At 40.7% G+C, this 72,089-nt stretch overlaps 2 protein-coding genes across 3 annotated transcripts; one reads left to right on the top strand and one right to left on the bottom strand.

The window, feature by feature from the left end:
- The first annotated feature begins 13,588 nt into the window (after positions 1–13,588).
- Positions 13,589–62,745, top strand: bmp6 (bone morphogenetic protein 6). Of its 2 annotated transcripts, XM_058636796.1 has the most exons (8): positions 13,589–13,707; positions 13,818–14,479; positions 42,093–42,285; positions 47,322–47,470; positions 48,575–48,772; positions 59,332–59,408; positions 60,442–60,552; positions 60,683–62,745. In XM_058636796.1, the coding sequence occupies exons 2-8, from the start codon at positions 14,071–14,073 to the stop codon at positions 60,830–60,832; spliced, it is 1,287 nt and encodes a 428-aa protein (XP_058492779.1). In that variant the 5' UTR covers positions 13,589–13,707; positions 13,818–14,070; the 3' UTR covers positions 60,833–62,745. The 2 variants fall into 2 exon arrangements, with proteins under 2 accessions (XP_058492779.1, XP_058492770.1); XM_058636787.1 differs by having other exon boundaries at positions 13,589–14,479.
- An 848-nt stretch (positions 62,746–63,593) lies between these two features.
- Positions 63,594–68,831, bottom strand: txndc5 (thioredoxin domain containing 5). The gene is made up of 10 exons (XM_058636807.1): positions 68,576–68,831; positions 67,161–67,313; positions 66,712–66,817; positions 66,509–66,605; positions 65,757–65,872; positions 65,402–65,488; positions 65,046–65,198; positions 64,836–64,918; positions 64,517–64,646; positions 63,594–64,151 (listed from the first exon to the last, which is right to left on the bottom strand). Exons 1-10 carry the CDS (start codon positions 68,761–68,763, stop codon positions 64,029–64,031), a joined length of 1,236 nt encoding a protein of 411 aa, XP_058492790.1. The 5' UTR covers positions 68,764–68,831; the 3' UTR covers positions 63,594–64,028.
- Positions 68,832–72,089: the final 3,258 nt, after the last annotated feature.

Below are 72,089 nucleotides of genomic sequence, written 5' to 3'. Positions count from 1 at the left end.
CAGACAGTCTGTGAGACAATGTCCCTCTGGAAAATCTGTGGTGTTCCTGCAGCCACTGTGTTCTCCACAGCTGACTGAGAGGGAAATGTTTTTTTTTTGTTTTTTTTAAACTGCAGAGAGTCGGAAATGTTGATTCCAGACGTAGAGAAATGGATGCGTCCACGGATGATAATAATTCCAGCAGTGTAACTACAAGAAATTATTTTGCAGTGTTTATAAACATTGTCGTCCTGGAGACTTTTTCTTTCACCACCCTTTTGTAGAATTGGCTGCAGAACAGTCACAGGACAAATGGACAAGGACGTGGTTTCCTAGTCACTGCTGTGATCTCATAGGAGCATTTTTACATATAAATGAACAGTTATATTTTCATTCTTTGTACCTGTTCAGTGCACAAATAAGTCACTAGAACATCTCTCCCATCTGTCCTCAGTTCACTGAACAACCTCCTAAGAATTTGATAATTGCGTTAAGATATTTTTTGCCCCAGTTCAGCCTCATTTTCTCCTGGGTCAAATCACCAAAAATGTTATTTAAAAATAATTAATATGTCAAATGTGCTGAGAAACAGGAAGACAGAGAGGAGGAAGTTTCACCTTAATAGAATTTTCATGGGTCACAAATATCAAATTTTGGACTAAAAAAATCTTTGTTCTCTTTTTTGATTGGTTGAACTGTTGCATTGATTAAAGTAAATTCAAAATCTCTTCATAAAACCTCCACATTAGCATAACTTTCATCGACATCACGCTTGAATTTATCGAAATGTGGTTTACATTCAAGCAAAAACATGCTCCTATGGTGTCTACACTGCAGAACTTTTTCAAAAAGACAAAGAAAAAGATTGTTTACATTTCGTTTGATTTCCGTGTGGATAAATGTCAAGTGGTGCGACATCTTAATGACAAATTAACTCCTCTCTGATGAATACCACTCGCACTGCAGCTAAAAAGTCTCCAAGAAATATATATAAAAACTTTAAATGAGTCCCAACATTCCAGTGCTGCTCACAGGAATTGATTCATTTCATGTGATGGCAGACGCAGGCAACAGCAACGCTGTGTTAGTGAAGCGGCATGGCCACAAACAGGTTGGAGTTCGCGTACTGCAGCTTTAAGGGAGCGCTGTCGCCAAACCACTGTTGATGTTGAGGCTTTCATTTGAGGCTAATTCTCTGTCAATATTCTTGCTGTGGCAACAAGCAAAAGCCACTTTAACCACCTCTTTTCATTATTCATTCTTTAATACCAGACTTCTGTTTTATGCTGTTAATATTGCTGATACAAACCTTCCACTGCTGGCAGTGGTAGCAGGAGGTCAGCTGCTCCTCTCTGGTGCTGTATAAACCTTATTTTAAACTGACCACCTACTTCCTGCCTTGCGTTCTGTTTCACTGCTCCTGTTTGTATTTGCTTAGCGTGTTATATCTGTCCATGAAAGTATCCTTGTGTTTGTCTTCGCATCCCAGCACAGATCATCTGTCTCCCGATGCCAGGAAGTGCACACTGTTTCTATTTTTCAGCTTTGTTAATCTGTCCTGTGTTATCTCCTCCATCCTCCTCCTGTTTGTGAGTGAGGATGGAGTCGAAGCGAGATAACACCAGTGACCGTGACCTTTTGGCATCGCGGCGAGAGTCTGCTGGGCAGTCTTGATAAGTAGAAGAGGAAGCAGCCAACTGCCAGGTTTCCACTGCAGGACCAAACACAGCTTACACATTATTTATGTCACACAATTTCCCTCATAAACAACGCTTTCCTTTTTTGGCGTCTTGTTGCCTACTGACTTGGTTGCCCCGGTGACTCAGCTGTAGCTCTACAGAAACAAGTAGTACTTTGGATCCTCTGCTGTAAACATTTTAAGCAAATCCTGATCCCAGTAAGTCGTGGTTGGCCTCTCTATGTAAAAGTAGCTTGCATTGAACCATTGCATATAGCTGTCACTACTGTAGCCGTGCTGCTGGAAGGCTTAAAATAAGACTATAGAATTTATAAATACGACTGTCGTATTATAATTTACTGGCAGTACTAGATTTAGAGTGTAAACATGTAGGGCTTATCATCCCAGGCCTGTAATTTAACAGGCGAACATCCTGGCAGTGCCCGTGACTTTTCTATCTGTCCATTCTCCCAAACTGTCTGGTGGCAACTCCTCACTGCTCGGCTGTTCACTGCAGTACACTACATTACTATAACTGCCGCTTTGCCATCATTACTGTCGTCATCTCCGTCTTGTACTGTCATTTTTGTGCAATCAGAGTCTGTGCTGTAGTATTTTTCTATACATATTTTAAACTTTATTTTAATTTCCTCTAGATGGTTGATCACTGCAATTAATTCTTAAGATTATTTTCTGTTTGTCAAAGCCAAAAAAAATCTTGATTGAAGAGGAATAATGATTACAGTGTAACGATGCAAACAATGTAATTTGATAAGTGAAGTTTAGGAAGTAGGGGGCCACCAGGGGGCGATTCTGCTGGTTGCTAGAAGAAGTCGTTGTAAATGGAAGTCTATGGGGAAATAAGTACCTTTACTCACATTATTAATAACATCAATTAATATTGTCTGGAGGAGTGAATAGTCTTGATTGCTAATATCAGTTGTCTTAATATGGACGTGTTGCCAGTTTTGAAAACGATGTACCCATTTAAATTAAAAGAGACGATAAAGCATGGCTTTATAAGAGTGGACACGAAGTGGAAACCAGATGTGATGTCAACCACAGGAATCTGAACTACTGTTTTGAAATTCATGATTTGGCCTGTGCCATGTTTTGCAGTTGGATGTTCAGAGGCGTCGCCTGCAACCTGGCTTCCATTCAAATGATACTGGTGTCTACTCATATGAGCTGTACTTCATCTTTCCTGTAAATGGGACCACAAATTACATCATGTGACCTGAAAGTAGCAATTCATACCATAAACTTAACATTGGAACCTTTGCTGATGTTGTAAATAAAGGGGCTAGGGTTATTTTCACACTGTCTTCCATTAAAACGGAATTCTTTTTTTTAAACCAGGACACTCGCCCCTAGTGGCTCTTCAGTATATTGCTACTTCCAGTTTGGCTTCAGTGAGTAAACTGGAAGACAACAGTGTGATTGACAGCTGGTATCGTCCAATAGAAACCTGGTTGATGTCTGTGAGCTTCAAAAACTGCATGGTGCTGATCAAAACACAAGGATTTAAAACGGGAAGATTGGCTCCATTTTTCCACATAGTATATTCTAACATAAACCTCTCAACACAAACTTCTTGCATCAGATTCAAACATCTCCGTCTCCACTCTACACGCCCCAGCATTGAACAGTGTTCCACTGAATCCACTACTTGCACTCAAACCTCTTCAATCAGCTCAAAGCTATGCTTAAGAGGGAGAAATAGGAATTACTGCGGTTTCAACACATTTCCTCCCTGTAATTAATTCACAGCCTCTTGATTGCCTCACATCTGCAAAGGTTTGTTTGTCAACCCATTTAAGTCATTTTCGTCAGCTCTGTCGAAACCTCTGTAGTTTGTCATTCTGATGTGCTGAGAGATTATCACTCCGAGTGTGGGATTTTGAGCACTTGTTAACTCACAGAATGTGTGAAGTTCTTTGCTGCACCAGTAAGTCTGATTTAAACCTGCAGTGAGCAACATCTGGTGGTTTCTGACGTTGTTAATGTGATTTTATTAAAACGGGCCTTGTCAAGCAATACTATCAGACCTGACTGAGGGAGTGTTTGTGTGTATCACTGGCATCATACTTCATCTTGTTTGCAGCCACCTCACTTGACGAGCACACTGTTACCGCTGTGTCCGTCTGTCTTGACTTAAAGCAACAGTGTCGCCGGGTGACACAAGATATAAACACTGCCATCTCAGACTTTTGTTTGTATTTAAAAGCTATGCACTATAGTTTTAAACCCAGTGTAAATGTGGACATATTTGCTTAACAATTCATAGAGATTGTGTGTATACTGTGTGGTCAATGTGCATTAAGATTTAAACTGTGGAACATCAGCCTAAATAACGTATTAATTACATCATCACAAGCAGAATTATTTTCTTTGACTGATATTGTACCAAATCAAAAGTTGGACCAACACACCCAAATAACGAGACTGGAAGTTGAGTGACAACTGCATGTAAATGTTCAGCTGGACCAAACTTAAGAATTGATTATTTTTTTAGTTAATGGATGTTAGGAAGAAGAATGACACTTAACATACTAACAACTAGCCACATGTGAAACTGGAAACTGCCTAATACTAATGGCACTTTTCTACATTACAGTTCTAGCAGGAATCAGCTTACACACACAAACTAGTGACGAGCAAAGCAGTCATTTTGTGTACTGAATCATTAGAATCAGATTTAATTAAAAAGATTAGTTTAGTACTTCCTGGAGCACAGACTCTGACACAGTCACTAAACTGAAATACGGTGGAACGGGTTGTGATTCGGCTCACGATGGCCGGCTTTCAGTAGTGTTGTCGCTAAATACTCCAGACCCCAGACTCCAGATCCCTCTGTTAAATATTGTGAGTTTTGATATTTCCTTGTTAAATGTTGGAAATTAACAGATTTTTAAGATCTTTAACTGATCTGCAGCATTGTTGTCCCGTCTTGTGTCGGACATCGTACTCATGACTCTTCCAGTGATGGGTTTCGAGTGAAAGCTGACTGTACAACTGTAGCCAGACTGAACTGTGGTGAAGTGTACGTACAGAGAGGATGTAGAGAGAGGTGTGTCTCTGTTGCAGCACTGGTGACTCTCTCCTGTGGCAAGTGGCTAAAGTTTGTCCAAAAAGTCCCTGGATGTGTTGCCAGGTGCTTTTTTAGAATGTCACAAAATGGTTCCAGTAATAGATACCGTTTGCCCCAGCTCGTTTTAAACGACTAACAGCCATTAGGGGGAAACTCCCACAACATCACTCACTCACTCATTCACTCACTCACATCTAGACTTAAATCCTCAGCATGAATTTGTACAGGCTTCATTTTCTAAAGATTAAACAGTCACAATCCAAACTCCCCCCCCCCCACAAGCTCTCCAGTTTATTTACAGATTTCTGTGTTTTACATGCCGTTCACTTCCTTTTTAATGGTTGAATTTTGTAACCCTTCTTGGGTTGGGCACAGATTGCAGCAGCCAGAGGGATTCCCTGGTGGCTTTGGATTTAAAGAAGGAAAAAAAAAATAAAACCCTCAGAGGCTCACTGCACTGTGAGCTCTGATGTGGGCCAATGGCAACCACAAGGATCTGACAGCTTTCTGACATGTGATTGGCTGCTGAACCTGTGGCTTCCTGTCTGAGGTCCCACTGCCCCGCCAAGTAGGAAATGAGAAGGAGGAGATGACTGCGTCACAGGAGTCTGGTATTAGTGTCTAATGCTTGTTGAATTTTGAGGGAGGTGAATTTAAAAAACCACCATGCTCAACTCATTTCCTGGTGTTATTTAAGTTTCTTTTGGATGTTGCAAAGCAAAAAAAAAAAAAGAGGCGGCAGCACAGAAGAGACATTCAGTCCTGATACTTGATTGTTACAATACTTCTAACCCTCATCATAAACATTATTTTACCTGCAGCATTCTGCTGTGTCATTTTATCCTAATAATCTGAAGCTGATGCAACAAAAAAGATGATAAACACCTGTTCAGTGCCATAATCTCACGATTACATCAAAAGCTGCTCTTCATTTAAAACAGATGGACTAAAGAAGGAATTGATAAAGCATTTTAATATTGAAATGGGAAGAGGTCGACACTTGAAATGTCACTTTTGAAATGCTATTTTTTGTCAGAGTCATATCATATCACAACTGCCGTGTGATTTTGCTCTCAGCTATTTTAATAGTTCGCGACCCTTCCAGCAACCTTGGTGGTCTCTCGGGAAATCACGGGAACACTGCGGCACTCATCTTTGACCAATCTTAGCTGAACTATTTCCCTTGATACCCAGTTTCAAAGTGAACTCCACATCGAAGCTTTTGCTCATTTCCCTCTGTCCGTTTAGTCTGCGTTTATCCGGAAGTCCTTAATCCACATCAAACTAAATCACATTACCCTCATGGGGGGGCCATTGTAGTTGGTTTTGCTTTGATGTGGTGAGGACGCCAGCAGCACCAGCAGCAAAACACAACACCTCAGTGTGTCATGTTTCACACCGTTCTTGGCTGATAAGTAGCTGAATATCTTGTGTATATATACTGTGTGTGTGTATGTATGTATGTATATATATATATATATATATATATCTATATCTATATCTATATCTATATATATATATATATATATATATATATATATATATATATATATGATTTTGACTCTGCATTCATGTCAATTACAACATTTAAGAGAACTCCAAATTTATCTGGACAGATTGGATATCAACTTTGGTTAGAAAGTTGACAGTCTTTCATTCATTTACTTTCGTGGGTCACAGGCAGAGCTTAGAGTCCATCCCGGAACCCTGAAACCTGGAAAAGTCTTGATTGTTGCTATAGAATCTTTAATTGGCTATTAAAGAGTGGTTGTCCCGGAAAGCCAACCATGTTCCAAAAGGAGAACAAGAACAACTTACCAAGAAACTAGTCTGTGGTCATTGGAAAAATAACCTAAATTTGAATAACTTTCAAAGAAAATAAGTCAAATTGCTTTGAAATGAACCCTGCATTTGGTTCTCTGCCACTTTAGTTATGTTGTTTGGAAAAGGCACAAATGAGCCTTAAACACCTGCAGTGAACATAAACAGCTGAGGTTTGGGTACTTGGAGATTGTATTTCTAATTTTGCATTAAAGTGTACTGGCCCATATGTCGGACAATCTTGCAGGTTTTGGCACTTTTGTATAAGATGGGGCAGACTTTATTTTACTATAACGTCTTGGTGATATTAGAATCTAAGTAGACACCCAGACATAGTCAAAGCATGATTTTGGTTATTGGCTCCTTCTTCTTTGTCCTATTCACACCTGGGCTTTGTCCTCCTTCCTCCGGTGTTTGTGAGAACCTCGCAGGCTTCTGTCACCTGTTCACCTGTTCTAAACTGTAACGGCCCCCGATGATGCAGGAAGCGCCATCTCTGACACTGCATGTTAGTATTATTGACGTTAGGCTTCGCAGACAATGGCAATGAGCTTATCGTCTTTGAACAAGAAGGCTGTGTTCCTTTCCAAATGTTAAGCTGATTAAAGAAGACCAAAAGCAACAACGCCACGCTTTTATTTTACAAACAGACTGATTATCTTGTTTCAGCGTTGTGATCAGGATTGCTGCCAAATATCCTCCAAACGGTATCAGAAAGCTCTGCTCTTTGCCTCGGCCGCGACTCTTCCTGCCAGACATGCCTTTTGAGTTAAAGCTACTTCAAGGAGGCGCTCTCTGTCCTTTCAGCTCCCATTTATGTGGGCGCAGGTCTGTGTAAATTCCTGCTAAAAGGACACATCAGAGACGGAGCGAGAAAAGGAGGGTGAGAGGTGGAAGTACTGGAGACGAGTGCCGTGGATAAGAAGGGAGATCCTTCTGGTTTGCTGATAGTGGTGGTGCCAACAGCAGCACCAAACACTGACTAGAGGTCGACCTGGCTCTTTATCTGTCTTTCTTCGAGACAGACTCTGTTAGTGATCTGTGTGCCTCTTACTCTTTCTCGCCAACCTCCTGTCTCCCTGCGTCTGCGTTTTTTTTTTGTTTTTTTTAATCATCCTCCTCATCCTTTAGCTGTAATCGAGGCTGATAGTGCTGGACACAGCATAGAGGAGCTCTGAGTCAGTCAATCCTCCGCTGCTGAGGATCACATTGATTTCCAGCCAAGGCTGCACGTGCCTGAGCAGATACTTCTGTCTTCAATGTCTCAGTATTACAATGAGTCAGTATTACTTACTCTTCCCTGATCAAGGACCTGCTGTAACCCATTTTTAAACAATAATTGTGTTAAGTTTTGAGGAAATGATAATGACTTAGCCATTAAATTGAATGAAATTAAGTTTACATGATGAACAGTCATTAATCTTTTGATGCTGGAAGGGGAGAAATAACATATATGGTAAATAAATGGTTAATATGTCCCACTTCCCTCCCACCCTCCCTTCAGGAAAGTGGAGTATGAATGCAAAGTTATAATAATAACTGTAATTATATACACTTTTGCGATGCAATCAAGAATATTACGTAAGATTATATTATCCAGTCATTTGAAACGAGCATGCGCACATGTGGGAAACTGCAGGTGCACTGAAGATACTTTCATCTCACAAAGCTGCAGCATAACATCAGGCAAAAACTATGTGTACTGCAGGATGGCGTGCACAGACGTTCTTGTTTATGAATGTTCTTGAGCATGTGTGTGCAGTTAAGACAAAGCTCCACAGAACAGAACACACTCACAGTTGTTGTCTCAGTCAATAATGAAAAGAGCCAGAATCAGACGCGTATGTAAACACACCTGCGCTGCAAGGATCTGCTCTATTTCTATAACAGCTCTACAGCAACGTCTTCAGATTAGCGTGCACTGAGCTCGGCCCTTCATTTAATTTACACGTGCAATGCACTTGTGAAGTGTGCAAAAAGTGAAAAGCTGAGTGAAATCTAGCATTTGTCAACCGTGTAACCTCACCCACCTAATCACTGCGTTGTGTGTGTGTGTGTGATTATGTGCTGACTGTCAGAGGCCAAACCAGGCCCCCGTACCGGCCGCACGTGTCTCAGCGCTGGTATTCCACGTATTCCATTTGGATTTATTTGAACAATGTGTAGGAACAGAATAGCTTGCAGATTATGAATAGAATTGCAGCAATTCCACGACTCCCCAAAGAATGAGAGAGGGAGGAGAGGAAAAAAAAACCCTGAAAGCCAGCATGATGATTTGGGGTTATGAAAACATGTCTGACACATGGGGCAGTCAAACAGAATCAGTGACTTGGAGGAATTAGGGAGTTGGGATTGTGGCGTGGAACCTGGGAGCGCTGAATAGTACGAAAGTATGCCAGTCGCAGCTGGTCCTCTTTAGAAATTAGGACACATGCCAGAAGCTTATACTGTACTTTGCAGTGTAGTCTTTTTCCCTCATGTAATTCACTCTCTTCTTTCCCCCCCCCTCTCTTATTCTCTGCTAGACACAATAATAATGCAAATGTGTCCAGTGAGACCGAAAAAGAAGGAAGAATCTGAGTTTTCATACACGGTAGAGAAAAGATGAAAAGAGCTTAAGGAGTAAAACTGTCTCAAAAACGTTGTTCCCTTGACATCTGTAACCTGCATTAATGCAATAATGTCTATTTTTGTCGTCCTTTTTAACCGTTTTCACACAGTACAGTACCCTTAATGCAACACACTGGCACAGGAGCCTACATTTCCATCAACCTTGTACTGTTGAGTCAGTAGAGTCAGACCCCACCCCCACAGTCTGGTTATATTCTTCAGTGGCACTGGAATTTACAAATGTGGTAGAGCAATAATGGAGCAGGAAGGTGTAGATATCTTCAATGAGGCCGCACAGGCACATTTGTTTCTGTCTGCTTAATCAGTTAGAAAGAATTCAGCCCCGATTGGGAGCCCAAAAGTTGCATTTTCAAATCTCACAAACATCAATTTTATAAAGATTTATAAAACAGCAGGGAGACGCAAATGCTTGTTTGTGAGAAGACAATATTTTTTTTTTATTTTCAACATGTGGTGGAACATGAACATTATTCATGTAGTTGTTTGTCACAGTGTGCACAGAAATGTATTCAACATTAAACATCTCATCTTTTTCCAGGAATTCATCTGATTCATGGAGATACAACAGAACTGACATCTCACCAGTCTGTCATGACTGGATTAATTGGATGCCAGGCCGGAAGTCCTCACACATGGTCTTGGTGAAGCTCATCCTGATGACTAAGGTATTAGTTAGTTATTCTTACTTGCTCTTGCATGACATTGTCTTCTTTTCTTGACATATGTCCTGAATGTGTTTGGGCTCTGCCTTGTTTCTGTCGCTCAGTTTCTTGTTTTTTTTTTAAATGTACAATAAGTGTATGCGTTCATATATTATATAAGCCTGAGCAGTATTTTTGGACATTTGAGGTCAAATGGTAAAATGTGAAGACCAGATATGGGGGAGGCTTGAAGTCCCCTGACTGTAGGGGGAAGTAGAAATCGTTATGAAGATCAGTCATGTAGACAGACACCACACACAAACAGACCCGTGACCCATTTTCATTCAGGAAAACACACGCTATGTCGCTATGATCGATGTCGGCTGTTGTAGCTAGGATTTGTAAAACAAATTGTAAACAATTGAAATGGATAAATGATCATATTAAATAGATAAAATAGCTATATTTGCAGCAGATATTTATCTCGCTTTCTCACCGCTTAAAACTGTAGCGCGTGACTTTTAAAAGAAAAACAAAGAAAAGAAAGACAGCTTTTCAGATGAAGGATGCAGCAGCATGGGAATTAAAGTTGTAGTGCGAACATTTAAAAATAAACAATGTCTGTTACATTCAAACCATTGTCAAATGAGTTCATACAATATGAATTAAGCCAATCAGTTCCACGTGACTCTGTTTCTCTCTGTTTCTCCGCATGACGATGTTAAGATCTTGTGTCACCTTGTCACATTCCTGAGCCGACAGAGGCAACGGCAACATTGTGCTAGTCAAACGCTCCCTCAGTCTGCTCTGATAGTTTTGCTTGACAGAACCCGGTAAAGGACGCAGCACACAAAAAATAATGTTACATTGTTTCTGTTTACAAAGACCAAACTCAGGCATCATCATCATAATAATAATAATAATAATAATATAATAATAGAAATCTAGAAAAGTTAAGACACTGCAGCTTTAAAAACTACCACTGGGACCGATGTGGACACTGTGGATGAAACGCAGCCACAGAGGTACAGCTGCAGACAATGTGGAAGTGATTTGCCACAGCACTTCTAAAGGCCGTCCAGCAGGCAGTCTCATTAGAGTAGCGTGCCTTTTGAGCTGGACAGGGACAAGACAGAGCGAATCCCGTTTTGATTCATCTCGATCTCAGGCGAGGTTGTTTTTGGCAATGACCTGAAGTAAACAAGTTTGTAATCAGTGTTAAGCACACTCGATGGCTTCTCTCCATTAAATAAGTGCTGTCTCTTTGCTTTTTTGGTCACCGTCCACTTGAGATTATGAATATATTTATTCACACGGTGTCTTTAAAAATATCTTAAATACCTTTATTTGGTTGCAAGTGAACAATATCATAATTCTCTTTTCTCTTGTTGTACATTTTTATCGCCATGATTAGCAGTTGTCTTATTCTCTCCTTTCCTTTAGTAGTTTTTCAACTTCACACCCAAGTCATTCAAACTAAATATTTATCAAACAGTCATTTATTTAAATTTTAATGTCTGATTTTCCTTTTTTAAAATTGTGAACCATGTTTAAAGCCACGGTCTTGAGCTGTTAATTTAATGTATTTTTTAATAGTGAGAGATCAGTTGTATATATGACAGAGACACCTTTTCAATGTCGAGTGACATAAAAGCCTCTATCCACAAACGTAATCATGAAAACACTGTGTGTGGGCATCAAAAGCAGCAAACCTGCCGCAGCTCACCATCCTTCATTTGACTTGTAGTGAAAACACACTTCATGAGTGGGTCTGAGATGTGTGCTTGTGTACACACGTGCGTGTGTGCGTGCGTGTGACAAAGCAACCGTAGGAATATAATTACTGCAGAAGATTCAGCACCTTTGGTGTCAGCATTCCCATGGTTCTGGAACACACGACCCCTTCATTTAGTGTGTGAGACAGAAATGTGTGTGCACACAAAGCACAAGGCTTGCTTGTGTTTGCGTGCGTGTTTGTGTTTGTGTGGACCATCTGTGACATCTTTAAAGCTCTTTAAGAAAAACGCCTCGTAGGAAAAACCAACTTGTACTGTATAGTGACGCGTGTGTGTGTGTGTGTGTGTGTGTGTGTGTGTGTGTGTGTGTGTATACATATGAGTGACTAAAAGAGATAGATACAGACAGACAAAGACCTCATTACGTTTAGGAGGTGTCCTGTCTAGACAGTTTGATGACAGGACACAGAACCTCTGTTTAATGTTTCCTCCCCCTCCCTTTGCTTCCAGTTCACTCCACTTATACACACACACACACACACACACACACATCACCTGCTCTGTGTCCAGGGACACACAAACACTTGTTCAATGTCAAGCAAAATCTTAAGGACGTGTAAACGTATTTAAAGGTGTGCTTTCAAGTCTGTTGATCAAAAGAAGAAGTTAGTGGGCAAAAATTAAAGTCTGGTGAGGAAGCCAGTCTCTTCTCTGCATCTCTTTCTTTCTTTGTCTTTGTGTGTGTGTGTGTGTGTTTGTGTGTGTTTGGTGGTGGTATGTGTAGCTTTGATGCTGGTCCTCACTCGTCACATACAGACATGATAGGCCTCTGGCAGCAGTGCAGAGACACAGGGAGATACGGACACCTTTGGGCCTTATCACCAGGACCATCACAGTTATCAGGGAACATGAAGACATAACACACACACACGCAAGGGTGAAAAGAATCATGGGAAGGAGAAAGGGCAGCAAGGATTTTGAAGAATTCCATTATCTGCTCACATCCGAGTATCTGGGACGTGTCTGTGAAGGACTTTTTTAAAGCTGTCCACTGCTAGTACTATAATAATAACTTAATTTATACAGAACAGAGCTACAGTGTACTTTCAAATAAAACATTCAATATAAATTCAATGCAGACTTTACCTTCCTGAGATATTATATCACAATTTATTTTAGAAAGAATCAACATTTATTGGTGGCTTTCTCAAACATAAATTTATCTAATACAATAAATATTATCTGCAATTAATATTGTGCAGGGAGAACACAACTCTGGGCAGAAGCTGTGTTTTACCACCATATTTATTCAATAGTTATTAACTTATATATGTTTTTATTGACTCCGTTATAGTCACACGTTTTTGCATGAAATGTCTTTTTCATTTACAAGCACAGTGATGCAGATTAAGTCCCACCATGATGAAGTTATACTGTAGACTTTAACTTTTGTCGTTTCAGGGGTAATTAAATGATTTTCGTCAGTGCTTTTATTGAGATCAGATCTCACACAGACTCTGCCACAGCTTGCTGTTTCCAATTCCATCGTCAGGGGTCGTGCCTCAACTGTACATTTATTCTGCTCCAGCGCATTAGACACACGTCAGGTCTGGATGTGTAAAGATGTAAAACCCCGTCTCATTTACAGCAGATCTGTCAGTTTTATGTGAGTTTTGGAGTCGGTTAAATGTTTATGAGGTAGTAAAGGCAGGCGATGAAGTGCGCAACAATCCAAATCGGATTAAACATTTGTGACCTCAGTTCGTTAAGTTAAAACACGTATAACACACTTGCATAAACAAACTATATTGTGTCATATCACACAAACCGTCAGACTTCATGCAAGGATTAAAACTGACGTATTTATAAGAGTAGAGTGGAAATGTGATGTTGAAGTTGCCTGTGATGCCAAAAGAGCTCCACCTCTGGTTAAATACGCGCGGAGTGGGCGGTTTCTGTGCGCGCACCCACTCTCTCACACACACACAAACGCGCACTTACGCATATGGACTGCAACCTGCTGATTCCTGTTAGACAGTCAGTCACAGCCTGTGAGCAGAGGAGCTTAATTGAGAGCGGTGAGACTGTCAGGAGCGCAAATCTGGAGACGAACTGTGGTTTGAAAAGCAGGTAGATTATGATTTTGTGTGAAATGGCTCATTTCACAAGAGTTGCTGTTGTTTTACAGGTGAACTTCATGTCAAACCGTGTCTTTTGACCGACTTTTCCCCCTTGAGCAGTTTCACATGGTGCACTTTATCCTGAAGTTCCACAACGCGCCATGCACGGGATTGAGAAATGAAAGCAGCACCAACAACCTTATTCTGCGCATTTTGCTTTAGAAAGTATTTCAAATGGCTTGATGCACAAATCTCTTTTGGTTTTTGATCTGCGGCTGCGACAGACAACAGCGCGCTCGGACAGACTTTGTTTCCCATTACGCTCACTCGGACAGAGGCAAGACACACTTGGGACTCCGGAGAGTTTAACACCATGACCAGCTGCTGGCTCGCCTTGGTCGGATTGTGCTTGAGCGCGTATTACTGCATGTTCCCGGTGGCGGGGAGTAATTATTCAGTTGATGGAAACAACGAAGTGCACCCGGGTTTCATCCACCGGCGACTGCGGACGCACGAGAAGAGGGAGATGCAGAAGGAGATCCTGTCCATCCTCGGACTGCCGCACAGACCGAGACCGCATCTGTCGCAGGGAAAGTACAACTCCGCTCCACTCTTCATGCTGGACTTATACAACACCATATCCAGCGACGAGAAAAGTCAAGTGGAGGGCTTGTTGGACCGATACCAGTCCACGCGCACCACGCAGAGTCCTCCTCTCACCACGTATCAAGAAACTGCCTTTCTGAATGATGCGGATATGGTGATGAGCTTCGTGAATTTAGGTAAGTCATGCGATTGTGGATGTGTTTTTGTGCGTAAAGGTGGTTTTTATAAGATGTTCTCCAGCTTCAGGGTGAGTGGTTTGAGTGGGAAAGTCTCAGCAGACTGGGTTGAGTTGAGATCTGAACAGGTGTTCAGACTCTCAGAAGATTATTATATAAAAAACGTCAGTTTTAGTAGAGTATTATTTCTAAAAACGCACGAACTTGTCTTTAAAAGGAAATAGTTTTTCTTGCGCCGCACCTGGAGCTCATTGTTGACGCGCAGCAGATGCAATATTACGCACGTGTTGGTTTCTCCCTCATCTTCTCCGTGGGTAAGAAAAAACCCCACGGGGTTTATATTGTTTCGGAGTTATTTATTGTTACGGTAATGACCCACCTCGGCTCATTTATAGGAGCGAAATTCCGTGGTCATTTTTTGCGCTGCACTGTTCTCCATGATTTATGTCTGTGCGGAGAAAACAGACCTTATATCCTCAACAAACCATCAACCACCACCGCTGGTATTTGTATATAAAACGTCTATTCCTGCCGCTGACCTCCAGCGCGTCAAGTTGTGGTGTCTGTGCGTAAAAATTGCGTCGCATTGTTTGTGTTACCCGAGGAGATTTGTCTTTAATTAGCCCCAGTGACGATGAAGAGCGACACTTTAACGAGTATGGAACATAAAAACCAAGAGCCCTTCCTTCCATTAGCAGCACCACTGTTTACTGGGAGACTCTAAACAGAGCGACTGAAGATAAACACAGTCAGATGCTGCTGGACGAGGAGGCTTAAACCCAGATATATTGTCATTCTTTAGGAACTGAAGGGCTTTGGTGTCATGATGTGTTCACGAGAACAGTGTACCATAATATCCGAAGAACGATGTTTGATGTTTCTTCTGACTTTCAGCTGCTCCTCACCTTTAATAAACCATTTAATAGTCGCTCATTCCCACACTTGATGAAGAGCATTCAGAGAGTGACCAAGTTCATAAGTCTCTCTCTCTCTCTCTCTCTCTCTCTCTCTCTGTGTCTCTCTGTCTCTCTCTCTCTCTCATTACTCCTCTGAGTATTGGTGTTGCAACATGTAGTGATGAAAACCAGAAATCCAGACAGAAGGTGGTGGTTGTTGTGGTCTCAGATATCGAGCACCCTCTCATAGCTTCTCCTGTGGGAGTGTGATGGTGATGATGATGATGGCTCAGTGTTTGTGTGTCTGTGGTTTTGCTATTTCTGTCCTGTGTCAGTTTGGTTTTGTACGCCTGTGATGTTGTACATCTGGCTCTCCACTTTGATTAATCACGTCCTGTGCATCTTTTGACGATTCCCTCAGATTACTTGTGTTGGGGGGGGAGATTAGGTTGCCATCTCTTCCAGCTGTACACAGAGTCCTAACCGCCTCCCCGCAGGAGGGACAGCTTCCTCCCTGAATGTGATTGTAATTAATGTTGGACAGGCCAAGGCTTTCCATCTGCTTTACAGATAAGGCCGTGTGCGACTACCGTGTGTCATCACCGTCCAATTAGTTTTTAATGTGTCTCTTGCTCAATTGGTGCAGTTTGTGCACAGGAAAGTTTCGGATGCTGTTGCAGAAAGGTTCCTGAACCACTTCTGTCTGGGTGGTCCCGCTTGTTTAAAGAAACAGGCCGAAAAATCTGGATTTCATGTGTGGCCGAAGTGAAACTACAAATCAGAATCAAGATAAATGAAATGAAGACAAGCAGGGAGGCCAAACATTGTGTCTGAAACATTTAGTGAAATATTGGGCAGGATTAGAGAGCACACTTGTAGGGCAGGAATCGGTTCAAGTCAAACAGCGGACGGCTGTTTTTTTTTTACGCAGATGATCTGATTTAAAACTGGATTCAATCGTTTACATTATCAGATCCTCCTTGCGTGTAAAAAAAATCTCAAACATAAATGGACCCATAGCAAATAAAACATTGACAGAGTTTTAAGCATGGGTCTGAACTGATGTCTTTCACAGCCAGCTGCAGCAGTAGCACAGATAGAGAGCTCATTTTCTCAGGGAATTCTCTCAGGACGTTGGTAGATTTAAGAGCCCCTGCGTTACATCCAGTCTCAAGTGTGCTCTCCTCGACCCGTGTGCCTCCTCCCTGCCCCTCTGCATGATTCATGATCTCTTGTTCAGTCATCTCTTTGCTTTCATCACTTGTTCAGGATCATCCGCTGGAAAAAAAAACCCAACTTAGAACAGAAGCATACTTTCCAGCTCCTTTTTCATCTTCATTCCTAGAATAGCGTGTTCATCCCTTCCGTGCGGACGTCCTGCTGCCCTTTTCCACTGAGGTCTGGTGAAGTGACACTGTGTGCTCTATGACTCATGTTGTATGACTGCAGCTCCAAACATGTCCTTATGCACAGTGGTGCACTCAGGTAATGGCAACAGTCGCTGTTACTGCATGGAGTTTAGAGTTTTGTTTCCACTTGTATGCAAATTTCTACAGATTTTTGTTTTCAGACAGATGGACATCGACGTGAAATCAGGAGACCTGGCTACATCCATACTGCTCAGCTTTTGTTTAAGAATGAATAATTTCTGCTCCGGATACACCTGCTGTCCATAAGTGTTTCAGAGGCCAAAAAACAGAGACTAATTAACTACTTTCTCTTCCTGCAAGGTTCTTATCAGCTAGGACTCGAATGTCAGCTGTGAAGTAACTTGCTTTGAGTTTCTCTTTTACCTCGTTGTCTGCCTTATTGCAGATGTTCTAGTTTTTGTGTCACCTCCCCCAGTTCTTTCTGAACATACAGCAAATGCGTAATCCGTTCTATAAAAACCGATAATGAACAATATCAACACATATTCCAGAAGTGGGGCAGTACTTCTGCAGCAAGTATTTAGCTATGCCCCCCGCTGCCAGCATAGTTATGAGGAGGTAGGAGTCATTTTTGGATCGTCCTTTAGAGATATGTCCAAGGTCAAAGGGATGTGAAGGTCATCCTGATATGAACGTCCACATCATTTGGTAGATCTTTCTGAAACTAATTAAAAAGGAGAGAATCTGTAGGAAATCCCTAAAAGCCTGTGTACTGTTTTTAGATGTGTTATTCTTCAATATTTGAAGAGGACTTCAGTGAAGACGTCACTGGTGACTTATTCTGGTGACTTATTCTTTTCTTGTCTGAAGTGACAAACCCTCTATAAATCGCTCACAAAGTAATGCATTGTGTAGTAAGTGGGAAGACCCTGACCAACAGGTGGATCCCAGTGGAAAACCAACACCAGTGGTCAGTGCTCACTAAGTTAACAAGGAGTGACATATTGCTGTACAAATACCCAGATATTGACACAAGACATGTTTCTATTCTTATCAGGTTTGTTTTTTCACGGTGTAGAGCTGTGAGCTTGAGGTTGCACCGAGGCAAGAATGCACAGAAATTGCTTCGGTTTCATGGGTCACAGCACAGGATTTCCAAATGTTGTTCCTGTGTCATCTGTGTTTAACTGTGATGAGTTTGCTTCACCGTCGCTCTGTCACACCAGCCAGGCAGACAGACAGGCAGGCAGACAGACAGGTGAGAGGGCCACTCTAGGGTTTGGCTTGGCCCGGCGTTTGTTTGCTCCTCTGTACTTTTCTGTTTGTCTGCTGGGTTTTTACCAGAGTGTGGGTCCCATTATAATTTTAGGAAAATCCATTCATGGTTGTCATTTTTACTTTTCCTACCTTTTTAAAACCCCTTTGACAAATAACAGGTGAGTTTGACCCCTATCACCTGTCTTATACTCAAAGACTCAAAGGTTATTGCTACAGTCAGGTTTGGTGCAGCTCCTATCCTCGACGTATATACAGTTTTACATTTTAAGTTACAAATAACTGACTAGGATTTACCTGAAAGGAAGGCAAACGGACTCTTAAATCCTCCTTTAACCAAAGCAGTCAGTGGTTGGTCCAATTTAGGATAAAGAAATATTTAAAACATTTAAAGCCGAGACATTTAACTTCACCTTGTCATTATGATGTTCAAGCCAATCTTCTGTGTTTATACTAGTCTATTATAAGCCTTAAATTTTCATTGTTATCCTTATCCAAGTAGCCAAGAGAACGTAATGGAAAACATGAAGAAGCAGAATCACGATATTGTTATTAATTCCCAAGTGGAAATTGGATGCATTACATTTGCTCCGTAAGAAACTAAATAACACGCAGCAATAGAAAATGTAGGTATAACATTATCAACAGACATTGTAATTAAACAGTTAAAATACAACAGGAAATGTAAACATGACCAGCAATATTTACATGGCAAGAAATGCAACCCTTTAAATTCTATGACATATAGAATATAATGCGAATAATACATATTATAAACAGTTAAAGTGAATCAAAATACACAAAAAATCATCACAGAGGACAAGAGCTTTCACATATGATTTGCCTATTTACACTTGCAACATTTGATATTAGATGTGTACATTAGTCATTTTAAATCTGTCCTCCCAGTGTCTTGAAAGTGGAATCACGCATGCTTTTGTGGACACTTCCGTCATCATGAATATCCTTCTTTTCTTCCTCTCCTCTCTTCTTTCTTGCCTTTGGTTATCACATAGTTACAGCTAAGCTGTCACAAGCCTTTTACCTCAGCAGCAAAACTTACTCCGACCGACCTCCCACACTTTAAAGGGAAAACAAGCCAGAAAGCTTTAAGAAGTGGGTTTTCAGGAGATTAGGGTCCTGACAGCCATGGGCCTACTCTGAATTCAAGTGGCCTTTTAAATGCATTTCTCCTTGTTCCTTGTCTCATTACGCCTGGTTGCATTTCTCAGCGCATAAGCCTAGATAAGCCACATTCTTTGCAGTGAAACATGTCCTAAACATGATTTAAATGATTAGTTGTAATCAAAGAGTCAATTGTTTGTTACAGAAGAGAGTTTGTGCATCAAATTTGGGTTGAAACATTTCCTGTAAAGCCTCAGAGACCAGAACGTTGGACCACACATCACTGAATGCACCATAAACAGCATTAGCCAGACCTTAAGTGAGGAATTCATAATACAGATTTTTTTTTTCTCCGACAGAAACTTGGAAACGTGTAATGGTGAGAAAAATAACATCAACAAACTACAAACGTCTGTTTTCATCTGTTTACACAATCAAATATTTCACCACTGCTACAAGTTCACTCGAACTTGCCGTGGTGTTCAAGAATGGCCCAAGATATACAAATATTACTGCTTATTGAGTTACAGTGTTTTAAAGTGCTTCCTTTTTCTCATGTTTGGATTGTATTGGTTGTCAGGCTTCCTGGCAAAACATACAAGTGCCTCAAGAAACAAACAGTGTTGATGGGGAAAACATATCTGGTTAACCAGATTATGTTTTTTCCAGTCCGGCTTTAAGTCTCTCATAAAAGACGTGGCGTTACAGGACGACTCTATTGTTCTTTTTGCAACAGACCTTACAATATGCATGAATGTATGTGCATTTGTAACACTGACACGCGTTACTGAAGAGGTTGGAGGGTAATGTTCTCTGTTTGAATGGGTTTTCATTGAGTTAATTGGAACGTAGGTGTGAGTGGGAATAGTTGTTCGTCTCTATTGCCGTTTTTCCACTATATGGTCCAAGCTCGCCTAGCATCGGCACGGCACGATTCCACACGGTTTGGTTGGTGGGTGGAGTCATCACTGCACGGCTGCATGAAACTGCTGTGACTTTGTTTTACATGCGACACACACAAACTAGTGACTAGTGACTAGTGACTTGTAAAGCAGTTGTTTTCAGTGTGAATTGATTGTTCAGTACTTCCTGCATGACCCATGCACTGCTCGCATAAGCCGGCTTTCAGCAGTGCTGTCGCTAAATACACCAGACTTCTCTGTTAAATATTGAGTTTTTAGACATTTCCGTGCTAAGTGTTGGAGATGAACGCACGTTTTCAGGATGTTTTAGTCTTTTTAATTGATCTACAGTTCGGCATTGTTTGGTTTAATTCTTGTGGCTGACTTTTGCTCATGCCTCTTCCAGTGATGCACTCTGACCGATCAGCGGCCAACAGTCTGGCGACGTCACACATAGTATCAGCTCAGCTCGCTTGGAACCTCGCCTGAGCAGGTACTAAAAAAAGTACCAGGTACTATCGCTAATGGAGAAGCAAAATAACCGTTCTGAGGCGAGTCACACTAGTGGAAAAGTGCCATTTATGTGTTTGTGACTTGTGATGGACTAGTGTCCTGTCCAGGGTGTGTTGCCCAATGTCACCTGGGATTAACTTCAGCCCTCGTGGGGACCCTCATGTGGACGATAAAGCTGTAGAAAATGGATGGACAGACAAGATTTCTTCAGGCAGCGCAGTCAACAACAGTTGGAGCAACAGTGAGAGGCTCTGTTGTCTCTGAAAGCTTGAAGTCACAGGGGGGGTTGACTTAGCGAAGGGTCAATTGACCACCAAACCTTTTTCTGTGAATAGAAATGAAGGTACACATACGCACTAAGTCCACCCTTATATAATATAAGTCACATCCACAATGCCGTTCCTCCACCCATCGACACGTCCACCCTGATCCTATCTCTCCCTCTCACGCCATAGCTGTCTGATTTGACACGATGGCAGCAGAGATTGGGGCTAAACACAGAGATAACATTTCATGATGTGTCTTCATTTCTTCTCCATCAGCTGGGAATGATAGTGGCTTTGGATGGATGAGTGTGGTGATAACGCGATAGGGGGGAGGTGACGGACAGTGGACGATAACACTGATGGAACATCTGATTAGGCTGATTAGGAGGACCCACTACTCCCACTTATCACCTCTAGGTACAGACATGGGGGGGATTTGCTCTGTTTGCTCTGCTACGCCTCGACGACGATGGGGCAGAGTTCACTGTCCTCTCTCACATTTGTTGTTTTCTCGTCTCTGTTTTGCCATGTGCTCTATTTTTTTTTTCTTGCTTTCCTCGATTTGAAACACGACCATGAAAAAGACCTCAGGACATAGTGTGTGTATATGTATGTATGTATGTGTATATATATATATATATATATATATATATATATATATATATAAACACACACACACACACACACACACACAGTATGAGGTGTATTTTAAATTGTCAATACACTATTTTAACATGCAGTAAATTGTAAATAGCTGCCAGATATTGAAAGGAAAAATGAGCAAAAGCACTTACTCACAGGACATTTTCTGGTCCTTTTTATGGTTAAAATAAGCAAAAAAGTCCAGACGGATATTTTAAAGGGTTAAAATGATGTGTGTATATATAGATGAAAAAAAGTTAATAAGCTGCAAAAATCACCATATTTTTAAGATTGCAATAACATAATATTGTGGCAACTTTATTTTGATAACATGAATCCTCTGGCAGATCATATGTAGGTTCATATGTAAGTCGACGTGAATCAATAAATCATATCTTTTGTTTTTAGAAGGTTTAAGAATGATGTATTCCTTACACAGTGGATTCTACATTATAAAGTATTTTATGATGACAGCCCTGTTGATTTGACGTCACCCTTGGTTACAATAATAAAAGCACTTTAAGGAATTTAAAGGCATAGTTCAGGTTGTTTTTCAGCGTGGTTGTTTTTCAGTGTGACGTGCTGATACATTATCAGCACTGACCTTGCCAAACACGCCACTGTTTCCGTAGATCAGCCAAGGATCCAGACACCAACTCTCACTGATAACATGGCTGCTGGCAGGGACTTAACAAAAGGCTCACCCGATAAACATATTCCTAAGATATTGTAGACTTAAGCAGTCATAGATTTTATCACTTTTTCCGTGTCTTTTCTGGCTGAAAACTCTCAAACACCAAGGTCCACAGAGCAAATCAGTGATTTTACATCAGTTGTTGATCCTCTTCTTCCTCCATCAGTTAGTTCAAATGTTATGTTATGACTTTGGTGTTTGAAATTCTTTTATTTGGATTTACCTCAGTGGCACAAACTTGGCACGCGGTGTAGTCGTACACGAGCAGAACCCCGCGAGCTCAAACGGCAGTTTTCTCTTTGGACTTAAGTTTGCCCTGGCTGCAGAGTCAGTGTTAATAATGTGTCAGTACCTCGTGTAACCACAAAATCAAAACTGTCCCTTCTAAGATTACATCGTCTTCAGATCTTTTCCCGATGATAAATTGATTGTTAGGCTACACAGCACAGGAGGTAAACCTTTCTGTAAACACTGCTCAGTATGTCAGTGGAATTTATGGTCTGCCCTGGTGTTATAGGAGGCTGTGAACCTATGAACCACTGAACACTGACCCGACGTGTCCTTGTGTGCCCAGTAAACTCCATTAATTATCGTAATGACTCAGTCCTTTGCTCTGCCGGAGCGGCTCGTTCTGGTAATGGAGATGGCCATGGCTGACAGGAATGGTGTAAATGTCGGGGTAAACATTCCTGCTGGACACATTCTTCTGTGATGCCACTGGGAAGCCTGCTGTGATTTTGATTTATCTATTGACAATAAAAAGAAGAAGAAGAAGAAGAAAGAGAAAGGAGGGAAGAAATGTAGAACCAGAGAATGCTTGTGTGTTCGTGGACTCGGGCTGAAAATCGGACCCTCCCATCGAGGCTTCCCAGCTGAGACAGATTCATTACAGCACAGTACATTTTTATGTTTCCATGCTGGCAACAGATGTGACTGGAGACATTGTTTATTTATTTAATTTTTTTTTTTTTTCAGAATGTCTGATTCTGCTTCCGTCCCATTTTGAAGAATACAAAATTCAAAGTCAAAGGAATCTCATAAAAGTTTTGCACTGACGTTCGTTTGGACTGGAAGATAAACTCAGTAGATTTTGGTGGTCACATCAAATGTCACTGTTAATAGTTAGGGTCAGAAAACCTGTTTCCCCCCATAACTCAAGAATGACTTCCCATTTCCCTTCTTTCTGCAAGAACAAGAAAACATCATTTGCTCATGTTGTTGTAGGTGGAGATGGAACAGCATCAATAATAAAAACACATAAACAAGGCTTTGCTGAGCAAGAAAGGCATAGATGCTCTTCATTCTTCACGACAGATTCACAGTGATGTAATAGGTTCATACCGCGTTAATAAGGGTAATGGTGTTAACAGGTTCTGTCAATAAGAGATAAGTTGGCTTGTGTATTGTTTAGTCTATGTTGCTTCAAGACGAGATAAAGAAAGTCAAGCCCTTTGAGTTTATATTTAAGGGTTGAAGTGATTTGTTAGTACAAGATTCAAAAGGTCAAGCTGGTAGACATGGTGGACACAGATGGTTTTTGGTGTCAGGTGGGAGTTGTGAGTCCTTTATCAGTGTCTTTGTGATGTCAGATTCAGTAAAATACCTTATTCTTGTTCTGGCTTAAATGTCCACTATGGTTTTACAGTATAATTGTTTTGTTTTCTCTAATAACATTTTTCAGTGAGTGTTTTAACAGTGGTTTCTGGACCAGCATAGCATATTTGTGATCAATTTAAAGTCAAAATTGAAGCAAATTAACTTTATTATTTTCCTCTACCAAATAATGTTTTTGGCTGTGTTACCAGCAGCATACCTCAAAAATGTAAGAAAGGATATTAATTACTGTTAATGATTTCAGTCGACATGTTCATGTGGATGATGCTCTTGAGTGTATTGACGCTGTGTGAAACTGAGCAGCCTTGGCGGAGGTTTCTCTGTTTGTATGATGTTATCGATGGATTGTAGCAGAACACTCACTTTGATTATAGTTTATTTGATTATTAAGTGATTACGTTGAATTTGTTTGTTTTCTCAGATTCTTAAATATACACCATGTAATGAATAATTAAAACTGACTCATTTTGGGCTTTTGGGACAAAACAAGACATTTAAAAACATCACAATCTCGAGGTTTGAGAAATGCCAATTAACATTTCCTGACGTTTTATGGACCAAGCAACTCGGTTTCTGTTTTCCTAAAATCACTTGTGTCTGGATTATACATTGTTTTCCGTTGGGATAGATGATTCCTGCTGGGTTAGAGTTGTACTTGCTTTATGTAGAGCAGAACGATTTAGGGAAAATAACCAATTTCAAAATTTGTTAAACAGATATTGTCATTCATGTGCCACAAATTATTAGAAGAATAATGTGGTGAAGCACGAGATACCATCAAAATATGAACTATCAGTTGTGTTACATGACACTGCAGCCTCAAGGATTTGTTAATTGCGTTGAAGTAAACTGTGATTTTGATATGAAGCCCCAGCTGTAGTGGAGGTCCCAGTCTGCTATAGCTCCTTCAGTATGTTTACAAGAGAGTGAAAAGTGTGTTTTGGGTGGAGTTTTCCTTTCAGGCCAGGGTCAAGGGTTGTGAAACGAATGTAGTCACTCACTCCAGCAGTCTTTACAAGTACACAAATACTGACATGTGACTTGGACTGTGCGTGTCTGCACTGATAATTGCAGCATATTTGAAAATACCTCGTGCCACTGTGTTACACAAGACGTCTCCATTGAAACACTGGTGTCACTGGGGAAACTTGCAGCCCTTGGCCCCTCGAATGATCCCAGGCTGGTCCTCTCTCCAAAGAGGACGTGCCTGAAACAACCAGAGATGCACCGTGAGAGAAAGGTCCCGTGTGAGTGCTGATGTGCATGACCCTCCTGAGCAAGTTGCCTCCCTTTCAACCGCTCTGCTGCTGACAAATTTACAAGCCCCTAGTTGACCCACAGGCCGACTTTCCAAACATGATACTCTAAGGAAAACAGTCAGTGACGGCAGGGACGGAGGCAGGCGGGCGAGGAGGAAAAGAGATGAGGAAAAATAAGACGCGAAGGAGGAGGAAGACGAGCAAGATGCATTTACTTAATATGTGCATGCAAAGACTTGCCTAATATGTCACGAGAAAATCATAACAATATTCCATATGTGGCTTCATTACTTTTCACATATGCGAATCCCATTTTCTTCACTAAAAATATCTACTTGGGCTTGAACCAAGTATTTGGATTTTTTCCTCACTTCCCCAGTTCAGTTACGGCTGCGGGTGATGTCACCAAAAACATTTCAACGATAACAAAGTTTCAAATCAGTCAATATCTGTAATTATTGCAATGAAATGTTGGCAAAATAAGGATTAAGTTCACTCTTAATGCTTTTACAGCATCTTTACAGAGAGAAAACAACAAACAACTTATGCAAAATAACAATTATGTGTTGTGTCTCCAGAAAAGTACATTGTGATTATGTATCTTCACTGAATTATTCAATAATTAAGTTGCAGAAAAAATGTGTAATAAAAGAAAGTACAAGCAGGAGAGGGAGCATGGCGTCAAAAACAGAAAGCAAAGTTAACTAAAAACAAGACTGTGGTTCTCGTATCTCAGTGGGTACAAAATTAAACAAATATGTCCAGAGGTTAGGGGATTGACTTCCAATTAGACAGACCACCCAAAGCAAAAATGTGTCCAAGTATCCAGTGGCGTGAGGCCTCATGGATAAAAGGATCTTATCACTAAGGATGTGCAGGGGAAACTCTGCCCACTCCTTCCTCCGTTCCACACCTCCAAGCAGCCATTCTCCTGGATAACTTATCACTTAAGTGATTAAAGGTTCAGTATGAATCCTTTTCCTACAGGAAGCCCCCTTTTTTTTCTGGTTTTATATAATATGTTTCTCTTCATCAGTGTTTTTACTATCCGGCAAGAAAACATATTTTGTTTTATAACAAATGGCACAATTAGGTCACTCATAACAATCTGAAGCCTCCAGAAGTGTGATTTATATGGCGGCATGTTGATGTTTTGTGTCGTCTGGGGCGAGACGGTAGGTCAGAGGTAGAGCGAGTCGTCTTTCAACTTGAAGGTTGTGGGTTTGATTCCCAGCTCTGCAAGTCTACGAAGTCTAAGTCAATGGGTATGAAAGTATAAGTGAATATACTACATACAGTAAATACAAATCATTTATCTATTAAATGAACAATACTTAGTTTGAAAGTGAGGAAATTGAATTTTTTCAGTATTGAGAGTTGGCTGAAGGATTATCTGGATTTGGAACAAGCAGCATTGGGTCTTCAGGGTCTGACACAGATCTTTTAGGTCTAATTACATCAACTTTGAGCAAAAAATCTGCTGTAGAGCAGATATATTCTTCTGATATATGTTGTTTTATTTAATAATGTAATAATAATTAAACAATACAAGCTGTCGATTACACTGTCCTATCATATTTGTATCTATTTTCCTCTTCTTGGGAACATAGTTTATAATTAACTAAATTCATTAATTAACTCATTAATTAAATGTATTAATTGATCATTCAGAGAAGATACAGGACAAAGCTACACTCACAGAGCCCTCTGCTGTACCACATGGTCTGATGTGCTTCTAGGCTGTATGTTTTGAACTCAAACGTCGCCCCCAAAGTTTTAACTGATATCCGATATCATATGATATTTTGGATAAAAACCATATTGAAAACAAAGCAACGTCTTTTTGAAAGTGCCTCAGTGAAAACTCAACATAAAGACGACCACATTTCTCCAAACTTTCATCTCCCCAGTATTGTGTTGACTTCATGGACAGACGTATTATTAGGAACATCAATTATTTTTTTTCTTCACATTTCCTTTAAGGACCATGTGTTTTTGCATATATGCAGGTATCTGGTTTCCACTGCTGTTGTTGGAGCTGAGCCCATGTGTATAACAAGCTGTAGGTCTAACATATATTTCAGCCCAGGGGGAAGCTTGAAGTCGGGCTAGACTGGAACATATGTACTTATTCTGAGCCAGTGGTCACCACAGACTTTCCAAAAGGATGGTGTCCATCCTTCTGTATGTGTGAGAGAGTGGAGGGGAAAGAAAGGCTGACAGAGAGATGAGGATTGTGGGGTAGAGAGGACTGAAAAGAAAGAGTGAGATGTTAATTTTGAGGAGGAGGGAAAGTCTCACACAGTGTTGCAGAGTGAGCGCTGGCCTACCTTGTGGCTGTGGAATGCAAAGCCACCAATATTTTGACTCCTCCTTTGGCAGCAGCTGCGTTTCACTTTTTCAAAGATAGTTTTTTCCATATTTATCAGATCCCTCAGGAGAGATCCATCTCCAGGCCCTGACACTGGCTTCCTCTTCTAAATCTGGGACCAGACCAGCTGATCGCAGACAAATACGTATACACACACACACACACACACACTCTCTCTCTCACACATGCTCACCTGTTGCCCAACACATTAACCACAGCTTAGAGATGCACATGTATTTCTGCAGGTTGGCATCATTCTGGTTGCTTCAACAAAAAGCCAGCAGGATTTTTCCACCCGCTCTTTGGATCCATACACATTGAAACAGAACAAAACGTAAATAATCGTATTCTTTGTTGTTTTGAAAACGTTTTCCATAAGCACATCATGGTCTCCAGAAAAGTCGCCATCCAGACAAACCCACTCTAAATGCTGTAGTACACATGCTAAGGCTATATAAATACTCCAAAACCACAGAATTGAGCATGTGCACTGTGAACAAACTTTTCTGAGAATAAAGCTTTATTTCAATCCGTGTACATTACAGCGCATACAATCACAGAAACAGAATGAGGAAAGTCAGGGTGACTCAGGAAAGAAAAGAAAACAAACAGACCAAATGCCATTTCTGTGTGGATAAAACACTGATATGATAAAAAAAACTTAGATCATTGAAAAAAACTGACAAAGACAAGCCTATGAAACACAACCGAATCCAGATTTAGGTAAACTGGACACTCTAAATTGAGTGTTTTAAAGACTAAATACCAGCATAAGAAGCAAGAAGCCAATGTTGTGCCTGGGACATGTCATCCATAGCTGTCCACTGCTGCATTGCTGGTCCTTCTCGATGTCACCCTGTCGTGGTTTGGCGTTGTTATTTGTTATCAGTTGACTGTTGAACTACACAGAGTTATAGGACTTCAGCATCACCACCACACAACTTTTTGGGACAAATTGAATATTGTGCCCATCAGTATGTGTGTGTTGGTGTATAAGGCCTTGCTCTACAGTGGCCGTCATTTTGCACTGCCATGTTGCATCTGTCATCCAAAAGTTTTCTTTATAGGACATGGAAACCTGACACTCTGACCACCTCCGCCTCTCATGGCGTGCAGTCTATTGTTAGATTAATGATGCTGGTGAAGGCTTGTTGATGTTAGTCACTAAAGTTACACAATAAGTGTTTGGTGTCACTGGTTCTGTTTACGACTGCAGTGTTTGGTTGTGTTTATTTTCTTGTTCATGTCTAAATGAAGCAGTCAGTAATTTTTCTGCCAAATCAGCCACCAAAGAGAACAAGATGTCGGCAAAGGAACAAAAAGACTCACGCCCCAAACCCCAAACACGCCACAAGTCCATTCAGTTTTCTAATTTTTGAAAGGACGTGCACCCATCATCCTGTAACCAAAATAGCAGGACTGCGTCTTAATGGGCCCGAAGGATTGTAAAGAGTAGAAATAGCTAATTATAGTTTCTATAGTGAATTTGTTTTTACTAAACCTGGATTTGTGCAGTCTAAACCTCCGTATGCACAAACAACTTTATCTGGCTCTTTCTTTGTTCACAGTAGCAACTCTTGAGTTAACTCTGCTGACTTAGCCTGAGCAGAGGTTATTGTGACAGCTGTAGGATTATGTTTTTATTAACCTCCCATAAAGTGTGAAAAATGAATCTGTGTTTTTTTTTGTTTTTTTTTCCCAGCTCATTTTTGTTCTGATTCCATGGAATGTCTTAATAAATGAGAGAAAAGATGTTGCTGTGTTCCCTGTTGACAACTTACTGGCTCGAAACGGTGTCAAATGAAACACTGCAAGTTCAGTCACAAATGTTGTGTCGATTATAGAAATTGATATAAACAGTGAGTGTGTACGTGCACACATAACTCGTAGGCCTTTTTTATTGTTAGTCTTGTAAAAATGTGCTCACCGCGCGGCCTCATGGTCCATTTGCTGCAAATTGCAACATGAGAGCAGAAAATTACAACAAATGCTGTATTTGAAAAAAACATTGGGCACCTGAACACACATGTTGATCTGAATTTAAAACCTTAAATCTTAACACCACATGAACACAATCTCCAATTTTCCAAAAGCAGATTTTTGGCATTTGGTGATGCTGTAGAAATTGACAACTGACTACTGTTTTGCTAATACCTAATGTTATAAATTCCCTATTGTTTGTGTGGTGGATCAAATGTTGATTTTTGTTTATTGGTTATTTGTTTCAGGCACTTGTTTGCACTTTCGGGTCTTGGTGCTTTTCTTGTTAAACTGTGCAGACTATAGCATCAGTTTATGCTGAGTTGCATTGTACAAATTATGTTATAGAAATTTATATTCTGGTGTATCATGTACTTTATCTTATTTCACTTTACCTGACCCTATAATGTAAGGTTAAATTATCTAACCCAACGTAATGTAATAGTACCTATAGTATCTTATAGTACATTACCATCCAATGTTACCTCATGACCGCATTCAGACCTGGTATTACCGTCCTTCCTCCGATCAAACAAACCACATTTGGAGCACTGATTTCTGTTCTGTTCATCTGAACATCCTCGATCAGTGGATCGCAAATTTTTCTTCATCCCATTTTGGGAATCACTAATCTTAACCAAACCAGAATTCAAATCATAACCCTGAACATTCTTAATTCCTCAGAAATGATCTGCCTCATTTCCTGACAAGGTCAGTGTTCATGCTAGAACAGGTCTTTTAAAGATAACAAATACAAGTACACACACCTACTCACAAACACAGTGGCAGCAGACACATCTGTAGATTCATACATAGTTAGAAACGTTTTTTTTCTCCAAGAGATTCAACCAGGACATATATTTAATACAAAGTGTGAACAGTTGTACTTACATTAGCTCTATCTGCCTTTAATCTGATCACTGATGCATGTTAGGTCTGTACAGGGCCAATGTTATATGACCTTATCTAACCTTCAGTGCCATTACCTTATGTCATGACCTTAATTTCTTTATTCTTCCCAAGACATTACATTATGGTACATTAGACACATAACCTGACCATAACAAGAACTCTCACATGCCCTTGATGGTTAAATGCCCTCTGAGCTGAGTTAGTGACTCCACATCTTAATCCCGAGAGACAGTGCTTAGAAAAAAGAGAATAAAATCTCCTCTTGACACACAGGTATGGCATTTCCAGCTACCTATCAACCAACCGGAGACTCGGCCGCAAGCTGATGACTGCTACCACTCAGCTGTCAGTCCATAGATGGTGAATGCTGATACTGCACAGTACATCAGCCATTCCTTGGTTATCTATCTGTTAGCAAAGGCCCAGCAGGGCTGCAATTACAGCAAATTATCCATCTTTCCTCAAGCTTCGACACACATACTCAGAAACCCCACACACATTGTGCATAAGCTGAAAATCTCAGAATAACCAAAGGTAGACGTTAATTCAGAGGCTAATTTTATCATCTTGTCAGGAATGCAGCACAGTGGTGATGGAGCGCTGGATGGTGGAAACAAAAATCAAATACTCTGCCCCGGGTGGATGTGTATGAGTTTTGTGCATACCTGTGTGCATCTGGGACACAACGGCTGACATTACGTGTCTTTGGTTTTTGGATGGGTGTTCCGAAACGGCCAAATGGTTTTTCAAGCATTATATGGAGGATGAAAAATGTGATTATATGGTTCAAATGGGGCCTTTGGTGCCGGGGATGCCTGTTCAGTGAGATCATTATGTATTACAACCTGTGGGAGGTAATGGAGGAAGAGCAGCCTGGATATCAAGGCCACTGATTCACATGTCTTTCTGTGTGGTGTGGAGGAAATACACCCTGTGTTACAGTGGTATTTGTTCTGAATCATAGGTAGATGATTATAAGGGATTATTATGATTTAATTATTTTTACACCATTTTTACACTCCTCTCCATGTGCATTTTTCTTTTAATTGACCCACAAGTCATGTCCATGCCGTTTGGCCTCCTTTTGAATGTTTCTGTGTTTTCCAATTCTTGCCATTTGAAAATACCCAGCACCGATGTGTGTGGCCCCCTCCCTCGGACACTTCCTCGCTTCCTCCGACAACGGTTTTCTCTGCTTCTTTTTTTGCCAGCTCTACCATGATGAACGTCTAAAATAACATTATCGCTGCCTTGATCTTACTGGTACCTGGCTAGTGACTATGTAGCGTTGTGAAGCAATTCATGTTTCTCAAAAGACCCAAAACTTACAAATATACACTACTTATGGGTAGTAGTGTATTCAGTTTTTGCAGTAAATAATCAATGTCACACACTGGACCTTGAGCATTTTTTATTTAGTTTCATGTATGGTTATCACTACTATCACTACAGTCCATATTGTCTTTTAAAACACTCAAAGCTATCCATAACTTAGCTCCTCCATATCTCACTGACCTTCCCACGTTCTCCGATCCTCCTCAGCCTCCCTCCTCTCCATACCACCTGCCCGCCTGTCCACAATTGGCCTAAGGTCATTCAGCCATTCTGCTGCCCCCAACTCTGGAATACACTCCCACAACACATCTGAACAATAACCTCACTGTCTACCTTCAAATCCCAACTTATTCTTACTTATAGAGATTAGCCTACCCATCATGACCCCCCCCCCCCCCCCCCCCACTATCACCTCAGCCATCTTTTTCAGTATTCAGTATTATTTTCTAACCTCCATCTACTGTGTTGATCTGTGTTATTTCATCTTAACTTTTTACTTTATTTATCTTCTCATTTAATGTGTAAAGTGACAAAATCAATAAAAATCAAAAATCACTCTGATCAGTCATAACACCAAAAGCTTTTTTTACTGTTGGGACTAATTGTCTATCAAATCAAACGTACTTAATTGTCCACACAGGGAAATTTGAAACAAAACGTCATGTACGTAAAGGTCATAATACAAAAAAACAGACCTGTCCTCAAACACTCAAAGTGCAAAATTTGCTATAAATAAACTAAATGATGGTGCTAATCAAGATACATGCCAGTTTGTTGTTGAGTAGTGTGCGATAGCGCTTGAGATGCACAAATAATGGTAAATACAGTTTTTTCCAAGGACACAGTGGCACGTAGAAAGCAGAACTGGGAATTGAACCCAACAACCTTCTAGTCGAAAGATAACTATCGTTGCCCTTCATCAAATCATTGCTGTTGGAGAGATATTATGTCAGTCCCTCCTCATGTTTACTACCAGGGTCACCTTATTTTTATCCAAATAAAGCTGCTGGAAACATTTAACATGTCGCATTCTGTGCAGCAGAGGAATTTTCCCATGAAGTAAACTCCTCACCTTCTTGTTTTCAGGAGAAAAAGTTAAAAGCCTTCATTGAGCACTTGTACATTAAATCACTGTCTTTGGAGCAAACAGGCGTGTAGTTATCTTAAAGTATAAACTTGAATTATTACCGTCATGGCACACCCACCCACCCACACACATACACACATGTGTGTCAGCAACATGTAACAGTCATCAGTGAAGGAGTGAAATCACTTTTTCTGCTGGATGCACATAGTGGGACTTTTCGGCTTCTGTTCTCTGTTTTCAACGGCACTCACTGCCTCATGTCCTCGCTGTGGACTGATGCTCCTGACTGAGCATGAAATCTCACATCACTGACGTCTGAGAGTGTTGGCTTCACAGTGTGTGTGTGTGTGTGAGAGGATACACATGTGTAAGCCCCTTTGTCTCCTTTTTCTCACGCGTGTGAGATCCTGTGGTGCAAGTGTGTCTTCAGCTTGACATTTACATCTGCACCTGTGCATAGGTCAGTGTATGTGTGTGACTAGTTTAACAGAATACATGTGTGCCAAAGAGCTTCAAGGTAATATTACGTGTGTGTGTGTGTGTGTACCAGACATTAACTGTCGCTCTTGTTAGTGGCCCTTGCCTTGTCCTGTGGTGCTCAGTGTGTCGGCTTTGATCCTGGGTCAGGGGAGAAGATCAGAGCACAAGATGAGTCTCCAAAGACAAACGCACACACATACACACACCACTGCTAATGATGACTCCTGGTAGACTGCAAGCCCCTTTGTATGGACCTCAACCCCAGGAGCTGCCCTGCCAGCTGCCTGACTACAGTACAATGAGTCAAAACACTAAACAGAAGGCGGAAACAGCTCCTGGTAGCAGCTCAGCGTCGCACAAACAAACACACAGTAGTGTGTGTTTGTTTGTGCTTCTATTTGTGAACTCTTTATGACCTTTTCTGGCATAAACACTAACTTTATCAGGATGAGTTGTCCTCATTGGGATCAGTACCTGGTCCTCATGGGGAAGAACCTAATTTATGAGGAACTGCTTGAGTTTAGGGCTAAGATTTGAATTGTGGACAGGGATAAATCTTAGGTTAGTCGCTTGAAATGAATGGAGCTTCTCAAAAGGATAGAGAGCGATCGAGAGAGAAAACTATACGCTGTATTCATCTGCTTTGCATAAGTCTGCAGCTACCTGTGCATCGTCTTTCCCCACAGCACCAATGTCAAGGGTTAAAGAGTTTGAATCATACAATCTGAGTCTTTTAAGAATCACTGTCGATTACACGCTGAAGACTTCCAGATGTTTCTTCTCTCTCGTTGTACTGGTGACAATCAGCGAAGAACTGTCGCCGTATCAAGTGCAAGTGTTACCAATAAATACGGCGTGTCACGCCAAACCCGTAATTAGAAGAATTAACGATAAATGGATGACACGGACATTTCTGACCTGTCCTCAGAAATCAAGTCTGAGAGAAAAACCAGACAGATTACGGACTGTAATTACATAAACACAGATTCCTCTCATGCCTGAGACGTCCAGAACATTTTTTTTGTTAAGCCATCTGCAGAGTCTTTAAAAATGTTGACAGGTTCTTGGTGTCCAAAAAAATAAATTGAGAGGTGTTTAGGAAAATGTCGACTCCCCCCCCCACACACACCTTTATTCACTTGCGATGCATTATGGGTCAGAGAGAATAGTAAATTACAGATGTAACTAGAAAGCAGAGATTTTTATGAGGGTCTTTCGGAGTCAGTTTTCGTTTATGCTTTAAACCCCCACACAGAGCGGCTACTGAGAAGGTAAAGGAATGTTTGCGGCACAGTGGAGAAAACTTCCAGCTCTTGCTTTTTACAGCTTCACTAGCTTCTCGTTCCCCCGAACAGTTCAACAAGGCCAGTCGTTCTTTTCTTTAATTGTACTACAATCATCTTATATCTTGAAGGAGACACAAGAAAGAAATAAAAAAATGAAACCCCTGCTACAACGACGGTAAACAAGTGCATGAGCATTTAACCTGTCTCACAAACCAAATGTCAACATCCACTCTTTCCTGTTCGGATGAAGAGGAAGAGGCAGAGTAAATCTTGTGGGTTGTGTGCGTTATGAGACAGAGCGTGGAGGTAGAAAGGTTGATGAGAATGTGGCCTCTGTAAAAATAAGGCTGTGGAGATGGTGGTGGGCATGTTGGCACGTCTGACGTTTGTGCAGACGATTATAGGGTTCACGTTTCTGTGAAGTCACAAACCTGAATTTAACATCAGAGCTTTCATTCAGAACAACTATAATCTTTCACTGACTTTAACCGCACTATAGCTGCCATGTAAAGATATTATAAAGGCAAGAATTTAAGAAATGTTGGCAGTGGAACCCAAACCAACAGTCTATTCTTTTAATTCAGTTTATTTTTTCTCAGCACCAAATGTATTCAATCAAACTCAACTTAGTGTTGCAGCAGCACCAGAGTGAAGCCAAATCTGACACCAAGTCAACACCAGGGCTAAGGCAGGGCAAATATTCAGTATATAGGTACAATTTCAGTTATTGTGTTATTAATGGGATCTAGACTACACTTATTCACCTTGAGAATTTAGGAAAATGGAGGAAAGAGAAACTATATAATGTAAAGTGAGCAATATAGCTCCCATAAATGCTGCAGTGCATGTAAGTGGATTTAAATGTATTGTATTTTATAGTATTTTGCCAGGTCAAGGATGGAATGATAAAGTTCCCTAAGTATGAATGCACGATATTGGATATCCGATATGCCGATATACTGGGAGTGCTGGCGGCCGGTAACCGATACACCTATTTCCTTTTGTCATAGTCTCTGATGTAGTGATTAACAATAATTTTTCATACTCATGTCGCAGCAGATGTGGACATAAAATACCTTTTTATTGTGCAAAATAAATAAGCATGCAAAAAATAAGAGCTAGCATTGAAGTCAAGTAGGTAGCGGCTTATGCAGCCTACTATTTTAGTGATTAGTCATAGTGGTAGGTTATTGGCATGTTTGCTGAAGGACCACGTCCGGTGTTCTCCCAGTGCCGGTCCCAAGCACGTCAGGAAAGGGCATCTGGCATAAAAATCTCAACATGCCAAAATCAAACATGTGGATCATCCGTTGTGGCGACCACTAGAAAGAGGGAGAAGCCAAAAGAGCAAAAAAGAAAAAACGAAAAAAAGCATTTCATAGTGTTTAACTGTGTCTTTATTGTGTCTACATAATTTAATAGCTTTCTTTGTTTCAATAATATGGATTTCAGATTACAGTATTTTTATACTGCTGTACAGACTGAAATGGCAAATCACAACAAACAATCTTGAACCTGAATCTGAAACATACACAGTTGTTGTGTAACACTTGCGATTCATAATCATAATTACACTTATAATTAGGCAAATAAACAACTGAAATAATAATAATTAATAATAATAGTTCTCTGGGCTTTTTAGCAGAGGAGACTTTGTTTATCATGTATACAGGAGGTGTCGTGTGAGCTTCATGACCAGAGAGTATAAATGGAGGTGTGGACAGATTAATTATTTAAAATGAAAGTGCGTGAGATGACAGTGATGTTCTTGTGTAGACGTGCTGTTTCTTGATTTAGGATGTTTATAAACATTCATGTTAGCTTATGTTTGCAAATTTGAAGCTTTGATACTGTATTGCTGTGTAATTAATCATTGATTCTGCTACTGTACCACTATTTATTTCACAAAAAAGGCTTGTACTGTATTGTTTTTTCACATAATCCAATGAAGTATCCTCATTTTCACTATTATCCTGTTGTGGCTCATGATAAATGTGAGGATAATATTCCACCATCTCAATTCCATAATTGAATTAAGGCTTTATTTATATTGCTGGAACTAGGTTTGGCTATTTACATACACAGAAGCATAGCAGAGGTGCTTCAAATTCCCTTTGAAGCATCACACACAGAGGCATAGACTTGGTTTAGCATGTTATAGTCTGGGGAGAAGTTCTCCATCGCCACTCTCCATCTTTCTTCAAACTGATGCTGAGGCTGTGTTTTTGTGATTGTTGTGGCCTAAAATGCCTGATATCATGTCAGATGTGTAACATGTATTCACACTTTTAAGACATTTTACGACAATGACAGTGAGGGGAGCAAAACATAGCAGGAATTGTGTACACACCCTTAAACACACTTTGCTCATGAAAACAAGCAAGCATGCGTCTTCCACGTTGTGATTTATGCCACACAAATGTTACCACTAACCTTGGTTCTTTCAATAGATCTGTCTGCAGTCATGTGTCCTGTCTTCTGTCTCAGACATTCTCTCGGTTTGTGTTTTTTGTTGTAGAAAAATGTTTTGTGTGTTCCATCACAGTGTTGCATGCATTACAAAACAGTTTAACCATGCAGGCACTTACTTTGTACAGTCTGTGGCAGCAATGTGTGACAGTGAGTGTGAGACATCTGTGTCTGCGTCTATACAGTAAGAAACAAGAAGGGTTAATGCACGTGTGTGTGTGTGGTTAAACATCTCAGCTATATCCTGCTGCAGGTGAGTCTTGAGGGGATTGGTCAAAATTGTGACATCCTAGATGGACTGATAACGTTCCCTTAAAGATATAATATCTAGCATTTTTACATTAAAATATCTAAAAATGACAAAACAAATTTGTTTGAGTATCATACTTCAATATAAGTAGTGATGTGTACAATACTGGATGTCATTTAGTCTCTTCTGTAGTGAAATGAACATAATATTTTTCATACTCATGTCACAGCAGATGGATATAAAATATCTTTATTGTGCAAAATAAATAAGCTTCAAAAATATAATAGCTGTAGGGGGCACTAGCATAGAAGTCAAGCAGGCAGCAGAAACATGCGATGCGACGGATAAAGCCATTGACGAGCTGAGAGTCGTTGGTGCAGCAGTTACAGATGAAGTTGGGTGTAGAGAGGGAGGGAGGGAGGGAGGGAGGGAGGGAGGAGTCAGTTGATGTCACACTTTTTAAATACAGTTGATTTTTGTGTTGTGTATGCAACTTAAAAAAAAAAAAGACTGAGTGGATCCCAGACGTCATGTCGGTAGAAATAACATAAAGTGCACTCTGCTGCGCTATTCTTGGTAATCCACATTGCATTATGGCGGATCACACAACTATTCCTGCACATGACAGAAGCCTCACTGCTCCACAGCGGGATCATCTGTCCTCTTCTGTTACACCAACAACATCCATGAACCTTCTCTGTGGTCTTCCTCTTTTCCTCCTGCCTGGCAGCTCCATCTTCAACATCCTTTGTCCAGGACTTAGGTCATGTGACCAAACCATCTCATTCTTGCCTCTCTTACTTCAGCCTGAGCTGTCAAAGGAGTTAATTTCTCCTTTATTTCTCTCTTTGGGCTTAAAGCTCTGAGAAACCTCTCAGTTGGCAGATATTATCTGATAGCATAAATATTTTTTTTGAAACACCATCCATGATGATCCATGTAGTTGATTTTTAGTTGATGATGAGTAAATAAAGTATTTTGGCAAAGGGAGGTGGTTGTTGGTTGTTTTGCTCTGTGGTTGTGGTACATGTGCCAGAAAGAAGGAGGGATTTGATGCAGACGGCCGTTGGCCAGCTGTCTCTCCGGGGGATTGGTTGGACGACATCAGGAGTGTGAGCTAAAGCACTGACCACTAACCGCAGACCACATACAAGCCAGCCAGTCAACCACTGCCAGGCCTCTCTTGCTTTTTTTGCTCCACATCCAAGATGTGAATTTGTCTGTCTTCCTTCCTTTCTTCCCTCCTTCCTTCCTTTTTCTACTTATAGCTTTCATCCCACTCTCTTGCTCTTTTCGTATTCATGCCTTTCCGTCGTACCTCCAAAGTTTTTTTTGCGGTTGCATCCTCGCAAACTGTTTGTCAGCGCCTGTTTTTTTAATTTTTACTCCAGAGATTGTGATCATCAATCACTGTCACATTGACTCTCATCTCTTCTCCTCTCTTGTCTGTCTGTTTGTGCACTCATCCTGCTTCTGTCTGCACACACAGGCTTCTGGCCCAACGCTTCGCTCACTTGTCTTTCTTTCAGCTCAGAATTCCTTCTTTTGCCTCTTAAAGGCACAATGCATCTCAGTGAATGGAAGTCCGTGTATACTGTACATGCTATACAAGTGTGCATCATTTCATAAATCATGAGATTTATCTCTCCTCCAGATCCCATTCAGACTTGGTTGTTTCCATCTGTGATCTGATCACATGCAGGAATATTCACACCTGGCATTAGAAAGCAAAATTGTGTTTTTAACTGACTGCACAGATGTGTCTGCTGTCCGTGTGTTTGTGTGTGTGTGTGCGCATGAGAGAGTGAGCGAGGAGTGAGAGGAGGAGGAGCTTGAGTGAATCAATGCTCTGCTGTAACATGAATTCATTTTTAAGCATTAGGAAAAAAGTGTTAGAAAAACAGATCAGACAATGTCAGTTTGGGAGGCGGTCTCTTATGTGTCCCGAGGACAGCTTGGTTTCATGCATAAGCGAAGGAATGTGGACACGTGTGTCCTCAAACCGCCTTTGTTGTTTGTTGTGATCAGAATTGAGGATGCATTATTGATGGATTGACAGCGTTGGTCCAATTCTGGATAACTCGGGAAGTAAACTAACTATCACCAGGTCTGAATGGTGACTCATTCTGAACCACAGGCTGTAAAGTTTGCCACCACACACACAACTATGCAATGTTCGGAGTCACTTAAATCACATTCTTTCCATTCTGATGCTCATTGTAAACTTCAATCGTCTCGCTCATATCTACAGGACATACTGAAACACTTTGATTTGCTGCCGTGTGATTGGCTAAATAGATATTTCACCTCAACACGTGTAAAGTGTATGTACTCGGTATGTGCAGCCCATGAATATAAAGAACATATGAACACATGTGAATGCTTGTATGTGGGCTGCTATAATAGGAGCAGGGGAGAAAAAACCCAGAGCAGAACCACATGTTGTGCAGGTGGAAACAAGAGAACAGCTCCTGAAATCATAAATCTCCCTCTCTTTCTCTCTCCGTCTCTCCTCTTCTCATTGCATCCAAGACATTTATTTCACTTTTCTTCCCTTTTAGCCTCTCGGTCTTCATCTCCATCTTCATCTGGTCTTGTCATCTTATCCACTTTCTCAATCGTTATCATCTTCTCCGTTGTCATTTTAACACACATAAACTTTATTTGATCTGACATAAAAAAATTATACTTAAACGCTGCTGCCATTCCCATTCCATTCGACTTCTCCAATTTTTTAAAATCAAATCTGAGTTGCAATTCTGAGGATTTTTTTCAGGAACTGCAAAGTGTAAGACATTGGCAGTTGAGGATGAGGCTGTTAACAGCCGTGCTACTTCACTGGAACTGGTTACTGGAACACTGTGGCTATACTGAACAACTCCAGATTGATTGTGTGTGTGTGTGTGTGTAGCTGGCACATTTGTGGCTCACTAAGTGAAAAAAAGTCAAACAGTGCACTTGTTCCATTGTGCTTCTATAAAATATTTAATAGTAAAACAAATTCTTTCACGCCAACCTTATAGTTCACCAAGCGGAAGTCAATCCTGAAACATGTTGGGAATTTTCCTATTTTTTACAAATCTTTTTCCTATTTGTCTGCAATCAATAAACTGTGCAGTAAAGTAGTAAATATTTGATACATGTGCAACTCCTCCTGAATTCTTCTGTGCCAAACGGTCAGTAGATTCTCATATAGGGAATATGTAATTTAAAGCTGTTGGTCTTTGAGCTTGGGGGTGTTGAAGGGAGTGTTGTAAAGTAATTTAGAGATCCATGACCTCTGCTGAAGGCCTACACACACACACTGTCACACACTCACGGAAGCTTAGCTGATCCACCAGACCCCGGCAAAACACACAGCCGCCGCAACATCTGCGTGTGTCTTTGCGTGTGTGTGGGCGGCTCGTGGTGTGAGATGATGAAATGGTCACTGTCGCATCCGATAGAAGTCACAGTGACGCTGATGTGAATAACATCGCCGCTCTCTATAGGTGGTTTCCTTTGCCTCATTGGAAAGTGTTTGAAGAGCAGACGCAGAACTGGCTGAGAACTCGGGTCCTTCAATTATCATAAGCTGTTTTGGCAGAGTCACAGCACACACCTTTATTTTTCCCCCAGTACTGCGCTGTCTCCCCTCCTTTCTTTGTCATATACACAGTAGTTTACCCTTCTAGGTTAGGTGTGGGTACAAGGTGGAGTTGGTACTGTTGGGAGAGTCTGATTGGTTCCAGTTACAATTTTCTCCTCGGCTATGACTCATTGATCCATTTTGGGTTGGTCCCCACACCATAAAATTACCAGTTTTTTTGTTTTGTTTAGTTTTTTTAAGCCTTGCTCGGGTACAAAACTGAAATCTTATTACGTCAGGTTTGGGCTGTAAATTCAGTCATCAAAATAAAATGAAATAAATGTGTAAAATGAGCCATAATGGAACGCTCCTTTTACTTTTTGTCGTACCTGGGATATCTTTTGCATTAGATGTCTTAAGCTGCTTGACACAAACTACTTTGCAGCCATGACTTGTGTTAATGTAGGTGGACAACCCAACAAATGTTTCTGTGGACTGAAACAATATCTGGCTGGGAATTCGACTGCGTCCCAGTCCTCAGTTGTGCAAACAACCGGGCGGATAATTTAGCAATTTAGTAATCCTGTTTGTTGATGTAACTGGTTTGTAGATTAGGCCACTGCTCTGTTCATCTGGGAGGAAAGTTATCCAGATTTAAAAAAAAAAACTGTGCCATCACCATAAGTTGTGTGTGTATATATATATATATATATATATATATATATATGCCCCCACTGTATTCATTTCCCACTTAGTGTTCTGTGTCTGTCGACACACTGACGCTGCAGGCCCGTTTGCCGTGGGAGAAAAACCTCTCGCTGAGACTGAAACCAATTCCCCAGCGAGCACATTATCATTATGGTGCATGTTGCACTTTAAAGCATAGAGGGAAACACTTTTGTTGGTTTTTGTCATTGCACTCCGTCAGAAGTGGTCGCACAATGTCTCTGAGTTCGCTGCCACTGAAGAAATCATGGGCTTTTGCTTGAGACTGATGATAACAGGGGTTTATTTGGGGAAACAGGAAGCCATGAAACCTATTAGACCTTAAGTATAAATCATGTGATCGCTTTAAAGGCTTCCATGGTTGACCTCAGCGCAGTGTGTGAAAAGAATATCTACTCATCAATCACCTCTGTATTTTTAGACTGAAACTCTGTTTGTAAATATGTTTGTAGAAAATGAACGCGAGTAATATGCCGTATATGTACAAGTCAGGAAGAAAACGAGTAACTTAATGCAGAGAGAGTAAGTGAGTAGGTTTTCCTCTTTGGATAATGTTGTGACGCCGTGTGTTCGTGTGTGTTTCCATCCCACAGTGGAGTACGACAGCGAGTTCTCCCCACAGCGGCGTCACCACAAGGAGTTCAAGTTCAATCTCTCGCAGATCCCCGAGGGTGAGGCCGTCACCGCAGCCGAGTTCCGTCTCTACAAGGAGTGCGTGAGCCCCACCTTCCGCAATGACACCTTCCAACTCAAAGTCTACCAGGTGCTTAAGGAGCATCCTGACAGGTACAACACACACACACACACACATATATGTAAAAAATTAACAGGACAATAATGATTTTTTTATCCCTGCGACTAAATCCGTTGTAACATTCAAACAAGTTTCAAACCAGTATATCCCTGCCCTATTAGAATCCATCTTAACTTTAACACATTAAAGGTCCAGTGTGTGTGGATTAGTGACATCTAACGGTGAGACTGCAGAATGCTCCACCCAGTCCTCCTTTTCCCCAAGTGTGTCAGGGAACTACGGTGGCCTTTACATACCTGGAATACCAGACACTTTAGATCCATGAAGTCTAAGACAAACAGACTCAGAAACTGTTTATATCCATCTGTCATCACCTGATTAAATGCTGCTAGACTGGATATTTTGATCTCTATTTTCTCAATATATATTTTTTCTACATTTTGTAAATGTCTACACTTGGAAACCTGCACTTTTAATTTGGTTGTCACAATGACAATAAAGATTCTGATTCTGATGTCTGTCTGTTTGGGCTGTTCTAGAAACATAATGACATAAGATGGCTGCCGTATAACAAGCCCCTTACCTAAATTGCACATAAAAGGTTTATTCTAAGGCTGTGGAATTGTTATTTTAAAGCAAATATATGCTTATATAATGTAACTCATTGGTAGTTTCCGCAAATTAATCCTCATAAATGTTACACACTGGACCTTTAAGTTAAATTCTAAAACATATAGACTCTCTATCTCCTGATCTAAAGAGGACTAATTTTAAGTTAATGAAACCATTAGCAATTACACATCATTATTCATTCATCTTCTACCCCTTTACACTCCACATGACTGTTGTGAGGTGTGCTGGTGCAAATCCCAGCTGACAGAGCGAAATGTGGGGTTCACCGTGGACAGGTCACCAGTCCACCACAGAGTCACATAGAACATAGATAAAGAACCATTCACCATTCACCTAATCCCCAAATCTCCATGTTTTTGGACTGTGGGAAGAAAACTCACGCACACACGGGGAGAACATGCAAACTCCATGCAGAAAGGTCACGAACCCAAGTCGTCATGTTTTATATTTCATTTCTGCTTATGGAGTCATTTAAACTGAAACATTAACAAAATATTGTCTGTACACTCACCATATCCACTCATCTTTGACACCAAATCTCAAATGGAGTCTATATATATGGATTATAAATTGATTCTCAGCACCATATTTTTTTCATCCTAAATTTAAAAGCCATTTCTAAACATTAATGTTTGCACTTAAATACACTTTCGGACTTGTTTTGTGAGTATCAGGGTCTTAACTTTTAAGCAACAGTTAAAAAAGAGCACATTTTGTTTTGTTTTACTATGTTTTTAATAGCGGATAAATATAATGGTAGTTTTCTGGCCGATCGTATTTAGCAGGTTAAGTAATGCGGTTTTAGTTTAGTTTTATATATACGCATCCTCAAGTTCACTGGAAACTCTTGAGTGAAATCATCGACATTTGTGGCTTTTAACGGCACTTGGCCGTGCAACATGCTGGTGCATTAATCCACCCTCGGGTGGGTGCTGACGGTTTGCTGAGCGGTTGCACTGTGGTTTTACTGGGAATCAGCAAGTCAACAAGAAACAGGGAGGTAATGAAAACAGGCGACTTTTCTTTTTCCCCTCAGCACAAAAAGGTCAGGATTTATGTTGTTGCCTCACCCTGTGCGTGTCTCACTATCTCGCTGTCATTCCCCCGGTGCGTTGCACAGACTCTGAGCTCTTGCTATGTTTATCGTGTCAAATCAAGCAAAACCACGTTGTACAGAAATAGCACAGCTTCAAAAAGAAAGTGAGCACAGCTAATACATGACAAACATTTACACAGCATCAGCAGGGGTAAATAAACATCCACTAAGATTTCTGAATGGTATTTGTGTTTTATCAGCCTGCCCAGAACTAACACTGAGAATTTTTGCTATATGCATTTTTAGCGTTTATATTTTAACACCAAATATAGACCTGCACATTTTAGTGACCATTGGTTATCCACCAAAGCATTTGATGTCTACAGAGCATTGTCACACTAATAATATTATCTTGTTCTGACTAACATCAAGAAACAGCTATAGGTGGGGTCTCTCTAACACCAGATGTTCTCCGTCTGTGGCTGATCCACTTTAATGTCCTTTGAGAACCTCGGCTATAGATGTTGTCAAAGTGTATCCTGTCCCTCTGTCTGTGCAAATGTTTTCTGAGAGTATCAGGAGCTGGAGCATTTTTGTGCTGCATTCCTTCATCCCTGCAATGGGTGGTTTTTGCTTCCCGGGCCTGGAGGTAAAGCCTTTTATTTTTGGAGATATTTGGAGATTAAAGGGCACATATATCTCCAATTTCTGTATTATTATAGGACAGTTTTTTTCACCCAGAAGAAAATTACAGCCTGGATGGTGGCTTTGTCAGGTGGGGTAAAAATTGCTCATGCTATCGCGTCCTTGTAGACGTGCGGTGGTTTATATGAGGCGATGCTAATTGTAAAATCTTGTTGTTGTTGTTTTTGCTTCATTTTTTGTATCTCGTGTAATTGTCCAGTCAGCAGGGAGCCCACTAACTTTCACATGCCTCTCTTTTCTCGTGAAAACCTGACTTCTGCTTTGACTCAGTGCTGTAATGATAGAGCACTAATTAGTCTCACACCCTTTGTACTTTTCATTTGATTGGGGTGGTTTCGCTAACAGCTGACAAGGAATGTGTGAGACTGCAGTGCCAAAAATGTGGCCGGTCTGACAGTCCTGGGCGTTTTTTCTGCAAATGCTGCTGTTACTAAAAAAGAAAAACCCAGTCAGAAACAGTCTAACATTCTGTGTCTGTGCCTTACACGATGATTTAATAATGTATGACTTTAACAAAGTAATAAATGACTTATATTGAATGGGGAACACCTGTAACCTTTCCCTCCAGATGTCGGAGTAACACTTTGCTTTAACAAGCTCACAAATGCCTCTTTTTTTTTTTCAGATTGTAAACGCATGAAAGCATGTACGCAATAACAAGGACTGCCATGAGCTTCACTCTCCCATTGTACACTTTTAACAACCGACACTGGCACGACTTGTAAAGGAGATTTATTAGAGCAAAAACACAACTTTGACACTTGACCTCATTATTCCAGTTCATTTAAGCAGTCAGTCAACACGAGCTTTTACAGTAGAGGCTCAGTAGCGCTCGCTCTGCACCGAGCTCCCGGATGATCTGTCATTCATCAGTTGAACTTTCTCACACGTATTCACTCACACTCTTGCACACTGATGACGGTACAGTCGTCATGGGAAATCTGGTGTTCAGGATCTTGTCCAAAGACACTTTCAGACATGAGCTCAGGATAATATTATTATGAGTATTGTGTCTGGATGTGATTGTCTGCATGAGATGAGTTCACAACAGCAGGACAATGGGGTTGGTGTCCAGCTTGAGCATGAAGGTGGCAGACATTCATTTTTCCCAATTCTTTATGGTAGCTACTGGTTTTTAATGTTGCTGTTTTGGTTCTTTTGTGTGTGCACCTTGTCTAATGTTCATTTGTGTACTGATGGGTCAAGCCTTGTTTTTTTCTTGGAGAGGACAATAAAGTACATATCTATGTATTTATATCCAACTATCATTCACTTGCTTCGTTCTCCCATGAGCTCAGCGGGACATTGTGTTGACAGTAAGAATAAGGAGAATCTGTGGCGAAAGCAATGAATAACTTCTGAGGACATAATGCCTTTACGTTGTATGAGCTTTAGTCCTTAGAGATGTGGTCATATGTACTCTTACGGCTGTAACATGAAAAAAGGAAATCATGCAAATAATGTATGGGTGCTGATTTGTGTGTATAATACTTTCAGTCCACATTGAGGACATCAGCTGAGGAGGCGGTCACTAATGCGTCCTGAGGATGGATTGCAAGGAATGTGGCCTCATGTGTCAAATCTCCTTCTCCAAATGCAGTTTCTGTGACCAGATCTGAGGACGTATGCAGGGACACATTGGGTGCTTTCATCGTTTACTTAGCGCAGTCTGTCTTTATGTGATCCGATTTGCTCAGGACTGGGTCTTAGTGGTATCGCCTTACAATCTCAGGAGTCTTTCATTTAGTGTTGGTCTGAAAGCAGCTCACAATATGCCAGAGATGGGATTGGCAATTAGTGGATCAGATGTATCTCCTGACCTACAACCACCCTCAGATGTGTGTGTGTGGAAGAAAAACAAGGTTTGGAAGCACATACGGAAACCATCAGAAGCACTGTCATTAATGACCAATAAAGAGAGGCTGCTGATGCATAACTGCAGGGGCATTCTCCGAACACCTGGATGATTGCGCGGCTTTGATGTCTGCTCTGGAGGAAGGTCTGACGGACCCGATGCTATGTTATTACTACTGTAATTGGACAGCCGAAGGACATGCCCTCTTATCACTCACACTCTTGTCTTTTCTTTTCGTGTCCTCTTTCTTCATTAAATACAGGGTGTTTGGTCTTTCCGCTTGACACACGCAGCAGTTAAAATTGACTCAAACACCCAACATGCTTTAACATGTGATGACATTAGTCTCGAGGCCATCTAATCTAACACAATCTAGAAAATGAGGGGACACGCAACAGAGGTATGGACAGAGGGCAGGAAAACTGGACTGTTGGGTTGAAGTTGGGATGAATGGTCAACGTAATCACAAGACAAAGCCTAATATTGGAGGAGATGCACAGTAATCCCCTGAAACTTGTGTTTACAGACTCAAATTAATCTCAATCTGGTTGAAGGAGGCGGTTCTGAGAGACAAGTGACCAACACTTCTAGCATCATCCTTTTCCACTTGCTTGGATTTTTTTGTACTTTGACACTCACTCAAACGACATAAACCAGTTTACAAGAATGTCCTTGTTTCAAATCACATTTTTCATTATATGCCAAAAAGAGATTGTCTTTGGCTAACAAGCTCTACTCAGTTTAAAATTTTATTGTATAATTTCATCCTGCAAACACATCTAATTCAATATATTAAATCCTAACAATATTTCTTCTGTATCATCCTCTTGTTCTCCCAGAGAGGCAGACCTGTTCTTGTTGGAGTCTCGCAGCCTGTGGGCAGCAGAGGAAGGCTGGCTGGAGTTTGACATCACCGCCACCAGCAACCTGTGGGTGATGAGTCCAGTACACAACCTTGGTTTGCAGATCAGCCTGGAGACCAGCAGCGGTGAGGAATAATGATTACACACAGTGTTGAGTAGCGAGGACAATATCAATGTACACTTAATGTAAGACATTCAACGTTAATTCAGGAGTTTAAGCTTTTATTCTGTGTTATTTTGTGTGGACGGAGAACCTTTTGTTTGAGTCCACTTTTGAGTTTTTTATTTATATTAATATTTAATAGCTCTGAATGTCTACATTTGGTTAAAGCCCCAGAGTTCACCTGTGAAGAATGGATTTAAAACCAGAGAGCAGTCTATAGGAGAAAAGCAGACCATTTCTCAATCTGAGAAAACGCAAAACCTTGAGATTCATTGCAGTCATCAACGGTAAGGTTCAGAAGCTCAGACTGGAATTTTTGAGTTTGCGCCACGAAAAGTTTGTGAAGGACAGATGAGACCAGGATGAACCGCAGAGAGGATGTGTTCATGATCCAAAACATACAAGCTCATCGTTGAAGCAAGGAGGAGGTGGTGTCATGGCTGCTTCTGGAATGAGCTCTTGATGATGTAACTCAAAATGGCAGCCGCAGAATGAATTCAGAAATTTCGTCTGCCAGTTTAGAGAATAAAAGTGTATTGTGCTACAAAGTAACACATGTCTTTACCTCTTTAACTCTTTACCTCAGGGTTTAAAGTGGCATTGTCAATCTCTTTCCTCTGTGAAGAGAGAAACATTCTGAAACAAATAAGATGTTGGCAAAGCTGCAGTACAATGCTGTTGTCAGTGATGTCAGGCTTAAGATATAGGCTACCTCCTACTATGTTTCTTTAGTTCATCTAAAAGTGGCACAATCTTTAATTTTAACACAGCTGAGCATCATACTCACATTTAGATCTTAAGCCGCCTTCAGTTTACAACAAAAAAAAAAACAAATTCACTGATGCTTCAGATCTTTTTAAGGGGATGTGAGACACAGTACCTAGTTTGTAAAAAAACAACAACAAATATGTAAGAACAAATGGACGAGTTGTCTTACTATAAAAGTCTCTCAGTGTCTCACGTCTTAAGTCATCTGCTGCTACAGCATCAGGAGATGACTCTCATTTTCATCCTTTTGTCTTTTTGAAAAAACATTTCTTGCCATGTGTATTCCCCTCTCCAACAGGACAGAGCATCACTTCCAAAGAGGCGGGGCTTGTGGGACGTGACGGCGCACTGGAGAAACAGCCTTTCATGGTGGCGTTCTTCAAAGTCAGTGAAGTGTACGTCCGCACTACCCGCTCCACTGGCGGCAAGCGGCGACAGCAGAATCGCAACCGGTCCACACAGCCACAGGACGGATCCAGAGGTCTGGGCCCAGCAGGTCAGTCTGACGATAAATTTAACCAACCGTATCCCAAAGTTGTCGGGTCTTCTGATTGGCTGAAATTTGGTTTGTGAGTTGATGTGATATCATTTTTAGATTAGATGTCATGATTGACAGTGGGTTGACTAAGTGTATGGGTCATTGATACCATAGCTTTAACCTTAATCACAAATGACCTAACTTTGGTTCCAGTGTAAGACTCCCTTACTCAGATTGAGGATATTTTAGCTTTATTTTTGTACAGTGGAAAAACCTATATAGTTCTATTAGTTAGAACTTAGTCATTAATTAGAGTTGGATCAGATGTTTGGCTTTGAATTTAGGCTTTAAATACTCTAAAGCTTAGTAATAGATAGATAGATGGATAGATGGATAGATGGGGTTCGTAAAACAGAGAGGGTACTTTAAGAACTTATGTGAATGAAAGGAGGAGAGATACAAAATGGTGAATATGGAATATTTTAAAATCCCAGTCGTTGGTTGCTTCGCCTTCTTTCTGACGTGATGAACAGGTATAATCCTGATATTATGAGCCGTGCACACTGCTGTGCTCACACAAATTAAATCGAGCCCTAATCCTTTCACCAACCACCCGCTGCGTAACAGTAACCGCACTTTATGGCTTTAAAGATGCTCCTGTGAGGCTTCATTGTGTGACTGCTGCTTGACATGAAGCTAATACTCGGTGAGTCTAATCCCTCACTAATTTGACAGATGAAGCAGTATGGTAATAACAAGCTGTCGTAGTTTGAAGCTTTGAAAACTGTTATGTATGAGAGCAGAATGTCTTAAGTCTCAGGTCACCAAAGTCTCACGTGCTACGATAAACAAACATTTATTTTTTTAAAGAAGATAAACTATAGAAACGATAAAATAATGTTCCTATGGATACTGGATAGTATAATTGTACATTAAATACATATTAAATCAGCACTACATCCACCTTGTATTGAAATACAGTAAATTTGAGTGACATCATTCTTCAAAGCACACTCTACTACTGTGTTTAAGACATCCAATAAGGCTGTATATTTGACCCAACAGCAGCTTAACTTCAGCACACCTGTTTCCAAGACTTATGTTGTAGTTGTGATAAATGAAGCGCTAAGTGTTCTGAGACGCTCTCTCTCTTCTGCGGCCACAGCACTGTCAACCAAAGCCGATGCTCAGACCAAAACGGGTCTGTCTGCAAAGCCAGAGCCGAGCCAAATCTAAATCTTACATCAGGTCGGACACATCAGACTCTGACACAGAGCCACATGCGACCCAGCTTGGCCGGGTATCTGAGAAACCTTTACCTCCGCTTTGCTGCTTCTGCTACTGTGTCTAATGACTCCACCATCTGTGTGGCATGCAGACGAGTCTGTGGGACAAGTTGGGTTTGTTTTCACTGCTGCTCTCTGAGAATCCTTCACTTTGATTTGTTGGCTCTGTTTTCTGTTTGTTATAGAGCATCCTCTCTTTGCATTCTAGGGCTTGTGTTACGCACAGTTGAGGCTTGGCTACATTATTACTAAAAAAAATGCACACGGTGTATTATGGCCACCTGCAGTTCTACTTGTTTTGCAAGCAAAAGATAGCATTTACCACATGGTACCTTGTACACTTGACCCGAGGGTCAATTCTTTGAATAATCAGCATTGGCTGATTAATTATTGTATTAATTGGCTAATAGATCAATAGATAGATTCCCATTGACATTAGTCCACAGTTTCCCTACAATAAACACAATCAAATTTATTAATAAGTTTAGTTTTTGTCCCCTGTTTCATGCATTCAGTGTATTAATGAATGTATTTATTTGATCTAAATAAGTAATAATAAATGCTGTCAAAGTTTAGTTTTTGCCACCTATTTCATGCATTCTATATTTTGCTAACACGTTATATTTGTTTAAAGTGCAGCTTTAAAAGTATAGCATTTCATCTGAAAAACACTGGCTTAAAAAAAAATCATAGATCAGCCATCAACTGCTGTGTCCGTCATAGAAAAACCCACATGTGCCGACCTCTAAACTTGACAGCAGTCTGCTTTCATGTCTCACTTTGTATCAACGAGACGGGGAAAACTTTCTGCAAAGTGAATCTGCTCAAAAAATCTAACAAGGACAATCTGTTAAATATGCATCCTGGAGGGCTGGACTTTACATAACCCAAAACATCAAGACCTCTCCACCTCACCACTCGGGACGATGGGGAGTGTAAATATTTAGATCCTACACAGGAAGCGGGGAGGCCCCCCTCGCGACAGCCGAGTGTCCACAGCCAGCAGTGGACTGCTGGGATTGGATGGGATGGGAGGATCCGTGAGGAATTCAGGAGGGCATATGGTTTCAATACCGCATCACTCACTCCAGAGACGGGGAGGAGGACAGGATGGATGGGGAGCGCATCCGTCTTGTGGACCGCTCACGGGGGGGAAAACAAAATATGGACAGTGTCTCCCCAGTTTCTCTTTAGCATGGAGCTACAGTGCATCACCATGCACCGCTCCAACTCAAAGGAGCAGTTCACTGAAAATTCACCTTAATAAAAAGTCCCAGGAGAAAGAAAAACATAGGATCTAAAGGCGTAAAAAGGCAGCAACGTGTTTGTTTTTAATTACTCTAGTTTCCTATTTTCCACATAGAGAATTTTGTCACTTGACTGTGTGTTCTCTAAAAATAATTTCCCTCCTCTCCCTAAATTGCACACTCCTGACCTGTGAGGTTAACCGCTGCACTGATCATTTTATCTTCATTTTAACACTCCCTGACAACATCACAGCTATTTCTGTCTGCACAGCAATGCTTTATCATACTGTACTCGCCAAAGGAAGACTAAAAGTAACACTTTTACATCACAGTACAGTGATAATATGGTAATATGTTTGTATTAAAGACATAATGATATTGTAATACCATCTTATTGTTATGTCTTATTATCATTACTAAGCTATTACCTGGATTTAACGTTAGAAATAACTTACTGTAGTATTATTTCCTTATTACCAAGCTGGGAATTGCATAGGAAATAAGATGCTGTTATTATAATATTAATACCTCCTATTACAAAACCGGGCAGCGGTGGATCAGTGTGGGGCGGCGGTGACTCAATGGTAGAGAAGGTTGTTGGATTGATCCCCGGCTCCACTGGTCTACGTGCCACTTGACCTCAAGTTGCTCCTGACGGCTGTGCCAGCAGCGCATGTCACTTTGGATAAAAGTGTCAGCCAAATCACTAAAAATTAAATAAAGTTTTAAAAACTTGGCATATTTCTACCAAATTGTTCCCACACTGTTTCTCAAGACATTTAACAGCATTTTAACTATGAAACTGTATTTTCTTAAACCCTGTGATGTTTTTTTGTTCTTGGTTTTTCCCTCACTTTTACTGTTGCATGAGTTGGATTTAATATGATGTAAAATTAAATGTTTTCAAGATGTCAAAATTGGGACCAGCTCCGCCAAATATGTTTCAGTGGGATTAATTTTGAGGTGATGATGTGATTACATTCACAAGAAATCTTCTTTTGTTTGACATTTTTCACTCACAAAGAGGCAGAGTTTGTTGAATTTGTAGACCAAGCGAGCACATCATGTTTTCTTGTGCAATGAACACATTTGCCATTTCTCATTAGCAAACGTGGAATCACGAGGAGATTGCAGGAATGTTTCTCGGTCCCACAGCCATCTCTTCTGTGTGCGGCAAAAAGAACAATACAACACCTTTTAAAGGTAATTTAGGGTTTTATGGGCAAAGAAGGCAAGGGAGGTACGGGGAGTCGGGCTGGGCTTCGGCTGCGGGGGAAGTTAACAACCATCCAGGGAAGGAATATCACATCCCAGTGTAGCACAGGCTGCCTGTAAGGCCTGTAATTAGGCCTATCCAGTCATTAGCTGCGCAGCTAAAAGACTGACCACGCTAACAATATCGCTTAAAGAATTATAATAACACAGCACTGAGCCAGCTGTGTTTTTTCATCTGTCTCTGTCCTCCTCCCTCCTCCTCATTCTCCTCGCTCCTTCCCCACCCGACCTCCTTTTGTTTACTGTTGGAGTAATTAGACATAGTGGAGCTCCCTCGCAGGGTTTAATAACCGCTGTGATGAAAGACAGGAAGAAAGATAAAACTTCAGTAGTAGTGGTTGCTGGGTGGGAGAAGAGAGAGAGAGAGAGAGAGACAACAGTGACATTTTCCTTTCATGTCTTCATAGCCGTTGGGACTCTCTCCTTCCTTCGCCCGAGACGAGGACCCAGACTTTATTTTAAATGTTGGACACATGGAGCTCACCACCACCATCGCTACCACCTCGATGGGAGCTCATGTAATTTCCACAGTAAAGCTGCAATTTTTTTTTCTCTAAAATGAGTAAGGAGTTGAGAAATTTCTCGAGTAAACTATAGACTTAGTGTTGAGGGAGATTGTGGCTGACCATAATCTCACACACACACACACACACATAGAACAGTGCAGCTAAAACATATGAACTGGCATCTTTTAATTCCCTGTACTTTCCATGTGACATGTGATATGTGTTAGGGTTGCACATTTCCTCAATAGTTTAACGGGTAATAATCATTAATCATTGAGAGTAAAAAAAAAAAGAAAAGAAAGAAAACACATCCTTTTCTTGGTTTATGTTAAATTTAAAACGTTATTCATTTCTTTTTGTGACATTCTAGGGGAATTGTGGGATTTCTCAACCTGGGCTCTATGTTTAAAAATGTGGGTATGTAAGTGAATAGCACTTACAGACTTTAAGAATTGGTTCACGAGATGGGTTCAGTCAACAGCCACGACTTCTGCTGATTGTATTCATAAAATAATAAAAAGGGCTGCAGCAGTTATTAACAGTCAACTCATTTTATAATTTGATGAAAAGATTGTTTCAAACCGTTGAATCTGTTTTTCAAAAAGGTTTTCAGATTTCTCCTGCTTAAATGTGAATATTATATTAAATTGTTTTATTTCAAAACAAGACAAGAACTTCATAATTTTGAATTTTTTTTTTTTTTTTTTACTTTTTCAACATTTTCTGACAATTTCTCGAAAACAGTCGTCAGATTCATCAGTTACGAAAATAATCTTTAGTTCCGGTTACTAATACTTCCTGTGCACAGTATTCCACAGTTATATCTTTCATACTGTCCTGACATACACAAAGTGAACAGCATCATCGTTAATGTTTAATTAATGACATTATAACTACATTAATGTAGGGCAGGTAGTGTTAAAGTTAGTGAAGGGTTAATATCAGCCTGAGTCACCACGCACTATATCAAAAGTCTCAGTGTGGCACAGCTACAGTCTTCACTTTCAGTCATGAGTAATATTTCCGCTGCTATTGAATACACAGGGTGGGAACGGGGCAACTGCTGTCAATGAATTCAATGTGAACTGTGCTTAGTGCAGTGTTTTACGCTCACATGGTCAAGCGGATGTTTGCGTACCCACAGGGAAACATTTCCAGGTTCACACCGCTGGGTAAACTGCCGTAATATGGAAGTAAAGTTCAGCAGTTGGCCACTGGCTCCTTTCAGCTCTGCAAGGGGAAACTTTTCTTTCCATTTAATACGCAAATATTTGACTTTGACGGTCGCGCAAGTGTCGGGTGACGCGAGAGTTCACCGGTCTGCTGATGCTGAAAGGAAGTGTTCAATATTTTTGGAAATATATGTATGAAGCTTCCGTGCCAAGAGTGAGAGGAGTAGGTTGACACCACTTGTGCTTGTCAAACGGTTTACAATTACAATACGATGTTGTTTTTAAAACTCTGTTCAAACATTCTTCTTCCAGATAAATTCAGTGACTAACCGCTGGGGAATCTTCTCACATCTTTAGGCAATGACATCAGATGTGCAAAACACAGAGAAGTCAAGGTTTGACATATTATTTGAGCACCATTTTTTTCAAGTGTTGGAATTTTTATTGAGATGAACTTTGTCACATGTGGATGTGGTGAGAAGTTTTCAGCTCTCAAGGCCAAATCTGTGATTTAGCTCCTCGTTTGAAATGTGAATTGTCTGGATTTAGAAGTTATGTTCTGAATAAGCAATGCCCGTTTTAATCAAACTTTGTACTCTGACTGAGTCATCACTGTTGATCATGCAAACACATTCATGCAGCTGAATACAGGATAAAGTACAAAGATTTCCCTTATTCAGTGCCCCCTAGAGGCAGAATATCCCAAACTAGCATCAAGCATCCAAAGTTAAAGTTAGATTTATGATGTGAGTGAATTAATGTGAATTTATCTTATATACAAATATAAGACTTTAAAATAGGGATGGGATGATACCACAGACCTGAGTATCTACTATTTTAGACCATTTATGAACTTTGAAGCTGTTAAAAACACATTTATGCTGAGTCATATCAATTTATGCTGTCATTTCTTGAGAAAAAATAAGTGTAATTTCAACAATGTTATAGCCATTTACACATGTGCATTACAACTTACCACAGTGGATCTACAAAGGCACAAACATTTAGTCACAGGCATCTCAAACTGAAAAATATAGCATTTTATGAAATAATAATAAATAAAAAAACATCATCCTGTGGGCCGTATTGGACCCTCTGGTGGGCCGGTTCTGGCCCGCAGGCTGTATGTTTGACACCCCTGGTCGATAGTGTTCAACTCGGTGCTATGTGCACATAATCTGTCACAAACTGAAGGGCAAATTAAGATTAGGACAGCGCACATCAATGTAAATATCCTGGAATTAGCACAATTGCTAAATTACATCCGTAGTCTTAAAACAAAAGGAGATGAAATGATTTACAATCATCAGCATGGAAGCAGTAATAATTGTGAAACTATGAAACTCTTTATTACGGTACCACCGTCACTTTGGTGAGCACATACCCGCACTCATGTTCACATAACTTTTTGGATGTATGCTGTATTATTGTTAACTGTAGAACCTACCAGAATAATCACAATAATTATAAGTGTAAACCCCCCCCCACCACCAAATTTTTAATAAGCAACATCATTAGTATACGTTTTACAATCATAATAAGTCGAGTCAGTGTGAGAAGTTCCTTCCTCGCTCGCTGTAAGGAAAAAGAAATGAATGGTATCCTCATGGGAGCCAGCGCTCAGCAGTAAATGTGTGGCATTAAATTTTACAGACAGGAAGCAGAGATGTGGTTTATGGGCCCCACAAATCTGAGCCCTTACACTCAATGAAAGCCCACAGTAAATATCTGCTTTATTCCTTATAAAGAGACCCACAAACGGTAAATGCTGATAGCTCAGTGGGGCCGGGAGGTGCGAGGAAAATAAAGTGTGTGATGACGTCTATGAGACAAAGAGGAAGAGGGTTTATATTTCTTAATACTTGAACCTTTGAACCTTTGGATGATAGATTTTTGAAAGGAATTGTGAGGAAAATTTTGTTCTGAAATAGTGAGATAAAACACAATTTTGTCGTTTCCAAGTTCATATCAGGCCACTTCAATAGGTTTCCTCCACAGTTAAAACACTGCAAATGTGCATTACAGTGCAAGAAAAACATTATTTTTATTGGAATAATTAAAAGGAAAAATCTGCGTAATCCTACAGCAGCGGATCTAGGAGGACCTGGTCTGCTTCCTCATTGTGAAGAGCTGTATTCAGTAAATCTGTTCTCTTTGCTGATAGAGATGCGGGTCAGGCGGTCCACAGGGAGGCAGGATGAAATAATCTCACACAGTATCCATGTGTACTTCTCGCACTCACACACACACACACACACACATCCACTCCACGCATATAAACTCTGTATTTCCACATTAGCACACATCCAGCAAACCGCCTTTCCTCTCTGGGAAGGAAGGAACCATAAATGGGGGAAACACCTGACTCTATGTGACAATTATACATGTCCCTTTGACCTCACCGGTCTAACAGTGCCAGACTTATCACCATGGTGCTGTGTCAAACTTGGAGAATGGCCGGGCGCACGCATTAAAACTGACCACAGCAAAAAGCCTGTTTGTCTTTCATGAAACCACTCATAGCTTGTCTTACCTCAGGACACAGCGATGGTGAAAAATAGTGTCAGGAGGAGCTTGTTTTGGTGGAACGTATACATTCTGGGAGGTAATCACAGTCATTGAGTATCACATGGTCCAAAAACCTGCCATTTTTAGTGTGAAGGCCGATCGCTGTTGTTTCCTGTCATGGGAAAAAAAGGGGGATTTTGAAAAATGATGATCATATTCATGCTGCTTTTGTTTGGTTCAGGTTCCTAAACAGTTGGAATCACAGTGGTGCTGTACTTGTATTCTTTTTAGCTCTGATTCATCAGGCCTTATTAGTGTAGATTAGAACACCTGCACTGTTTCTTAGTGTGTGTGCTGTGTGATTTCTATTTTTCTGTTCAAATTTGAAAAATCATTTTGAACAATTTGTGTGTTTGTGTGTGTGTGCGTCTGTAAGAGTGTGTGCTCATGTGTACGAGTGAAACTTGGAGTGATGAATGAATTCTGCGTGCGGGTGTTTGTATATGTGTGTGTCCGTGTCTAACTCTGGCTGAGTAAACAAGACTGCTGTTGGTGAAATTGTCAGTCTGCACCGACTCTCTGACAGTATGACTGACACGCACACACGCACACACACACACACAGGTTTCCATGACTTCAGAGGATATTAAATTGACTTGCATACATTTCCTGGAGACTTACTCTAACTGTAACCATAATTACTACTGACCTAATCCTAATCTTGACCTCAGCCTCACCTTAAAACATGTCTTCACCTTAAAATGTTAGTCCCCTGAATGTGACTGTAAACAGATTTAGGTCCCCACAACATAATGAATATATACACACACGCACACACACACATACACAGGTTTGGGCAGATACACTTTTAAGGACTCTCCTTGACTTCCTAACCTTAACCTAACCACAATTCAAATCTTACCCCTACATTTAAATAGCTTGTCAGATAGTAGGTTCTGCCTCATTAGGACCAAGTTTTAGTTTCCATGAGGACTGCTGGTCCTGAGAAGGTTAGTGGAAATGCCAGAAAGGGTCCTAAAGAGGAAACAAATACACACTTCTCTGGAATGGAAACTCATTTGAATGCTTCTTTTTTTTACCTTCTTGTTTATGTATTCTATGGCTGTGTCTTGTAAATAAAATTGTTTCTCTCAGTTGCCTACAACAAGCAAACAACCATGTTTGCACGGCTTGACAAGTGGCTAAACCGAACAGGCTTACAACGCAGGGAGCAAGTTTTAAAATGTAGCAGATGACAGGTTTGGATGTGAGAGCCAGGGACGCTTGGAGTCGAAGCTGAAAACCTTTTTATTTTTCTTGCCATGTGTAAAGTTGTTGTATAAATAGCTCTCGCAGTAACTCTGCTGGGCCCAATGGACTCAGAGACCCGTATTCTATGTGTCAAAATAAAAAACAAAAATAGGCATCCACTATATGTTTTATAACTAACTTTAAACTTTGAATATGTGCCGACCAAAAACCAACTGCAATAAAAACACTTGTGGGCTCAGGGCTGCAGGATTACTTAAGGCGTTGTGTGGCCACCAACACACTTAGTTTGCTTATGTTTTAAGGTGGTCAAGCTTGTCAAAGGAAAAACTGCCTCCTGAATCCAAATCTTTTAAGAGCTCGGGGCCTTTTAGCCAGTGTCACACACTCTCTGAGTCTTTCTCTGGGACGTTTTTTAAGGAGAAAATAATCAAAACTATAAAGGCCAGACACCAAAGTGAGTGAGGGAGTGAGAGAGAGAGAGAGAGAGAGGGAGAGAGCACTTGAAGCGTCAGTGGAAAGTTGGTGTCACAGTCTAACAGCGTGTTGACTGATGCCAGCAATGACCTTCTCGACTGTAAAAACCAAACCTATACCTGGGACTGACCGCCCGGCTGCTGGGCAGCTGCAGAGTGGAACAGACATAATTATGAAGCAAACTGCAGAGCAGGAGAGCCATAAACACATTTGTCACTGCGTCACCACTCTGTGCTCATGCTGTGCAGCATTTTCAATTCTGACCGTAATGCCGAACTTTCACTGGGTTTAATTGAAATCTTTTCAATTACCTCACAATCTGTCCTCATGATGGATTAGAGACCGCCTCCACAGCTGATGTCCTCTGACACAAACCCGTTCACTGCCACAATATCAACACCGATCACCACAGACTTTCTTTTTCTACTGGTCAAAATCCTATTTCATATTAGTGCAGCGTGAATAGAGCTTTATTTTACTTCTCTTATTTCTCTCTCTCCCTGTCGGCTGCTGAGACACACACACAAAAACACACATCTGTAAAATCAGCCTTGTTAAAAACACAATTTTGTTGTCTTGAATAGAATCTAAATCGCATGTGGTCACAGGTGTAGAGATGTAACAGGATGCATTTTAATGCCAGGTGTGAACAGTCGTACGTGGCTTTCCATGTGTGAATGGATCACAGATGAAGTTCAGTAATATCAGGTTTAAATGGGCTCATAAAGACGCATAAGGTATAAAATGAGGACCAGGTTTGTCATGCTGGGCGACGCAGAGGTCTGAGTGCATCTTAAAGATCGTTTCCTGACGATTTCTGTTTTTTGTCTCTTACAGATTACAACAGCAGCGACCAGAAAACGGCGTGCAGAAGACACGAGCTCTACGTCAGCTTCCGAGATCTGGGCTGGCAGGTAGCAAGCGTTTTCTTATTTTCAGAGAACCAACCAAGTTATAATACACATGAGGTTAAAGCAGTGAAGAGAGAGTATGAGTATCAGTCCACATTGTTGGATTTCAAGATAAAACATTTCTCAAAAAGGAATTTGCTTTGCAGATTATTTAGACTATATTTTCCAATACATTTACACACAAAATAAGTTTGCATTCACATTATTATCAGAACATTAGTGTTTTTTTTGTTTTACTTTGACTAGTTCACTACATAATTTACATCAATACCACTGTTTCCCAGGCTCATGAGCCTTGGAACTGCCAAGCAAACCTATGTAAAGAAAAGGGAGTCTACTCTCTACTTAAAGTAGTCTGGAGGAGTCTCTGGTGTGTGTGTATTTGTGCACAGAAGGTGTTTGTGAGGAAACAAGCAGAGGAAGAAGTAGAGAACAAATAGTGAGCTGTTCACGCAGCACTGACATCTAGAGGGAGACTTCCAACACACACACACACACACACACACACACATGCACACACACATGCACATATATACAGTGGCGCAAACAGGTCGAGCAAAGTCAGCTCCAGACTTTCCACAGGAGGCAGATTTATAACCTATAACATAATTTGCTCTCATATCATCAGTCAGACACTGGTGTAGTGAAATTAGATTAAGAAGATTAAAAAAAAATGTTTTTGTTATGTTTCATGTGCACATACCATAATTTGAGAACCACGGGTTTAAACCAGTGTTTACCAAACCCAAATGTTTATATGGCCACTCATTTATAAAGATGCTTAACCATTGTAAACCAATTTTGTACATAATATAATGTTTTCTGAAATGTTTTCTTTAAATAGATAAACCAAGATATATAAGTTTGGTGAAAGAATCCCTGCACGTTGCATGTATTATTCAATACATACACAGACTTTGATAAAATGAATGCATTTAGTGTTTTACCACATTAGAGAAAAAATGTAGGGATAAAAATGTACACATATTCCCTTTCTTGCTTTTTACTCAAATTAAAATGTTGTCCCATGTTTCAGGACTGGATCATTGCTCCTGAAGGCTACGCAGCCAACTACTGTGATGGAGAGTGCTCCTTCCCTCTTAACGCCCACATGAACGCCACTAACCATGCCATTGTACAGACACTGGTAAGACCTGCAGGAGTTAACCACTCTATTTTGTGGTACACAAAGGTCACTGTAGTTCCCTGACGTGCTCGGGAAAGGTCAGGGTGAGCAGAGGAGTAGCACTCATCGCAACATCTCCTTCATTTTTCAGGTGCACCTGATGAACCCAGAGAACGTACCAAAGCCGTGCTGCGCCCCCACCAAGCTTCACGCCATCTCGGTGCTCTACTTTGATGACAACTCTAACGTTATACTGAAGAAATACAAGAACATGGTGGTGCGGGCCTGTGGCTGCCACTGACACCACCAAACTCCTTCATAGGCTCAGTTTAAAATGGAAAGAAGCTGTTGGCAAAGGGCTGCAACCAACTGCACCAGAGACTCCGGAGTAATGTTGACCTTCAGTAGAGGTCAATTCTCTGCACAGATCCTCAGCAAGGATCGTCCACCCTGAAAGATCATTCAATAATTCTGGACAAAAGCTCAAAAGCTCTTCCGGTGACACCGTTTCTACACAAGGCATTAAATAATAGTTGTCACCTGAAAGCAACTGAAACCTAACCAAGTGCTGAGTCTTCAAATGGTTATCGCCCCCTTTACCAGATTTTGAGTGGAATCTTCTTTCATGGATCTGCAATGAATGAATGTGTGTGTTTAAAAGTGGGGGTGTCCGTCTGTCTGTATATTGTGTCTATGGACGTGTGTGTGTGTGTGTATAAATGGCTAAGAGGCTACTGCACCTTCTCCCTCACTGAGAGGGGTGAGGGCAAATCTAAACTGTTGGACCAGTCCGAGTGCTGCTTTCTTTATCTTCTATACATTTATATATAAAACACAGAGGCTCTGTTCTCAGAAGAGGCTTGTGTGTAAATACTGACGGACGACTGTCTCCACAGGGAGTGGCTTCAGTGTCATCACAGCACTGGAAACCAAAGGTTTGAGTTTCAGATGGGAGAATACAGGACCAGTTTCCTCTCCAGTGCAGATATTAACCTGAACAATCTCACACCAAACGAATAATGCGTTTGACGCCGTTGTTTCATATCCCCTTCCTTTTTATATGTTTTCTTCTCAAGCCATATTTGCCTTCCTAAAATATAATATGGACTGAACCTAAGTGACCGCATGCTATTTTAGTGCACTGCTCCAAATATCCGCTCCGTGTCAATATTTGCCAGACTCACGCTGAGCTGCGATTCACCAGACGGGCTCATCGTCTGATGCATGTTCTGGCTAAACTGGTGTTTTTCTCCAAAGAGCTGAAGAATACGGCCTTATCCCTCCAACATACCACAAATGGCCATTTCTACGTTTGCTGCGCGCGCTAAGTTAACAAACGTTCCACCTCGGACAACTCGGGAGAGATTGTGGAAAAACATTTAGCGAGTCAAAACCAGCCGACAGAACGGTTCCTGTGCCAGATTTCTGAAATTAGCCCTCTGCTTTTTCAAACCCTGAGGGTAAAAACTATGTCGAGTTGTGTGTCCAGTGGCAACATTCTGTCCAATTGAACATGTTACTGTGAGTTTGAATGACAGTCTTTTTTAGAGACCATATCTAACTGAAAAACTAACACCAGTAAGAATCAAAATACCTTCCATGACTAACCAACTATAAATTACAAAATATACCTCTGGTAAGCTGCTGTTTACATTTGTGATCATGTTTAGACTGTTGATGTAAATACTTGTACATTCTTCGCTTATTTATTGCACCTTTTATTAAAAAAAAAATAGAAGAAAAATCACATACCTTTTAATAACAAAGACAGATGCAAAAACACATTGAAACTTATTTTTTAAATTTTTTTACTATGAAATCTCATGTTACAACTTGCCATTATTTACTCTTTTTGTACAAAAAACATGGGTAGTGAACAACCCGTGACTCACAAGAAAAAAACTTCTTATCTGAGGGGTTTTTTTTGGACCATGTGCTATCCATAAAAACTTTTACTGACAAAAAAAACCCTGCCGTCTCTGACTGTTTATGAACTTCTCATTGAACTTGGGTCAAAGAGCATTTTCATTGTACTGGGCATGTGAATGAAGTTTGCTACGTCGGGATTAATGACAGAAAAGGTGCTGAAGAGACCTTTAAAACCAGGGTTGTTACAACTGTTGGTCTTTACAACAGCAAATAAGGTCTCACAATATCAATCACTAATTGAGTGTTTGTTATTATGAGACTTAACTAAAGGGTGTAAATTTAATTTTTTAGTAAAATCATCTGAAAAAAGCTGCAGTCTCAAAGCCACTTATGTCACCCAGAAAGATAATCCAGTTTCACAAAGAAAAAAAAACATACAGTATGAAGAGGTGGTGTGATTGTAACTCGCCAAACTGAACCAGAGCTTGAGTCAATGTTCTTTCAGTTGTGTCTTGAGTGTTATAAAAGTGTCCATCCAAAGGAGTGTGCTTGTAAAAGCTTCACAAACACAGAGAAAACAGTGGCATCACAAACGGTGTGAATGTTCTTTCAATACTGGGACTAAGAGACTGATCTATCCCCTCCAGCTCCGTCTGCTGTTGCTTCCCAAATCCCTGATGTGAACCTGCACTAAAAAGACATTCTAATATTTGTAATGCATTTGAATGGACATCTTTGTGGAGGGGCAAATGGGTGTTTGAGTGGACATGGTTAAACTTAACCATTAACTTAAGATGGTCAGTAACAGAGACATGGAGCAACACGGTCCAAACCTGAGACGCTGACGGCTAGAAAGAGCAGATATGGAGTGGCTGAGGTCACAGGAGTCAGAGCAGGCACAGTGCAAGATATTTACCAGTTTCCTTTAAATTATCCTTAACTTTTATTGATTGCCTTAAATCGTAAAGAGAAAAACCAAGTCATGACCTTGCACCGTGTCAGACTCCCATGACATCCCATCACAGCTCCCTCTAACCTGCTGAGTTTCCCTGAGAGTTAAGTCAGACGAGCCATCACTTGACTCATGAATATGAGGTACCCTCAACTTAACTCAAAAATCTTATTTGGGTGATGCAAGCTTTTACAATCTCTTACCTGACAGTACCGTAAGATTAATGATTTAACAACAGACCCCATGTATAAAATTTTGTATTTCAAAAAAGTCAAATGGCTACATAAGATAGATAAGTCAGAAACAATCTTTTTTTTTTTTAACCCAGAACCTTTGTCCTTCAGAGTTACCCTTTTGATAAACATAACCTGTAAAGGAAATTTGGACATTGCCAAGTGGATTTCCCAAATACACAGTATTACCTCATTTCCCGACCCAAGAAATACAGATTAGGAGAACTTTGTTAACAGCAACGATGAATACATTCACATTCCAAAGACACGACTGAATCATTCTGTCCTTGAACACTGGGGAAAAAAGCAAGAGTCCTTCAGTCTGCCATAGGCTAATTCCTTTGATGAAGAGAACCCGAGTGCAGAGAGAGATAAAGGGGAGCTACTGAATGAGAGCGTGAGTGGTGTCCTGCTGGTCAGATATGCAGTGGGGGCGCTTACTTCTACAGCTCGTCTCTCGCCTGCTTCATCACAAAGCTATGTAGGCTCTCCAGGTCGCGTCCACCATGATGCTCGTCACCCTGTTCCCCCGCTCTGAACATGAGCAATGTGGGGTAACCTCTAACCTGGAAAGAGATGATGATAAACACGTATTCAGTGTTTAAGCTCGTATAAAGAAGAGAACACACTGGACTACAAGTGTAGAATAAAAAGACTAAGACTGAACAGCTACATCTGCAGCTCGACTTCACTGTGCACGGCAATGTACAGAGTAATTAGAGCTGGTGGGAGAGTGTTCACAGAACATCCAGATGTTTCACATGTGTTTACTAAAGAATGGCGGCAGCTGCAGAGATGCCTCATGGCAGGATGCACGATATCACCAGTGCTTTTTGCCATGACATGAGCTTTTCTTATTAGGGAGGGAGATGAATAACAACAACATAACAAAGAAAAAGAAAGTGTAATGTAAAGACCTCGACACACTTACAGAATACTTGTTGCACAGTGAGCGTTCTACAGTGCAGTCCACTCTGGCTATCTTGACATCAGTGAGGCCAGGAAACTCCTTCTTGGAGAGATCCTCCCATGTTGGAGAAAGGTTCTTACAGTGGCCACACCTAGAGAACAGAGCGCTGTTTTACTAACAGAGAAAACTCCAAGGTTTGACAAAAGTGATCACTTTTTCCAAAGTGGTGCTCGTCTTTCAGTGATGCAGGACAGTATTCAATAAAAGTATGAATGGACAACTAAACATGTGAACTCAATGTGGCATTAAAATGCCACTGATTCTAACACACTGATCTTACCATGGAGCAAAGAATTTGATGAAGGTTAAGCCCTTGGACACAGTCTGTGCAAAAGTGTCTTCCGTCAGGTCCAACACACCGGACTGTGGACAGGAAAGGGAGAGAAAATTACATAAATATTTCACAACATTACAAGTTCTTTGAATATAAATTGGGATTTTCTTTCCAATGTTAAGCAAAACTTTAATTCCAGAATTCAAATTATTTTACCTCCTCTTTGGCTGGCTCATCACTAGGAATCTCATTTGCTTTTTGTTCTTCACTGGGTTCTGGCTCTTGCTCCTCAGCGACAACAGCCTTCAGCTGATTGTCCACAAAGTCCTTTAAAGAATCCAAGTCCCTCTTTCCTTTGTACTGCTCCTTCTAGAAAGACACAAACATAGGCATTTACATTACAGGTGACTTTGTTTCTATCTGTTTATTTAATGGTCCCAGTGCGATGTAATGTCATCGAGGTTATAATAATATGCAGTAAAAGAGCCACAATGGCAGTGATGTTGGCTAAGCTTAATTAGAACGGCTGCACCTGCAGAACAAAATGTCAGGACTAAAAATGTCTGCCATACCTTCTGGCCATTGTTGAAGAAGAGCAGTGTGGGATATCCCCGTACTCCATTGTCAGAGCACACCTCATAGTGCTGTGTACAGTCCACCTACAAAACAAATACATCACATGTTACTGTATTACAATGGTACATACATCATAAATGCAATAGTAATAGTATTTTCTTTTAGATATTTGCATTAACAGAATGAAACATTTAGAAAGTAGACTCAGACCTTCACAAAAACAGTCTAAATAACTCCATTTTTAGTTACCTTCAATCACTCATGTTGAGTGTTGTACTGTTTTGATATCTGGCTAATTGTTTATATTTGCAGCAGAAACCTGTGAACCTGAACACAGTGTGGAAGACCAACCTTGCCAATCTTGACATCATCTGAGTGCTCAAAGGTGCTGGCCAGCTGATCCCAGGTGGGGGCCATGGCTTTGCAGTGGCCACACCAAGGGGCAAAAAACTTGACAAAATGAGCACCTTAAACAAGAGGGGAGAGAAGCAGTGTTAGGAAAAAAACCTGCAAGTTACTTTTACATCTCATGGAGCAAATGCCATATATGAAATCATACAGCTCTTATACTGAGGTCAAAAATAACCAATTACACATTTTATAGCTCTGTGGAAAAGATGTAAAGGTAAACACCGTTTCTAAAGTCAGTAATTTCCTGCCCCTTTTCCATCTCAAATGGAGAAACATTTATTTTTCTTAAAACTCTAAATATTCAACTTCAGCTGAGCTTAAAAAAAACATAATTTCAAGGAGACAATTATCACGAACACTGTTTATTTCTGAAGTCATTGTCTGAAAGTCCAGCAATACAAGAAGACTGGAGAATAGTGTTACAGAGCGTGTTGACCGTCACTGTGGATTGTGACTCAAGTATTTGTGTTGAACTGTCAGTTATGTAAATCACAGACATGAGGAGTTTCCATTCTCACACACACTCCCCAGTGTTCGTGAAAACTGAGTATGAAAACTAAGTATGTTTAAAAATAAAGACAAACAGAAAGAGTTTATTTGTTTCAGCAGGATACAGCTGTTTCAATACACAAGTTGAAGTTGCCTATTTGCCTAGGTTAGCTGTTACAGCAGTACTTAACAGCACATCTTACCTTTGGTTACATGGGTCTTAAAGTTGAGAGCAGTGAGCTCATACATTCCCTGTTTAGGCTCTGGGGCTTTGGGAGGCTCTGGTTCACTTTCTGGTTCCTTGAAAACAATCAAGAACATGCAAATATGAACACAACTTTTCTTGCACAGTTATGGATCACTTGTTTATGATTTTAGGACTGTTTCGTGAATAAACACAACTCACTGAAGGCTCATCCTGGAGTGTTTGCAGCATCCAGGTCTCCAGAGACTTCAGATCTCTAGGCCCCTGGTACTTAATAGCCTCCTGGTCTGGCTTAAACAACTTAAGCCTTAATAGGACACGAACACAGACATACATTTTTAATTACACAAACACAAAGAATGTTCCAGCTAGCCTAATAATTATCATTACAGAGGCAAGTAGTTTGTAATTATAATTGTACATTAACATGTTCTTGGAATTGCTGTGTTTGCAGGTGCAGTGAGACAGAGCCAAGATTTAAGAGGATGTCATTAAGAAACTTTGAAAACATTTAACCAAAATGGAGGTCAATGTCTCACTTCTGTTCAAAAGGGAGTGTAAAAAGTAGTTTGTAAGACTTGTTTTTAATCTAAAATGCCACAGCTAGTGAGTTATTCTTTATTTTTATTTTACTTGCTGATGTGACTTACGTAGGGTAGCCTCTGATGCCGTGATTATTTGAGCAGAACTTGGTGTCCTGGACGCAGTCAACTTTCACCACATACGCCGGAGGATCATCCATGTTGTTGTATTTGTCTGCCAGTTCATTCCATGCTGGCTGTAATCTCTGGCAATGGCCGCACCTGGACACAACAGTGGTTTATACATTTTTTTTGTGTACAACAGACGTGATTAATGTTGAAGCTTTTACATGCACGGTTCTGGTGGAATGCATATTTTGCCCAAACTTAAAAGACATCGTTAAGAGATTACACAACTGCTCTGTACTGACCAGTAGTGTCTGAAGTAGACACACGTTCATTACCGCTCATGTGATTTTGGCATATGATAGTTTATTGGTTTATGGTAGCATAATGTAATGGTTACCTACTACTGAAACATGTGCCATCTACTCTATGCTCTGAATGATCCAGAATAATAACTAGACCGTAGTAACCTTTCATGCAATGTTTGAGTATTGAGACTTAGAACAATTAACATATTAAGGATAAAACAACTAATCTAAGAGAGATTAATCATTAGTAGCAGCCCTAGATGTAAAGGTCCGTAGGGCTGCAACATAAATTATTATCATTATTGATTAACTGTTTTTTCCATAAAATGTAGAAAATGTCACATAATGTTTCCAAAACCTTAAAATGACACTGCCCTGAATGTGTTGTTTGGTCAAGTGATTGGCAAAATTGTTGGCAAATAATTCAGTTATTAATGAGCACCTTGTTGGCCTAAGTAATCAGGGTTTGCTAAAACATGAACGAATTGATCTTGTGCTCTCATCTTTATCGTGTTTGGTCTCTGTATTTATTGCACTTTCCCTTTTCCAATGATATATTCCGTTAAGTGATGATCGGAAGCAAATCACTGAATCGCTCAGTCACCCTGGAAAACCGGGAAGACCCACTGACATAACATCGGTCAATCAGTGGCTGCCACGTAAGCACAGCTTCCCAAACTCCAACTTTGTGCAGCGACAGACCACCTCAGCTCCGAGTCAACGAGTTTAACTGAACAAAGTGATTTTAATTTCAATATCAACAGTTACTGCTAAATTATCAACTTATTTTGAACGAACAGTAAACTGTCCCACCGAAGCCCAACACACGAAAAGTAACGCAAACCGTTACGCTACCGGAGTTGGCTAGCTGCTACGCTAGTTAGCAGCTAGGCTAACCACACCGGTGAACCCATGATATTTGATAGTGTAGCCACCTAGCTTGTGTGCTAACTAGCTTTCTGCTACTGTGCCGGTTAGCTATAACTTTAAGTGGCAGGCAGTTTCATTGTTCTGCATGTGGGGGGCATTGTGAAGACAATGTGAGGCTGTTGTCTGCATTTTCAATCACTGTCGTCAGGAACAAAAAACTATTGCCAACTGTTCGCTTACCATGGGGCGAAAAACATGACAAAGTGAGGTGCGGTGGGCACCGCGGCGTTGAACATCTCCACCGTGTAAGAGTGCTTGGCATGTTCATCTTCTTCTTCTTCGTCCGCGTCGCAAAATACGCTAGCAAAAAGCAACGAAATACAAATAATAGACATCAAAAAGGGTGTGCAATTCAGTGCAAGAGCCATGGTGAATGTCTGTCGGTCGGTGAGCAGCAGAGCAGTGTGCCTGTAGTGTACTGTAATAAGACTGACCCCCAGTGTGCACGCCCCTCTAGAACGCACGATTTAAAGGAATGCACACTCTGGATGGGACACGATCATGTGGAGTTTCCCTGCTGGCTGTATGGAGAGGATGTTGTGTTGATCTGTGGCAGTTTAAAGAAGAACCGGTCTGTGATTATGAAAGCCTATGTGATAAAATACTCACAGTTCACTTTAGGTACACCCTCCTTTGAACTGCTTGCTGATGCAAATTGGTCAAGATGACCTTTTGACTTTTAAACTGAGCATCAGAATGGGGACGAGGCGTGAGTTAAGTAGTGGCCCGTGTGTTGTTGCCAGATGTACTGGACGGCATGTCAGCCCTCATTACAACCGAGCTATCCAGAAGACATCTCTGAAGGAACCACCCACACATTGAAGAACCTTGATGCAGATGGGCTCCGGCAGCAGAAGATCATACCCGGTGTCACTTCTGCCACTTTATTAGGTGTCCTGTGTACCTTGTAATGTAGTGGACGAGTGTGTTTTACTCAAAACAAACATGATCTTCTCTCGGTGTCTCCCTTTAGGGGTCGCCACAGTGGATCATCTGCCTCCATCTTGCCGTATCCCTTGTGTCCTCTTCTGTTTCACCAACTGTCCTCATGTCCTCCTTCACAACGACCATGAACCCTTACCGTGGTCTTCCTTTATTCCTCCATTTTTAGCTCCATCTTCAACATCTTTTGTCCAATGCAATCACTATTTGCACATCTCAACCTTGACTCGGGAATTCAAACTTCAACTTTTGTTAACTCTACTCCTTACATCTTCACAGTACCACTTGTTGCACAGTTCCCATGTGAAACTTTATGGCTGGTCGGTTTTCATATAATTAATACACTTTCCTATCTTACAAGCATAACAATTGTTTAAATAACTATACTGAATCTGGATCACCACCAACATCTCATAATTTCTTCAGTCGGCCATAACCTACATTGACACTAAAATGTTATTCAAATCTGTCCTTTACTTTTTAAGGTATACTGCTCACAGACAAATGCTGCCAAATACACGAGAGAGCAGAAGAGGGAGAAGGAAACCAGGACCAGGATCCCCCTGGCCTCTCCAGGAGGGGATCCTGTGTGCTTCTGCAAGTTGAGGGACCTCGCTCTGCTCAGGTAAGTGTCCTTTGTGGTGTTGTTTGACCACACTGGTGTACTTTTATTGCAACTCAGGGTTAAAATGGTGCTCTTTCTTTGTCAACTATTCTGTGTTTGCTCATGTGTTTGTGTTTGGAAACGCCCACAGTAGCCTGGTTGTGCATCCTGCTCCAGCCAGTCAGTCAGGGATACATCTGTAAACACCTACCTCTACTCCTCAGTCTCATTCATTAGTTGAGATGTCTGGGCCCAGGGCCAGCTCAAGTCTCTATACTGTAGTGTCCTAACCTGAATTTGATTTGGGGGGCCCCTCTCACCACATAGGAGTAGCCTGTGCTTTACTATTATTATTATTACTTATATTATACCTGTGTTCTTTATTCCAAACTAGTGTCAGTCTCATTTGTTTTTACACTAGGGTAGTGAAATCACAAAAATGGCATTGTAGTAAATAAGTAAACCAATTTAATGGCTTTGGTTTACAAACCTGGCACAAATGGGCACTAAATTTGCAGATATCTAAATTGATTTATTAAGTTTAATTAATGGGCTGTGGAGTGTTAACTTATTAAATCAATAAGTTAACACTCCACAGCCCATTGGGGCTCGACTCGACTCACCTCGGCACGGCATGGCACGGTTAAGTTGCGTTTCCACTAGCATAGTATCCGGTACAGGTACATTTATTTTATTTTATTTAGAAAGTTGGCAAATAATTCAGTTATTAAAGACAATAGCTTCCTTGGCCTGGTCAATGTCCCATCTGTGATGGAGAACCTCTTCTCTCTTACGTCTTCTGATACTAAAAGAGCTCAACAGGCCGCAGGCTGTTGGCTTGAGCATGTCCTTACTTGTCTGACTTAAAATATAGCATGAATTCAACTTGACTTGATTCTCACTATGTGAATATGGACCACATTCAGGATAATTTATGTGAAGCGACAAAATCTGAAATATTACTGTTAAAAGAAAGCCAACCAAATCGTACTGGGAAGGTCAATGAGGAAAAAACTTCATTGGGAATATGGGAGATCTTTTTTTTTTAAATCTTAGAAACAGAAAAACAAATGATCCAATGAATTTCAGGTGGCTGTTCCTCTTTGGCAGTCAGTGTTTCTTTAACATGTAAGACTATATTTCTTAAAACAATTGGCTTATAACATGTAAATGTAAACTAAACATTTCTGCACCACAGTGTAGGTGTTTTGTGACTGCTGCTGGTTCACATGACAGATGGACTATTCGACACCAGTGGTTCACTGTGAATCACTGACCTCCTCCCCACAACTGGGAAACATTTTTAGGCAAATGCAATTAATCCAGTTTATTACATTGGATAAGCAACTCCTCTTGTGGGGGCTGTAGTTTTATGTAATGGGATCAGCGAATATAAATCATGCATCTATTCCCACGGTCAAGTGTGTTTGTGCTTGTCTGCGTGCTCACTGGATTAACAGCTCTTTGGCAAGTTCCTTTCCTCTTATAATATAGTCGTGATTTCATGAAACCAAATATGTACAGTATTTCGCTTTAATCATCCCCCCTTTTCCTTTCATCTGGACAACAGGAAGAGTGGGAAGAGGGATTGAGGAGGTTGCGGCATGGAAACGGAGGTGTCGCCTAGAGCAATGCTATGGTAACAATTTTCCAGACTGTCAGAGCTCTTCCATGAAACCAGGTCTTCTTGAATGTCTATATTGTTAAAGTGGGTGAAAATGATCTTTCCATGCACGGCCAGTGGTTGAAGTTGCATATATATGTGTTATAGACTGAGGTGTTTATGTGCTTTGTGTGTTGATGAGTGTGTGTCTGTCAGTGCGTTTGAGGCAGCAAGTGTTGGGGGATGTCCTGCTGTTCCCTTGACAACCATTAAAATTCCACTGTTACACACACACGCAATTTTGTCCACAGGGAGTAGGCCACGGGTTTTCAGTGACAAAGTAATATACTTGTAAGAGACGCTCTAACAGAGATAGATGATACTACAATGACCCCAAGACTGAGACAGACAACCTTTAACCCATAGCTGTAAAAACGAAAAACTTGCGTTTACTTTGAAGAACTTCATGAAATGTTACCTTTTGACCGTGACCTCAATTGCAGAGAGCAAACTCGACGAAAACAACTTGCAATTCTCATGAACTT

Source organism: Solea solea, chromosome 1 (genome assembly GCF_958295425.1).
Source record: "Solea solea chromosome 1, fSolSol10.1, whole genome shotgun sequence".
NCBI lineage: Eukaryota > Metazoa > Chordata > Actinopteri > Pleuronectiformes > Soleidae > Solea > Solea solea.
The sequence above is the reverse complement of the archived record's forward strand: the minus strand, read 5'-3'. Positions and strand labels throughout refer to the sequence as shown.

Bases quoted from the DNA above. Each gene is read 5' to 3' on its own strand.
- txndc5 (XM_058636807.1), bottom strand. From the start codon at position 68,763: ATGGCTCTTGCACTGAATTGCACACCCTTTTTGATGTCTATTATTTGT. The intron at 67,314-68,575 runs GTAAGCGAACAG...TGTTGTGTCCAG, and splicing joins GTCATGTTTTTCGCCCCATG to GTGCGGCCATTGCCAGAGAT. The intron at 64,919-65,045 runs GTAAAATAATTT...TCCTGTCCACAG, and splicing joins ATGAGCCAGCCAAAGAGGAG to TCCGGTGTGTTGGACCTGAC.
- bmp6 (XM_058636796.1), top strand. From the start codon at position 14,071: ATGACCAGCTGCTGGCTCGCCTTGGTCGGATTGTGCTTGAGCGCGTAT. The intron at 14,480-42,092 runs GTAAGTCATGCG...TCCATCCCACAG, and splicing joins GATGAGCTTCGTGAATTTAG to TGGAGTACGACAGCGAGTTC. The intron at 48,773-59,331 runs GTCAGTCTGACG...TGTCTCTTACAG, and splicing joins CAGAGGTCTGGGCCCAGCAG to ATTACAACAGCAGCGACCAG.